This window comes from Pipistrellus hanaki, assembly GCF_964339955.1.
Source record: "Pipistrellus hanaki genome assembly, chromosome: 3".
Taxonomy (NCBI): Eukaryota; Metazoa; Chordata; class Mammalia; order Chiroptera; family Vespertilionidae; genus Pipistrellus; species Pipistrellus hanaki.
Genome location: NC_140505.1, coordinates 37372478 through 37444566, shown reverse-complemented (window position 1 = coordinate 37444566; position 72089 = coordinate 37372478). Strand labels below are relative to the sequence as shown.

Sequence of the window (72089 nt, the reverse complement as noted above, 5' to 3'; positions counted from 1 at the left end):
TCCTCTTAAGTAGTGACAGGCTCTCCTTTGGTGCTGAGCGAGCACCTGAACTCCACCAGTACTAAGTATTGGACAAATGAAAATGGAAGTGCGGTGTGCTGCAGAAATGTCAGACCCAAAAGGTAAATAATTTTAATTATGTATTCATGTGGACCATTTAATTCTTCCGAATACAGAGTATTAGACTTTGAACATAATCAATTCCTTTTAAGTATATAATAATTCTAATTTTTAAAATAAGTAAGGAGAAAACTACCTGGATTGTAAGATCATGTTTTCATTCTAATATATCAATATATATATATATATATATATATATATATATATATATATATATATATATCATAACTAAGATACTTAATGTATAATTCAAGTATGATTTTAAGTCAATTATATGATTCAAGTATGATTTTAAGTCAATTATAAAAAGGCAAGAACCACTATATTTTAGTGTCAGCCAGCCACTATATTTTATTTTAGGTTTAACTTTAAATAAACATAAAAGGAAAAAGGTTACAAATGTCCTCAATTTAAAGCTCCTCCTGGGGTCAATGGCCTGATCGCTGGTCCAGAGCACCAGACTTTTTAAAGATGATCTAAATGGTAGTGGGCTGACATTAAAACAAAAGTCTTCTTAATTAGCCAGAATAAACCTTTGTGCATGTCTAGCTGTATGCTCCCAGAGCAGCATCTCTTTTCACAAGAGTCCTTTGAAATACCTAGAGAGGTGGAAAATACAGACAAACCCACGCGGAGCCCTGTGAGGAGGACAGGGCACAGAACATCAGGCGGCCTTTACAGGAACTGCTTTCTGCCTATTAAGCCAGACTTTCTCAAACGAAGTGGCTGAGGGAAAGTCTTCATTAGCAGCAGTCCTATTGTGAGGAAAATCAAAGGCACAAAAATGATCAGGAATCAAGACATTTCTACGACCTTCGATGGTGCTTAAACATGTCCTATAATTAACATCATTTGGGAGCTTTTGCTTCTTGGTGAAGGGCAGGAAATCACTGTCTCTGAATGAGAGAAATCTCAAACAGGGTAGAGCTAGACTGTCCAGTACCCAAGAATGAGACATGAGCCAACCAGAAACACCCTACTTCTCTCATGATTGAGCAAGGCACCAATCTTGTGACACTAAGCAACAGGTCTAACCATTAAGGCTCAGTTGTGATTGGGAACAGGATGGGGCGTGACATGAGCTTTGTTTCTCCACAGGAGTTCCCAGCTTGGAACTTGTGTTCACGCACTATACGGGGCCAGGAAGCATGCCTGGTTTGTCTTCATGTGTTGGTGCACCCCCAGCCCTGTGCTCATTGATCTCCCTTTTCCTACTTCCTGCTTCCAACACTGCTCTCATATCTCCCCATTGCTCACACCCTCATTGCTTCTCATCTCAATACTTTTCCCTGTGCTCCTCCACTGACTGCAATACCAATTGACATCACACCCCAGCATCCTTTACTCATCAACTTGCTGTTCAGTTCTTAAAATTCAGCTCTGTCATCTCCTCCAGGAAGCCTTCCAGCCCTCCTCCCTGAAGCTGGGTGGAGGAAGGTCCTTCTGAGGGCTATGAGGGAGAACCTGTTCTCTGCCCCTCTTCTAGCTTCTGTTGTTTTCTGGCAATCTTTGGTGTTTGTTACCCAATCTCTGCCTTCATCTTCACGTGACATTTTCCCTATGTTCATGCCTGTGTCTAAAGTTCTACTTTTTACAAGGCTTAGAGCCCACCCTAATAACTTCATTTTAACTTAATTACCTCACTAAAGACCCTATCCCATTCTGAGGTATTGGGAATTAGAGATTCAACGTATGAATTTGGGTGGAGGGGGAACAGGACATAATTGAACCCGTCATAGACCCATCTATGTTTCCATAAAGCCCTTGATATATCTTACTCACTGCTTTACAATTGTCCAAAGTGATGCTGATGTAATAACCTGTTTATTCTTTAACAGGAAAGAATTAACAGGAAGACTAGATAATATCGGCATGCCATTTATACAGCTTTGCCAAACAGCTGCATTTGGCACTTTTCAAGCCTACCCCACTGTTAGACGCATGCCCAGTAAGGTCTGACTGATGCGTGAAGGTGCTTTTCTGTCAGTCACACCTGGGGACAAATTAGTGGCCAGGATGGCCATGGCCACTGTAAGCATGTGAAACCTGAATATTTGAACTTCTAAACAAAGGAGCACTCACTCTTGGTGTTTACTCTCTCTCTCTGGCATGCCGAGTTCCCGGCTCTCCTGTTGCAAGGGTGTGCTCCTCTGAGCCCACGTGGCTCACGGTCTTTTGAGACTCTACCAGTGTTTCCCAAATTTTTGACATATGTGTACCCCTTCTATAATTTTCGTGACATTGAGTACCCCTCGTACTCATGAGAACGTAGAATTAGGCGCAGCTAAGCACGGTGCAGTGCCGATCCCCAACAAACTCCGGTGCAACACGTACCCCCACCAAACTCTTCCCGTACCCCTGGGAGTACACTTACCACACTTTGGGAAATATTGCATGGACCTTAATTTGGATGCTTAACTACACCTGATTGCAACACGAAATGGAAGCTCTGGGCACTGGCCTTGTTTTTGGCCTACTGGATCCCCAGCTGTACCTCTTTCAGGACTGGTTTAAGGAGCCAAGGACTTTGAAAACCAAAGAGTGTAACTTCATGAAAATAAAGCCTTTTGACACATCTCATTCTCCCGTGAGGGCTTCTGAAATTTCTTATTTCAGCAGTGCCCCAAGAGCCTCACTGTTACAGGTGACAGAGGAGTTTGATTGTTCCGGTACCAAGAGGACAATTTCCTTCACTTGACTATGAGCATCTTTGCAAAAGGTACAGTGTCATGTGGTCTTTATACACCAAATGTCCAGCAGGGTGTCTGGCACAACATTGAAAGCAAATGAGTGAATGGCTGAACGAGTAAATAGGGCCTCTGAGAAGAGCCAAAGCATTATGAATACACTGTGTGCAGATTCACTCCAGAGTCAACTTTTTGTGTTTCTTCGTGAGTACAAGATTATACACACATGGCACATGACACATCCGATACGCAGGTATAGTAAGTATGGTTTAACCACCAATCCTTCCTCAGTTGTTTGTGCATAAAGTTTTTTGCCAGCTCTGAATCAGATCTTTCTTTCCCTTTTTTTCTTGCTTTCTGAAACCTCTGTATTTCCCACCCCAATAGAAAGGACCTTTCTCTTTCCATTCAATGCTTTCACCAAGTCAGAGCCCTTTGGTAAATGCAAAGTGCTTCCTGATGCTCCCAGTGCCTAATCCTACTTTTGTTCCTATTGTCTTTGCACAACTGGGTGCACTGGATTTCTCCTTCCCCTGGCACTGCTCTCTGGCACTTCCTGCTTTGCTAGTTCCTCCCCCTGGAGAGGTTTGTGCAGGAAGGGAGAATGCTGCCCAGATTATCCCACTCCCACATTACTTAGAAATTGTTGGTTCTATAATTATTTCGCAATGCTCACTGCAAATATTTGCACGAATATCAGACCCAGCCACTCTAGGGAAAAGGCAGCTTAGCTGACCTTCAGTTGCAGATAAACGCTCCAGCTCTCGTTCCCATGGCATTTGAATTACAAGTGCTTAGAATGTTTTCAAAATCTCTGGGCAATCTCCAAATTTGAGATTGCTCTGCTTCATTCTCATTTATTTACAAGGTCCTTACCTGTGTTATTTACATCTCCAGGAGCTTTTCTTACCTGTCGCTTGGATGGGCCTGATACCTCAATATAACACAATCAAATGGAGAAAAGAAGATATAACGTGTGTGTGTGTGTGTGTGTGTGCGTGCGTGTGTTTGATTTTTTAATACTATGTACTGACCTGATTCTGATAAGTAGTTTTCATAAAAGCAAATACATTAAAATTCAAGAGCAAGAACTGTATCATGAGCACCAGTGTGAGACATCAGTCCATTTGGAAACTTGCTCTTGGTTTATGGAAGGGCTAGATGAACTAACCAGTACAATGACTTAATTTTGGACTGTCTCCAGAGCTCATGCTTGAGAGATTTGAGTTCCAATCTTTCCTCTGCTACTTCCTAGCTGTAGGGGCTTGGGCAAGCTCCTACATTTCTATTACTCTTCTGCAAAATGGTGACATTAAGGCAAGCTAACACATTGGGTTCTGATAATTAAACAAGATAATAAATCATGTTTAAAGCTCATTCAGTAGCTCATGGTACATGATAAGCACTAAATAGGTGTTATTTAATATTATTAATGTGTAGAAATTTGTCTGGCTCCTCGGTGTTCATAGTCTTCAAGAACAGAGTCCAGGAAACTTAATTTTCTGGTAGGTTCTGATTTTTTTTGCTTTTTTTTTTTTCCATGGTTATGGATGATTCAAGTGGTGTATTTCATATAGTTGTATAAAAAAGGCAAAATACATAATAAAAAACACAAGTGAATCCTGTCCATTTTTTAACTATCTCCTGTATCCCATGATTTTATACTGCCCTCACCACTACAACTGTAATTTATGCAGCCACCATCCCTCAACTTGGACTATTAAAATAGCACCATCCTAGATGTCCTCTCTTGCCTTCAGTCTATGCCTTACAAGGCAACCAGGTGGATCTTACTCATTCTTAAGTCATAGCAATTCTCTCTTCTGTTCAAAACTCTCCCATTATGCTTAGTGTATAATCCAGAGTTTTTAGGAGGTCTACCAGCACTGCACCTTATGAGCCCAGCCTACCTTTCTGACTTCAGCTTACTAGGCCCCAGTCATACTGCCCTCCTCCATACTTCTTAAACCCACTTAGATCATTTCCATCTTATGTCCATTACATTTTCTATTTCTTCCACTTGGAACCACCCTCCCCTACATTTCCACATGACTCCCTACCCTGCCACATCCCAATTTTTGCTCTAATGTTCTCTCCCCAGAGAAACCCTCTCTGACTTGATCTAAAATAGTTTGGTCTCATCAATCTCTAGCTCTGTGTCCTGCTTTAGTTTTTCTTCATAGCTCACATAGCTAACAAGTAACGAATATTTGAAAGTCCAAACTTAGATTGCATAAAGATTTTGATGGAAAACCATTGACACATGGCTTCATTTAAGTAAGGGTGTCACATAAAAAGGGTCACCTTTTTTTTATTACTTCTATTGCAGTGGAAAGTAGTGATTGGATAATGGGAGACCTGTTAGGCAACTGTATCAGCAGATGAGTCAAAGTATTATGATAGCATAAGAAGTGCAGGTGGAGAGATATAGCTGCACTTGAGAGATGATTAGGAGAAAAATTAACTTGGCAATGGACTGGCAACATGGAAGAGCAAGGTGAGGCTGCATAACTATCTCATTGTAGTTCAACGAGAGCACTGATCATCCAGTAGGGGACTATCTAGGAAAGAGAAAAATGGAGACAGAATAAATTTCAGGAGAGAATTATGGGTTTGATTTTTGAATACTGAATTTGAATTGCTCGTAAGATATTAAATAAAAGATATCTGAAAGTAATTGGATATATGGGTCTGGATCTGGAGATGTAAATTTATATTTCATAGGTATGTTAAAAGTAATTGGTGCTTTGGTCGTCAACTAAAAAACCAATGGACAGCATAGGATATATAGTCAATAATATTGCAATAACTATGTATGGTTTTAATTGAGTGCTAGACTATTTGGAGGAATGACTTCATAAGTTATGTAAATGTCTGACCACTATGCTGTACACCTAAAACTAATATAATATTAAATGTCATCTGTAATTGAAAATTTTAAAAAATTTAAATAAAGTTTGTATCCTTAAACAAACAAAAGCCATTGCAGACTGAGAAGAGAATGGCCTTTAAATTATACTATTTACAATACAGTTAGAATAAACTAAGTGAGTAAAAGACCCTGAATGGGAGCAGCTTAAGAGGCAGGTGAAAAACCTGGAAGAGGTTGTGACACAGAAATTGAGGAAGGAAGTTTCTATAATGGATGAGGTAATCAACAGCAACAAATGTTGCTGAATGAAAAAATAGCTATTGCATTTAACAAATGGAAGGCCATGTTAGTAGAATAGAGGCAGCTCCAATACTTTCCTCCAAAGGATCTGCTTTGATGTTGCCCTTGCAGGGAAAGAGAAGACACAATGGGGAGAAAGGGAAGAAGAGAGAAGGTCTTGGACAAGGAGGCTGAAGGCACAAGTTGAAGATGAGGATGACGTGTGGCCAGCTATGATTTTGACATCAATCAATAGATTGTAGTTGGCCTGTTAGTGACAGCTGCTCTATTCACACTACACCCATCCCCCAACCCCACACAGGGCCCAGTGTAATGTTCTGAATGGTGGTTCATTAACTGAGCACCCTCCAGGCACTGTGTTCAATGACACACTGTTCCACCTCCCACAAAGTTCACCCTCTGAAGGGACAGAGAAGTGGACATTGATAGCAAACTTTAAAAAAAAATAAATAAATAACAGTTCTATTGACCATACAAATATAAATTCAAACCCAATCAAATACTCTCACTTTTCTATCCCAATTTCCACTTCTCATTACTGGGGAATTAGAAAAGGCTGTCATTCCCTTTGGGTAGACAAACTCCACAGGCCCAGGGAGTCCACACAACTGTTCATGGAGTCCCTGTTCATTGTATACACACCACACATCTAGAACCCAAGGGAGGAGGAGTTGAGGTTTATTCTGGATTTTTAAGAGATATGTATGGTAGCATCTCTGGATACATTATTTGTTAACTTATAGGGGAAAATAGAAGGTATGGGGGCTGGATATCCCTTTGTATTTTTTTTTTTTTTTCAAAACACCCATTCGAAGATTCCAAGTGTTAACAAAATTTTTGTTAATGTTATAAGTATCTGTCTAGGCACCTCTGCATGTTAATGGATATTTCTACTTAATCCAAATGACAGAGTTCTACATGTCAAATAAAAAAAAAAAAGAAGTTGTTCTATTGTGGTGTTCCATTTTACTAATTCAAAAACCTGACATTTCCGGAGGAGCAGCGACAAGTAATTTCACAATGATAAATTTTTCAAGACAAAATACTCAGCTCTACGGAACTCAGGAGTAATTTGAAAGGAAGATAAACAGCTCCTACACTTAGTGGGTAAACAAATGTGGCAGGATAATTTGTTGAGACCATATTTTCTGGCATACAAGACGACTTTTGAAACGAAAAAAAGTCAACCAAAAATCGTGGGTCGTCTTATACGCCGAGTATATCCCGAAAATAGGCGAATATAGGCCTAAACCTATGTTTAACTGTAAAATTAGGGGGGTCATCTTATATGCCGGAAAATACGGTATTAATTTGTGGCTGTTTGTTCTTGCTCCTATAGGAGCCTGGAAAGATTGAAAGAATTGTCCTCCTCCTGGGCAAGAAGGTGGCCATGGTCTCCATGCAGACGCCTTTGCCTCTGTGATTATCAGTGTCTCTTTTTGAAGCCTACAATCAAAGCTGCTGAGCACCCCTCCATTAAAAGAGCTGTAGCCACAGAGAGCAGGAAAACCAGAGTGGCCTGCACCGGGTGGGGGGAGGAGGGGAAATGGAAGAAGAAATTCTCCTAAGATGTCAAAAGGGAGGGGATTGTGGTGATTCTGTAAGTGGCAGAGAACAGTGTACTAAATGTTCACAGAAGCCCAAGAGTATGGGCAGATCAGAAGGATGCTGGAGAAGCGGTCCTAGGTTTCCCTAAACAGTTTCATATGAGCTGCTTTGGTCATCAATAATCAATGCTGCAATTCCAGCCTCATTCCCAGTGTTACCCTAAGTTGTGAGAGCTCTAAACCTGCACTGGTCCAGGTTTCACCCCCTAGCTAAACAACCTTAGGTTAAATTATTTGCATCTCTTCTCATAAAGAGGTGAGGTGTATACTTCTCCATCCCTTGAATCTGGCTATGTCTTGTGACTCGCTTTGACTAATGGAACACAAGTAGAACCTCACAAAGTGCTTGCTCATTAGGGCTTGTCTTCTCTTGCTGCTTCTGGGACACTTTCCCCAAGGGCAGAAGCCTGGGATTGCCTGCTAGATACTGAACCAACATGACCCAGTGGCCCGCATTACCAGAGCCAACCACCAGACATGTGAGTGAGGCCATCTGGAACCACAGCCCCCAGGTGCCTTGTCCTCAGGTGACCCAGCTGTGCAACCATATGAGTGAGGTCATATAAAGACCAGTAGATGAAACATCCAAGTTGAGCTTAGACCAAATTGGCAAGCCATGGAATCAAGAAATAAGTCTTGGGGTGATTTTTTATGCAGCAATAACTGATGCCAAGTTATAACAAGACAATGTTCTAGGTACTCTTTTACTCCCATAGCATTACTCAACTCGTGCTACTCGCCTCTACCTGCAACCACAGGAGCAATGCAAAAGCCCCAGTACCAAATTAGCCAGGGCTTGCTTATAAGTTGACAGCATTTTCAAGTCACAATATGCTTTGGGTACAAGTTTTCCTTCACAGAGCTTATGTTAATGTTTATGCCTCCATACTCCCCTTCTCAGAACCTTCCCCACCCTGGACTGTTTTCATCCTGTTAGACCTATCAATGTTCTTATCTATAGTAACTTTATTTCCATGGCCTGTCCTGAAAATGGGCTTGAACGAGCCACTCTGGCCTACCCCAATGTCTTTCTCTTGACCCTGGGTCTCAGGGTGTTTTGAGTTAAACAGTGTACACCCAAAATTTGTATGTTGAAGTCCTAACCCCCAGTGCCTCAGAAAGTGGCCTTAGTTTGAAATAGGTTCTTGCTTGCACCTGTAATTAGCTAAGATGAGGTCATACTACAGTGAGCCCCTAATCCAATATGACTGATGTCCTCATAAAGGGGAAAATTTGGACACAGCCACACACAGGAAGCATGCTATGTGAAGATGAAGTCAGAGATCAAGGGGATGTGCCCATATCTGAGGAACACCAAAGACCAGCCAACAATCAGAAGCTATTGGAGAGACAGGGCACGGATCCCTCCCAAGTAACCCACAATATTTGGATTTAATTTAAAAAAATAAATTTGCAATGAATACTATAAAAATAAATATATTACTCACAATTCAGGTGTTCTTGAATATTTTCAGCTTATGGTGTGCCTTCAGAGAGCATGGCCTGCTGACAAGTTGACAGCAAACTTCTGGCCTCCAGAAATGAGACAATAAATTTCTGTTTACCAGAAATTTGTGGTACTTTGTAAAAACAGCCCCAGCAAATTAAACCATAGGAAAAAGGTTCTAGGGGGCCCAGTTCCTTGCCACCTAGAAAATCTTGATTTCTCTATACAAATTGCTATAGTCCCTTCTCCAGATCCTTAATTTGCTAAGCAATGTAAAATAAAAGGCCTGGTCGAACAATTTTCTCAAGTCAATGGTTACTGACCTGCCACTCACATAAGTTCCTTTTCCTATTAAAAAAAATTCTGATGGCCCAGCCAGTGTGGTTCAGTGGTTGAGTGTCAACCTATTAACCAAGTCCTGGTTTGATTCCAGGGTACATGCCTAGGTTGTGGGCTAGATCCCCAGTGTGGGTTATGTGGAAGACAGCCAATCAATGATCCTCTATTATCATTGATGGTTCTCTCTTTCCCTCTTTGTTCCTCTCTAAAAAAAAAATATATATATATATACAATTTCTAATGAACCTGGAAGACATTTGCTAAGTGAAATAAGTCAGTCTCAAAAAGATAAATACTGCATGATGCCACTTATATGCAGTCTCTAAAATAATCAAACTCAGAGAAGCAGACAGTAGAATGGCCATTGCCAAGGACTAGGCAGAGAGAAAATGGGGAGATGTTCAATAGATATGAAGTCTCAGCTTTGCATGATGAATCTGCTGTACAACACAGTGACTGTGGTTAACAATACAGATCTGTACATTTAAAACTTGTTGAAAAAGTACATTTCATATTAAATGTTCTTACTACCTAAGGGAAGGACACAAGGAAAATTTTGGAGATGATGAATATGATTATTATTCTGATTGTGGTAACAATATCACAGTTGTATGCATATGTCCAAACTCGTCAAATTGAATACATTCAACATGCAGGATTGTTGTTTATTATAAATTATACCTCAATAAGCTGTTTTTTTTAAAAAGTAATTCTCCTCTAAGGTAACTAAAGGTTCCTTTATACAAAGAAATAATAGCATTACTTGTCCTAATGTTTACAACAACAAATGTCACTTTACATATATTATCAATTAAAATGTTATGCATTATAAGTTTGACTGTTTACAGATTCCTTAATTTTGGAAACCATGGAGAAACAAATCATATGTATGCATCTTAATTGAGACAAATTTGAATGCCCTCTTTGACAAAGCAGAATTTCCCTGAGAAATTATTCCTTGTTTCAGCACTTGCTGACATTTGACATATCTCCCTACTAAACAAAAACAAATATAAATGAATTAAGGATTTGACTCAAGAAGTTAGAAAAATTAACAAAACAAGCCAAGGCAAAGTAGAAGAAAGAAAATAATAAAAACAAAGGCATGAATTAATAAATTATTTTTAAGATCCATTGTAATTCACAAATACAAACAACTGTAAACCTACTTTTGCCCAACCTGTATGGTGTTGATCTCATTCAGTATATTTTCATTTCAAAGACTGTAGTTCTTATCTCTGCATGTTTGGATCTTTCTAATACTTTACATATTCAGTCTTTCCTTTAACTATTTCAACATGTGGAATGCAGTTTCAACTATTTCAAGTCCTTGTCTGCTAAAATTAACTATATATGTTAATTCTTACTTTGTTTCAATTAATTGATTTTTTTCTCCTCATTATGAGTGCTATTGTCTTGCTTGTTTGCCTTATAAATTTGTAATTTAACTCACATATGTAAAAAATGACATCACTGGATTATTATTTATAGCAGTAAAATGGAAATAACATATACCAAATAATGTGTTCAATAGTTATAAAAGTGAAATATTGATATAATGAACTCTTAGAAAATAAGGTTGAGGGGGCTCTCTGTTTGCAACTATGGAAATCTTACCTAAATATAGATTACAAGAAGGCAAGATTCCAACAGTGGGCAATTAAAATATAAAGAGTTTTGCACAGCCAGCATGGCTCGGTGAGTGAGCATCGACCTAGGAGCCAAGAGATCATGATTCAATTCCCAATAGGGGCACATACCTGTTGCAGGCTTGATTCCCAGTGTGGGGCATACAGGAGGCAGCTGATCAATATCTCTCTCTGTCATAATTGATATTTCTATCTCTCTCTCCCCCTCCCTTCCTCTCTAAAATCAATACAAAATAAATAAAATGTAAAAGAGTTTTAAGATATAACACATATTGTACTTGTGTGTGCATTTTTTCTATTTTAATGAAAAATATATAATATATAGTAGTTACGTTTAAGGATAGGACCTTTAGGGATTCAGAAAAGGGTTAAACATTTTTTTTAATTAAATTATTATCTGTGGGGTTAAACATTTTTACTCTGTGTTTTCATTGAGTGTTTGCATCATCTTACCATGTGCATGGTATTCCTTTCACTTTATTTTTTGTTTATTTTTCTTTTTAATGTTAATGGTGGTTTTCTGAAGAAGAAAAAAAAAGAGTAATGGGCCACTTCTGTTTTATTTTCTAAATTTCTTTTCTAAATTTAAATAAAGAATAAACAAATTGGCCTGGCTGGCATGATTTAGTGGCTGAATGTCGACCTATGAACCAGGAGGTCACAGTTCAATTTCCGGTCAGGGCACGTGCCCAGGATGCAGACATGATCCCCAGTGTGGGGCATGCAGGAGGCAGCTGATCCATGATTCTCTCTCATCATTGATGTTTCTATCTCTCTCTCCCTCTTCTTTCCTCTCAGAAATCAATAAAAATAGATTTTACAAAAAAAAAAGAATAAATTAATGAATTACCTAATAATAGGAATAGATCCAGATTCAATAGGGGTGACATTTAAATAATCTGGGTAGCTCTCTTTAAGAGAGAAAAACACACATAAGAACACCTTGCTTTTGCAAAATTTTCAAAAACAGGACCTGTGAACACATTGCTAGGGCTCCTGTTTTGGAAGGGCTGGGCAAGTGAGGACCTTAGAAGCTCTGTTCAATAGCTTCCGAATAGACCTATAGAATTTCTGCCTCTTGATAGAACCTCTGAGATAGCGGCTAAGATTTTGTAGAGAAAAGAAAGATAAGGGGGGAGGATTGGGGAGATAGATAGGGATAGAGGATCCCAGAAAGAGGATAGTATCTACAATACTTAGTGCTTTCTAACATAAGCACCGTCATATCTCTGGTCTAGTAATAATTAATGTCGTTTTTAAACATTCGTTTAAAATCTTGCTTGGCGTTGACTTGTATTGCATAACCTTCAAACATGTGGTATCTACAGAACGTGTGAAGTGCAATTAACAAGTTTTGCTTGAAAAAGTTTGTGTTTGGTTTGGTTTTTGTTGCAGAACTAGGGCTATGAAGATGGCGGATGAAGAGCATATTCAGCACTGCATGCTTTACGAGTTCCAATTAGGAAGAAAAGCAAGTGAGGCTGCAAAAAACATCTGTAGTGCTCTTGGTCAAGATGCAGTTAGCGCCAGAAAATGCCAGCGTTGGTTTGAGAAATTTCGCGAGGGAAATTTTTCGTTAGATGACAAGAGTGGTCGAGGCCGTGTGTCCAATTTTGATCAAGAAGCTCTTCAAGCTCTTTTGGTGCAAAATCCACAAATTACCCAACAAGAGCTTGCGACAACTTTAAATTGTTCACAAAAAAACAATTTCCAATCAATTGCGTGCACTTGGCAAAGTCCAAAAGTTTGGAAAATGGGTTCCTCATGAGTTGACCGACAACAACCGTAATCAAAGAGTCACAATTTGCAGTTCGCTCCTCTCTCGTCAAAACCGTTTGGGGTTTTTAGAGCAAATTGTTACCGGAGATGAAGAATGGGTGCTGTATGTTAATTTGAAAAGGCGGCCTCAATGGTTGGACAAAAATGAGGCTCCGCAGCCCACGCCAAAACCTGACTTGCATGCGAAAAAAGTGATGTTGTGTGTTTGGTGGAATTTTAAAGGAATTCTTCATTATGAACTTTTACCATCTAACCAAATCATTACAAGTGCAGTGTATAGTGCCCAATTGGAAAGGTTAGCCCAAGCTTTAAGAGAAAAAGAACCCGCGCTGATTAATCGGAAGGGCGTAATTCTTCACCATGATAACGCACGACCGCATACTGCAAGAATCACTGCTGAAAAACTGCACCAGTTGGAATGGGAAGTTCTTCCTCAACCTGCATATTCTCCTGATATTGCCCCTTCCGATTACCATTTGTTTCGTTCTTTGCAAAACTTTCTTCTTGGAAAAAAATTTAATAATGAAGAATGCCTCAAAAATGCATTGACCGAATTTTTATCATCAAAATCACAAGAATTTTACAACAGAGGGATTAAAATGCTTCCTGAGCATTGGGCACAAGTAGTAGAAAACAACGGCAACTATATTGTTGATTAAATTTTGTTGTATTGTTTAAATAAATTCGATTTAAAAAAGTATTAGAAAACGACATTAATTATTACTAGATCTAATACTTCTGTCATTTTCACAACACTCTCTAAATGATAAGAAATGCTTTACCATATATGGTATGTACCAATACATGAGGCTCATCCCACAAAGTAGTTAGTATTATCATTATTATTATGCTCATTTTATTACAGGGAAACTGAGTCCTGAGGGAGTTACAATGTTCAAGTTGGTTGGTGGCAAAATTGGAATCAACCTACATAGTGTGGTTGTATCGCTTGTGACCTTACCCAGGTTGCTCCACTGCCCCTATGCTACATTATTTAATTGCATTGAAACCAAGGGATGCCCATTACAAAAAAAAAAAAAAAAAAAAAAAAAAAAAAAAAAAAAAAAAAAAAAAAAAGCATATTTAATTTGATATATTAAAAAATAACTTCTAGTAGACCATGCCCCAAAATGCAAGAGGCTTCCTTATGAGATAGTGACAAAACAAACAATACATAATCCCTTGTCAAGGAGGACCACCCTATTGAAAATGACAACCCTCACCACATTCACCAGATTACCTCTAGCTCCCTACCCTATTTCATTTTTTTCCACAGCGCATATCACTTTTTACTGCATTACATGATTTAATTGTGCATATGTTTATTATCAGTCTTCCTATACTGTCAGGTAAGCCCCAAGAGGACAGGCTTTTACATCTGATCTGTTCACAATTGTACCCCAAAACCTAGCACATGATAAAGACTTAGTAAATATTAGTTGAATCAATCAATCAACCAGATAGGAGGTTGAACACTATGAGCCCTAAGGTCCCCAATTGTGCTAAAATAAAATATTGGCGAGCCTATATTTGGGGACTTCCTTCTTCTCCCTCCTCCCACACCTCACCCCAACCCAAGAAAATCACTTATTAATTTTCACATTCCATAACTCTTGGAAGGGAATGTGTGTCCTTTACAACATGTCTCAGGCAAGCACTACCCATCAAGCTAACCTTGGCCAGCCCAGCACCTGCTGGCAAGGAGCACTCTAGCAATGATTGACAATTCCATTTTAATCATAGTCTTCTCCTGCAATCAAGAGCCTTGATTAAGGTCATTCACAGTACTGCAAAGTCAAAAATGATGCAGCGGAAAGAGTAGAGAAATAAGAAGGTACAGATCATTTACAGTTCCATAACTTATCCTGAGCAACTATTTCTCCTTAGCCCTAAATCAATGGTTGGCAAACTCATTAGTCAACAGAGCCAAATATCAACAGTACAATGACTGGAATTTCTTTTGAGAGCCAAATTTTTTAAACTTAAACTTCTTCTAACACCACTTCTTCAAAATAGGCTCACCCAGGCCATGGTATTTTATGGAAGAGCCACACTCAAGGGGGCAAAGAGCCGCATGTGGCTCACGAGCCGTAATTTACCGACCACGGCCCTAAGTGATTGCACACCAGGATTGTCACCCTCCTGCCATGTGCCTTTCCTCTCGGAGACTTTTCTGCTGAGAGCCCCACTGCCAACCACTGTTCCCAGGAGAGAAGCTGTTGCCAAGAGAGGATCCAATAGAAAACAGCCAAGCCAGGAGTATACCTGGCCAGGCCAAGGGAGTCCTCAGTTAAAGACCTTAGTGATGAGAGAGAAGACATGAGGGCCCACCACTTACTAGGGCACACTTACCCCTCCCCCCCAATCAAAGCACTGCTTTCAGCTTCCTTAGCAGGATTTTGACTCTTCTTGGAAACAGCTGCCTGATGCCATCTTGAAGATGAGACTGAGACTGAAGCTCTCCATTCCTCTTTTGCCTGCCCTACGAGCCCACTACCATCTGGGAGGCTTTACTTTTGAACCTCATTAAAAAATAAATAAATAAATGAATAAATGAATAAATGAATAAATGAATAAATAAATAAATAAATAAATAAATAAATAAATAAATAAAAACAGTCTCCCTGTCCGGTTTGGCTCAGTTGGTTGGGCATCTTCCCATACACCAAAAGGCTGCCAGTTCAATTTCCCCATCAGGGTACATGTCCGGGTTTCAGGCTTGATCCCTGTTAGGGGGCATGCAGGAGGCAGCCAATCAATGTTTCCCACTCACATTAATGTTTCTCTCCCTCTTCCTCTCTCTCACACTAAAAATTAATTTAAAAAATATTTTTTAAAAAATACAAAATGAGCCAAAACCGGTTTGGCTCGGTGGATTGAGTGTCGACCTTTGGACTGAAAGGTCCCAGGTTTGATTTCGGTCAAGGGCATGTACCTTGGTTGCGGGCACATCCCCAGCAGGAGGCAGCTGATCGATGTTTCTCTTCTATGTTTCTAACCCAGTAGAGGGTGTGCAAGAGGCAGCTGATCGATGATTCTCTCTCATCGATGTTTCTAACTCTCTATCCCTCTCTCTTCATCTCTGTAAAACATCAATAAAATATATATATTTTTTAAATACAAAATGAAAGTCATCCTGGCTGGAACCATTATATTGTAAATGTTTCATTGTTATTTGGATTTTCTGTGACCTAACCAGTTCCGCTGAGTTCATATCCACAAAGCACTCTGGGGATAAACAAGTTGCCTTGAAAGAAATGTAGAACCCAGGAAAAAGTAGTACTTTAAGTGAGGTACTCCCATAAATGGTCGTGGGGCTTAAAGATAGTGAATCCACCTGATGGGAATCTAAAAAGTCTTCAGGAAAGACATCCTCCGAAAATAAGACCTAGCACATGGAAAGATAAGACATCCCCTGAAAATAAGACCTAGCGCAACTTTGGGAGAAAAAATTAATATAAAAAAGCAACATATAGGAGAGATCCAAGATGGCTGAGCCCAGGTAAACACCTAGCCGCAGCCACACACAACAATTTCAATAAAATACAACTAAAATATAAAATGGACATTACCCATAACTACAGGAAAGTCGACTGATTGGAAATTCTACAACGAGAAGCAAGGAGAAAACCAGAAGGAAGCAAGGAGGAGCTGGAAAAGCCCAAGGTATGGAGACACGCAGCACGCGGAGAGGACGGAGCCTGAGAGGAGGGAGGCCGAGTGCCTGGCTGGCGTTCCCTACCTGGAAGGAGATAAAACTCCGACTGTGTTGGGCCCCAGTTCTGACTGCTCTGAACCCCAGTTCTAGGCCAGACCCCTGGGACCCAGGCTCATCCACAGGGAGCTGGGCTATAAGGCGGAACCCCGGGGAAGCGGCGAAAGGAGGTCCCGGCTGCGTGCACATTGCACGCAGAGAAGGGACAGTCAGCTGTGCCGCGGGATTGCCCTGGCCGGAAGGAGACTGGGGCTCCAGTCTGCTCTGAACGCCACCTCCAACTCCACTTCCAACTGAACTGAACCCCAATACCAGGCTCATTGGGGGAGAGCATAGACTGTTTGGCAGCAGGCGAAAATCGAGGGCACCTATCTCTCAGAGGCGCTTTGCAGCGAGTACTGAAGGACCCTGAAACGCAGGAGCCGCATAGGGCGGGGCTGACGGAAGCCAAGGCTGTAGGCTCCACCCTGAAATCCCATCCCATCTATAACTGCGAAATGCGACAACAAAATAGATCACAAACGAAAGAAATGGAGGACAAAAAGCGTCTGGATATAGAGTTCAAAACTACACTTATAAGGTTTTTCAAGAATTTCCTAGAAAAGATGGATAAGACCTATGAGGATATGAAAAGAGATCAACTATTGATAGAATTAATAAGGAGTCAACAAGAAATGATAAGGGATCAACAAGAAATAAAGAATACATTATCTGAAATAAAAAAATATTAAACAGAGTCCTAAAAACAGAACAGAAGATCGCAAGAATCAAATCAAAGATTTGGAACATAAAGAACCAGAAGACACTCCTCCACAGAAGCTAGAAGGCAAGAGAATCCAGAAAATTGAAGATAATGTAAGAAACCTCTGGGACAACTTCAAGCGAACCAACATCAGAATTATGGGGGTCCCAGAAGATGAGAGAGAGCAAGATATCGAAAACATACTGAAAGAAATAGTGACAGAAAACTTCCCCCACCTGGTGAAAGAATTAGACTTACAAGTCCAGGAAGCGCACAGAACTCCAAACAAAAGGAATCCAAAGAGGACCACACCAAGACACATCATAATTAAAATTCCAAGAGCAAAAGACAAAGAGAGAATATTAAAAGCAGCAAGAGCAAAGAAGGTAGTTACCTATAAAGGAGCACCCATACAATTGTCAGCTGATTTCTCATCAGAAACCATGCAGGCCAGACGGGAATGGGAAGAAATATTCAAGGTGATGAATAGTAAGAATCTACAGCCAAGGTTAATCTGTCCAGAAAAGCTATCACTCAGAATCGAAGGTCAGATAAAGAGCTTCACTAATAAAAAAAAGCTAAAGGAGTTCATCACCACCAAACCAGAATTATATGAATTGCTGAAGGGGGTTCTTTCAGAAGAGAAAGTAAATAAAGATAAAAATTATGAACAACAAATATGTAACTATCAACAAGTGAATAAAAAACCAAGGAAATTTAAAAAATCTTATGAACAATATTAACTGTTGAATATAATAGAATCAGAGGTATGGAAGGGGAGTGAACTGACGATTCTTGGGGAAAAGGGGAGAGGGGGATGTGGGAAGAGACTGAACATAAACTGTGCACCTATGGATGAGGACAATGGGGAGTGGGGAAAGGGTAGAGGGTGGAGTGAGAACCTGGTGGAGGAGAGCAATGGTGGGGAGGGGGAAGGAACATTTGTAATAATATGAACAATAAAAACTTATTTAAAAAATAAATAAATAAATAAATAAAAAGTCTTCAGGAAAAAAGTAGCTTTGGAGATAAATTTAAAAGGGGAAAAAATATTTCAACAGGTGGAGATAGCATGTTAATATACAATATAATGTTCATCTAAACTTCTCAAATATTCACAGCTTTAAATTTTCCACTGAAATGTGTTGGGCTTAATTAATTCAGCCTAAACCCCTCATTTGCCTCTTCTCTCTCTGTTTAAGTTACAGGGAAATGGGAACAGTGTGTTCCGGCTTCCTCTCACTGGTGCAGAGAAGTGGAATGCCTGCGAACAGAAGGGCGACATGGAGAGGGTTAGGCACAAACTCCGCTCTTGACATGTGGCCCGATGTGGAATGCTGCTCATTAGTCTCATAAACTAGGGCTTCAGCAGTCGGAGGTTTTTAAATAAAAAAATATGTTTATGTGAAATAAATTTTGTGAGACTATTCAGGCATACACTCTTAGGTTAGTCCAAAAGACATCATTTTCTTATTAACTGCAGCTCCTGCGCCTAAAGCCCACGTCACGCACAGCATTTGGTTTTAGTCCTGCCTTACTCCCTAATCCCAGTGGTTCTCAACCTTTCTAATGTCGCGACCCTTTAATACAGTTCCTCATGTTGTGGCGACCCCAACCATAAAATTATTTTCGTTGCTACTTCATAACTGTAATTTTGCTACTGTTTTGAATCTTAATGTAAATATCTGTGCTTTCCGATGGTCTTAGGCGAACCTGCTAGTGGTAGGACCCCCAGGTTGAGAACCACTGCTGTAGAGCCTGAGACCACCAGAAAACACAGTTCTTTACATTACGATTCATTAACCGTAGCAAAATTAGTTATGAAGTAGCCTAATCAGTTTCCCAGCGAGCTCAAAACAAAGGAGCCTGACATTGCTCTTTCCAGGAGACCCAGCCTCTGCTCTAACTTCCATCCTTTCCTCACACACCTACCTTTCCTCTGGACCACATAAGGTAAGACAAACTAATGCCCATGTTCTCTGGACATTCTTTTACCAGCTCTGCAATTAAGACATTGTTGTTGACAATTGAACAAATGTTAGTGGCCCTTGTTTTGTTTTAAATCAAGGTAACTCTTGATAACAAGATCATGCCTAGAACATACTACCAGAACTAAAAACTAATGCATTATGTAATGTCTCTTTTAATTTTAGTGTGAGGTGTCAACCCAAAGATTTGGGGAATATTTTCAGGGAGCTGCAAGTTCTCTGTTTTTTTTAGTATATTTTCATTTCAACGTATATATATATATATATATATATATATATATATATATATATATATATATATACTCATATATATAACCAAACAACCAGAACAACCAGTCGCTAATATGCACACTGACTACGAGGGGGCAGATGCTAAACACAGGCTCTGCTCTCTGGTGGTCAATGCGCTCCTGCTCAGCTGACAGACTCGTCCCAGTGGCCCACTGACCAGCTGCAGCCACTCAGTCAGCAGTTCTGCAGGTTCAATCTCTGGAGAGCAGGCCAAGCACCAAGGGACCAGCGCAACCTGCATGATCCTGACAGCACCACCAGCCTCCTGGAAGTTGGCCTCTGGCAACATGGCTGCTTCCCCTCCCTAGATGTTCCATAAGGAAGAAAGGATATAAAAGTGGCTGCCAGGTGGCTCCCAACAACCAGTGTGGACAGATCCAGATCCCAGGCCAGCAAAGGCATCCCACTGCCCACCCAGAGGGCCGATTGTGTCCCAGCCCACCCCCTAATCCCCTTGGACCCCATCCATGCATGAATTTGTGCACCAGGCCTCTAGTATTAATATAAATCCAACCTCTGGGTAATCACCTTATAACTAATTATCTTCCCAGATTTCATTGCTCATGTTTGCATTTATGTTTACAGTATGTTGGAGACAAGTAGAATCATAGAGGCTAATGAATAAAGTAGTGAGATTAATTCATAAGTGAAGCATTATCACTAAGTGAGAAAAAAAAATTAATGCTAAAGTGAGCTATATATAAATAAAGATTCGCCACAGTTTAAATAGAAAAAGAAGTGGTGAGAAATTGATTAACCATACAGTCTATGGGGATATAGGCACAGAAAACTTATTACCATATTCAGATTTTGGGTAGCAGTTTAGTTTTAGTTAAATTCAAGGAATAACAGCATATTTCACATCCAACTAATGTTATCAACTTAGTTTTTAAAACTGAGTCGTTTTATGAGAGCTTTAAGCATAATAATTTTTATCCTGGTTATATGTTTATATGTGTTTAGATAAAACAATATAAAAATTATTTAAGTCAAAAATTTTAATCTCAAAAATTTTATTATACATTTGTTCAAATTTGAGAAGTAGTAAGGTATGCCTAATCTTTTCATTTGCCTGAAATGGAATGAGCCATTTTTCAAGTGTTTCTAATGAAAAGTGAAGTGCTTATATAATGAAAAGGAAAATGACCAAGGAGCTAAGGGTTCAAATTCCAATGAGGCTACTTGAAGGCTAAGAGTCCTTGAACAAGCTGCTTTCTCCTATTTGGGCTTCAGTTTTACCATCCATGAAATAAGATTGTTTTGTTCAGATTCCTTTCCACTCTGAAATATTATGGTTCTATTTGTCTTTTATTCTAAAGATGTTAGTCTCTGGCTCACAGAAGCTTGGTTCTGCTGGCCCTAGCCAATTGCTGCAACCCTGATAACCTCCAAGTATAAAGGTAAAGGCAGCTAGATTGGCTGGGCTTCTGAGAAAAAGGCAGGCAGACTTAGTTTGCTTCTCTTCTCCATCCCCTTTCTCTTATTGTCTCCCTTCTCAGATTTTTCTATGGAAGTCAGTGAATCCTGAAGCTGTCCTTCATGAATGGCTTCATCTGCAGCCTCTTAGAAAATAACCCTGCCATATACTCTCCATAATCAACAGTTAGCATAATCAATGCTCACTTTATTATAGCTGACTCATGATCTTTAAATTATTCAGTAGCTCATGGGATGACATGAAGAGTAAGGAAGAGCTGAATCATGTAGAGTCTTGAATCTGAATGGATCTAATCTTAAGCTAAAGTGATGGGTAATCCACTTCCAAGATGTGCCCAGTGATCCCCACTTCCCAACATTCACACCCTTGTGTCATCCCCTCCACAATGATAAGACTGACCTGAGTGACAAACAGGATCATGCAGAAATGACAATGTGTGATTTCTGAAGCTTAGTCACAGAGAGCTGCTTCCATCTTGCTTACTCTTGGATACGGGGAGAAGGAATCCAGCCCCCATGACGTGAGGACACTCAGGCAGCAGGTGGAGACAACCACATGATGAGGAACTGAGGCCTCCTACCAGGAGCCATATGAGTGAGTCACCTTTGACGGAGGTTCTGTAGCCATAGGCGAGTCTTAAGATGCCTGCAGCCTGCTAAATGTCTTGATTTTATCTTCATGAGTGACCCTGAGCTAGAAATACCCAGCTGGCCTGCCCTGAATTCCTGACTAACCGAAACTATATGAGATTAACATACAGATAACATACAGATAACGGTATGCTTAAAGCCACTAAGTTATGAGATAATTAGTTACTCAGCAATATATGCTATATGCAATACAAGAGACAAAGCTTTAATGGCATTGTTTTACAGCAATTGAGAAAGATTTGGTGCCTCAAGGACTCCTTGTATAATACCTCTCCTGAAGTCAGTTCACATGTATGTACTAAGAAGGGTCCAGAAGTTCATAAGAATAGTTCCAAATAGCTTTATATGGAGGCAAATATGACTAGGAATTGTATTTTGGTAATTCTGTGACCAGTTGATTAAATTAACATAATCTAGAATCGTGACATAAAAAATAGTCAAGAAAAACACAAAATTTAAATTCAGAGATATAATTACTTGGCTTGGCAGGCTTGGCCATAAGAATAATAAGACAAAAGTAACACAGCTAGAATGAATGTGTCTATGTTTGTGTATGCAATCGGGTGGGACGATGTACAGATATATAAGGGTATAAGGGAACGATGAATATAGAAACCAAGACTGAGAAATATGGGGCTGGGAAAAGTACCAACTCTGTAGAGCTAGTCCCTGCATAGTCCCACCAACCCCCATGTCCGAAGAAGCATGACAATCCTGCTGGCTTGGGGTGGACATCAATAGCTGGGGAAGTTTTATGTGAATGGTCAGATCTTGGGCAGTCAGTCCATCAATAGATCATTCAGTTAGTGGTTGGAACTATAGAGAACAGAACACAGCCAGGGAAAATATTAAGGCCCCCTTTTTCAATGGAAGTGGGGTTTAGGTCAAGACTTCTAGGTCAGGAGAAAAATTGAGGCACTGAATGGATTGGATCATCTCAACAAAACTTTAGCTCCTTTAGGGAATGCTGGTCCTCAATAGATAGACATGTGTCAATAGCTTAACCACACAGTGGGTACTGAGACACATCTAAATCCTGATCCCTGGAAGTGCAGGGCTGGTTCAGAACTGGGAGGTGCTGGAAAGACAAGTGCTGACAGACAATCTGGATATTGCTGATGACTATTGTTCCACCAGGTTGTTGTAAATAAACCAACTTAGTAAAGTATTTATGCAGTTCAAATGCTATATACAATGGGAGGGGTTTTATCTGATGTTTTCTAGAAAGCTATTTTTACTGAGGCCACTCTGTAAAATCAAATGGACCCTCACTCAAAATTTGGTTCAATGTCAAGACTGCTGATCACACACACACACACACACACACACCAAGAGCATGCAAGGGTTTATTATTCACATTATGAGGCTTTCTGGGAAGAGCAGATTCAGATTCCCAAGCTGGTCCAAACATGCCTGAGAGAACAGGACAAGGAGTTGGTTTGTTTGCTTGCTTGCTCTTAAATATATTTTTATTGATTTCAGAGAGGAAGAGAGAGGGAGAGAGAGAATCATTGGACAGAGAATCATTGATCATGCATGTCCTCTACTGGAGATAAAGCCTACAACCCAGGCATATACCCTGACCAGGAATTGAACTGTGACTTTCTGGTTCATAGGTCAACGCTCAACCACTGAATCAAGCCAACTCGCAGGCCAGAGACTGGGTTTCATTGTGGTAAGGAGGAGAGAGTAACCCGTACTTATTTGACCTTCCCATGCACACCAAAGAAGGGAGTATCCAGGTTTTCTTATCAGCCTGCCTGGATATGAGTCACAAGGGGAAGAAGGAGGGTTAGACTTACAAGCTACCAACAGTCAAATATCAAGAAATAGAGTCAGATTCTTTACTACAATTCTTCGCAATGTTTTGTATTTGGGTATTGCATTTCACTTTTTTTTTTTTCAAGGAATTATCATGTTTTTGAGTGAGTTTGTGTTTTTTTTTGTTTTTTTTGGGGGGGGGAGGTTGCAGTAGTTTTTATTTAAATGAAATCAATTTAAATAATTAGGGAGACTCGATCAATTGTTCCTATAAAAATACATTTTATTTGATATTATCTTACTACACATTTTTTTAAAAAACCCAGTTAGATGGTATAGAATTCATAGAATTACAGAGGTAGACAATATATCACAAATCTAATGTTTTATGATCAATTTCTAGTAATATCAGAAAAGCAAATTGTACAATAATATAATTATTTTTACCAAGTCAACTAAAGCAGATGTTGGTTTAGTCACAGTGTGATGAGGCATTGCTAAACCAAGAGGTGAACCAAGGGTATGTGGGGATTATTATTTTTGTGCTGTACCAGGAAACAGCAGCCACCAACAATAATCTTCTACATTAATAAAAGAAAAAATGCAAATTAACCATCACTTCGCTATACCCACAAGCCATGCCCACCAGCCAATCAGAAGCAAGTATACAAATTAACCCAACCAATATAGTGGCCAGACACTGAACTGAAGCAAGCAGGAGGCTTGGGCTTCCTGCCCTGGTCAGCCCTGGTCTCCGCTCAAGGCTGCAAAGTTTCAATTATAGAAGATAAATAAATCCCAATAAAAATGGTGGCAGCCACGAAGCTGGAGAGAGAAGGAGACTTGGGTTACCCCTGGTGATGGAGGAAGCCAAGCTTCCCGCCTGCCTGGGCCTACCCTGGGCTCTGTTTAAGACTACAAAATTTCAATTATAGAAGATAAATGAATCCCAGATACCAAGGCCTCTGCTTGGATTGCCAGGGGGTGTGACTGGCCTGCAAACCAACAGAAGCCCCTTGCCCAGGCTACCCCATGCCCCAAGAGAACCCCCACCCTGATCTGAGACACCTTTCAGAACAAACCAGCCAGCCCCCACCCGTGCACCAGGCCTCTATCCTATCTAATAAAAGAGTAATATGCAGATTGACCATCAATCCAACACACAAGATGACTGCCCCCATGTGGTCAAAGATCCTGCCCCCATGTGGACACAAGATGGCTACCACAAGATGGCCAGCAGGAGAGGTCAATTGAGAGGGACCAGGTCTGCAAGGGAGGGCAGTTGGGGACAATTAAGCCTGCAGGGGAAGGCAGTTAGGGGTGACCAGGTCCGCAGAGGAGGGAAGTTGGGGGTGATTGGGCCTTCAGGGAAGGGCAATTAGGGGGGAATCAGGCCTGCAGGGGAGGACAGTTTGGGGTGACCAGGCCTGCAGGAAAGGGCATTTAGGGGCAATCAGGCTGGCAGGGAGTCATTAGTGGGTGATCAGCCTGGCAGGCAGAAGCAGTTAGGGGCAATCAGGAAGGCAGGCAGGTGAGCAGTTGAGAGCCAGCTGTCCTGGATTGTGAGAGGGATGTTCGACTGCCTGTTTAGGCCCAATTTTATCTAAACGGGCAGTCGGACATCCCTCAAGAAGGACACACTCCTGTGCATAAATTTTGTGCACCGGACCTCTAATATATATATTGCCAGTGACTATAATGCTGTAAAGACCAGAATGACCAATTGCTATGATGCCCACTGCAGCCAGAAAACTGATCGGGGGAGGGGGGGGACCAGCAGGCCAACCTCCTGTGGCCCCTTCCCCCAGCCGGCCCCACCCCTGATCGGCCTCTCCCACCCCAATTAAGGAGTTAGGCTCCTGGCCAAACCCCTGTGGCCCTTCTCCCAAGCTGGCCTTGCCCCTGATCATCCCCCCAACCCAATAGGAGACAGGGCCAGCCAGCCAACCTCCTGCAGCCCGTCACTCCAACTGGACCTCAATGGGTACCCACCACCCCAATCAGCCTGCATCTCCTCCCCCTGGCCAGCCTTGCCCCCAATCACCTCCCCATTCCAATCAGGGGCAGGAATGGCTAGCCAACCACCCATGGCCCCTCCCTCAGGTCAGTGGCTTCTGATTGGTCCCCACCAACCCTTTCAGGGGCAGAGCCAGTCATTCTATCACCCACAGCCCCTTCCCAAGTCATCCCTACCTCCAATTAGCTCCCACCACCCCAATCAGCCTACGGCCCCTCTCCCAGCCAGCTCCACCCCTAATCAGCCTCATATCCATGAATTGGAGGTGGGGCCTTCCCACTGCCCACAGGCCCTCCCATGGCCCTCCATAATTGGGGGTGGGGCTCACCAGCCAATCGCCCAAGATCCTACCCCAAGCTGGCCCAGCTTGATCAAACCCCAATCGGGGTGGGCCCAGCCAGATCACACCCATGCATGAATTCATGCACTGGGCTTCTAGTTAAATAATAACAACAATAATAAATAAAATAGAATAATGACATGTTATTATTTATTTCCTCCTGTGAGCTCCAGTATTTTGTTCATCTTTATATACTCAGCCCAGTGCTGGAGCACAGCGGTGTCAATATTTGTTGACTGAATGGATAAATGAAAATATGCAGGCCAGTGTTTGAAACCTGGTGCTAGCCCTGACTCTCATGCAAGGTGTAAGAAGTTCTAGTTCAATGTTATGCAACTCAGTAGAAATCCAAGCTTGCCTATGGTCAAATCTGACCTTGTACTCAGTTTAAGTAACTGAGCTTTATATTATCCCAACACCTTTAAACTTAAAACTCAGTGTTCAAAAATCCTACTTGTAGGGCTCATCTTTTTCTTACCTTCCATCAGCTCTTCCCCCATTTACTCATCTATCTTACATTTACTTATCAGATATGTATTAACTGGTTATTAAGTCTCAGGCACCATTATAAGCACTCTGAATATAACCAATGGAGGGGGGAAACATATTAAGATTCTTGCCTTGGTGGAACTTTTAAAAAGAAAAAAAAAAGTATATTGAAAATTTTGAAATTGTGAGTCCTTATATCCCTCTATATATCTATTATCTATCTCTATTTCTTTCTTTCTATCTATCTATCTATCTATCTATCTATCTATCTATCTATCTTTCCTACTCAGAGCCCTAAACTTCCCCCAATACAACAGAAGACAGTAACCTGCACCAGAAGAACTGTCCTGGACCTCTGGCAAGCTGAAGATAATATATTGGCCTAAATTATCTTTCAGTCTCTGAGCTGTAAGATGAAACAACCCCTTGTACTGTCCCATGAGACTGGACAGAAGGACACTGAGGAACAGCTCAGAACTATCCTCAAGACATGAAAAATGATTCATTACTGTTATGATTCATTACTGTTAATGCACCTCAGACCAATCAGCTCCCAGCACAACCCAGTGTCTTTCTTGTGACTTTGTCCTATAAGATCTGTAACCTACACACAATTGGGGAGTCCAGGCTTTTAAGCATTAGCTTCCTGTTCTCCTGGGTGTTGCCATTCATAATAAAAATAGCCAATCTTTCTCCACTGCAAGTTTTAGTGTCTAGTGTTAGCACCAGGTGGGTGAGCTCTTTCTGTTTTAAACGATTCCTCTGGTGGTGGGGTGGTGGTGAGAAGAAGACTCAAGGAGAAAGTGAAATTTCAGCAAATACTTGGAGGGAGTGGGGGGTGGGGGTGGGGGGAGGTAAGTGGTAGCTGGGGTAATGGAATCCCCATTGGGGTGTAGCCAGCCTGGTAGTTCAAGAAGTTAATAAGCTGGGGGCTGGGGGGGAGTGGAGGAATAATACCAGAAAGGTAAGACATAGCCTGGCTCTTCTACCTTGTCTCATCCCTGGTTCATCTCCACTAAGTACTGCAACCAGAAGAGCCAGGGCTTCGGAATCAGAGACCTGCGGCAGAATTCTTTCTGCACCTCTCCACTGGCTCTGTGACTTTGGGGAAGTGGTTTCCTTCCACCTGCAAAATAAGCACCTTGTGTAAGTCATTAATCCTTTGAAATGCTCCATGAAGTAGGGACAATTGTTTCCATTTAAAGGCTCAGAAACTGAAGTTTGAGCTTTAGAGAGGATTCCATAGCCTGCTCAGAACTATCAACCCAAGCAATGACAGAATCACAGTGTGATCTCCGGGGAACAGATCCCAGAGCCTGTGTCCTTTCTCACTACCCACGTGCTGTCTCTATGTGTGTCAGGGTCTGGTACATAGTGAGTGTTCGCTAAGTGCAATTCCTTTCTCTCTCACCACCTTGACAGAGTTCCCTGGGGACGTCTGCCTTCTTGGCAGATCTCTGGATGCCGTCTTCCCCCAACTTCCTCATTTTCTATGAGGAATCTCTCATTTTCCAAAACAGGCTCTGTAGTGCTGAACACTTATCCATTGTCACTGCCACGTGACCTGGAGCAAGTCAAGTTCTCATTTGTAAACTGAGTTTGATGATGCTGTCTGCTTGCTCTAATGGTGGGCAGGGAAGAGAGAATCCCTGAAAGGCATTTCTCCCAGGGCCTCCCAGCCCCGAAAGGGCACTTGACACTAGTTCCTACCATTCCTTCTGGAACCCAATTTTTACCTTCCGGGCAGGTGTCTCACCAGCTGTTGGTTGAGCCAGCCCCACTCCAAAGGGGAAGAGGGTCAGGTTCTTACCCCTTTCTGTCTCCTCAGAAATCTTTCTCATTGTTGGCCATGGCACCAGGTATGACAAAGACATCTGGTTTTTAAAACAATTATTTTAATGTTTTATATACAAATGTGGAAAAAAGGGCCATTAGTTCCACAGGGGCCAATTTAGACTGTTTACTAGTAGGTACTTACAGTTTTCCTAGAATTCAGATACTAGAACTAAAGGTTGACGAATTGTTACCATTAGAACACGTTTCCTCTTCGGAAAGATTCGTTAGCATTAATAGGGCTGCAGTGTTGCACAGCTCCTGATCTCACTCCCGGAGCTGTGCAGCCAGCGACCCTAGGTACAGAGAAGGACAGGCTGGCCCCCGATCCCCAGCTGCTGTGTCAGCTGCTACCTTCTCCAGAGAATTGACTCACCAAAGGAGGCCTCCGTCAGGCCCAGGTGGTCAGTGAGAGGAAAAATAGGCAGCATGTTGAAGCGGTTGGTGAGTGTCAGCAATTTTCTTTGTTAGTGGTGGTGCTGGTGCTTCGTGACTGGCTGGCCTGGGACATTGAGCTACGGCTCCCGGTATTAACTCAGGACGGTCCCACTGGATGACGTTATCTCTAATCCGGCTCTCAGCCTCCAGTCGATGATTTTGATCTACCCAACCTCTAAATCAAAATGCAGATCTATCCTCCCAAGTTGGCCTTCTTTCCAGGTTGAGCTAAACTTGTGAGTCATGGAGAAAGAAGGCCAAGAAGAGGCTCGGGAACCTAAACCTCAGGAAAACAATAGCAGAATGTTTTCTCTGGAGAACCCACTTTCCTGCTCTGAGAAAAATGAAAAACAAAAACCTCAAATTTCAACATTAACAGCATAACCTATCAAAACACATAACTAGATAGGGCTGAGTATATTGCAGCTATGATAAATTTCACAGTGATATAACATAATTTTTAACAATTTTCATTTTTAGATATGTCAGTAACTCCAAAGACAGAACAGAACCAGCACTAATTTGTGTATTGATGTGTCTTTGTTTTCTTTAGAAGAAAAAAAAAAAGGCTCAGAAAAGGATTCAATTCAAAACTAGTTGAACTGATTTAATTCAATAACTTTTGGATGCCGCAATTTTTAGCAAATTGGCCACTTTCTATATAAATCACCTCGTAGTATTAAAGGGTGTTAAACAATGGTCATATTTATTTGCTTATTAAGGTATATTCCTATTTCAGGCAAATTCTCTTAGTTTTCAGCCACAAAACCAAAAGAATACTAGAGCCCCATCTGGTGGATTTGATGTTTATTCAGGAGACAAAAATGAAAACTTTCACCAAGCCATTTACTGGGCTATTGTTGCTTTTAGAATGTTAATCCCTGTCTCTTCAGTTGACATATAGTATATATTTTCTATCTTCTGAATAGCTAGACTTCTCCCTCCAGCATCTTGCCTGCCCCTCTCTCTTGCCCTAGAGAAGAGAGAGCTTTATACAGTTCACTATCTATTAAACATCATATAAAGAATAATGTTTCAATGGAGTTTCCTCAAAAACTTATATACGGAACTGCCATTAGACCCAGTGATCCTACTTCTAGGAATATATCCTAATAAACCCGAAACACCAATCAGAAAGAATGTATGCACCCCTATGTTCATAGCAGCACAATTTACAATAGCTAAGATCTGGAAACAGCTGAAGTGCCATCAGTAGATAAGTGGATAAAAAAGCTGTGGAACATTTATACCATAGAATACTATGCAGCAGTAAAAAAGAACAATTTCTTGCCCTTTAAGACTGCATGGAGGCACCTGGAGAGAATCATGCTAAATACAGAGCTTCATTTGACCCAGTAATGTCAGTCAGAGAAAGACAAGTATCACATGATCTCACTTATATGTGGAATATAATTAACAAAATAAACTGATGAAAGGAGTGGATCCAGAAACATGGAAGCATGGAGCAGAGTGCAGAATCCCAGAGGAAAGGCAAGGGCAGTGGGGGTGGGGGGAAGAGTGGGTGGGTGAGAAGTAATCAACCAGACATTGTATGCATATATGCATAGTCCATGGACACAGACAATAGGATGGTGAAGGCCTGGGATGGGGGGTGAGGTCAGGCTGGAGGAAAAACTGGGAATGGGACATATGTAATACTTTCAACAATAAAGATTTATATTAAAAAAGAATAACATTTCAAAAGAATATAGTATAACAAAGTAGACATTATATAACTAAATCATATGATTATATAAAAATAGTAATTACATATTGAAGTATATGGGATATATTTATATTATAACTTACTGAGTTTTATAATGTCAAAATATGTATACATTTAACTTCTTATATAGCTTGTGAAAATATATGTTATTCTATCAAAAAGATAGACAGGAATAAAGTCCTAACAGCCTTTATTTTCTCAACAAAAATGAGTTTATCTCTTAAGATTTTTTTTTTTAAATAAGGTGGCAGTTGGGCAAGGGGTTGGGAAATTGCTGAGAATGGGTCAGAAAGGAGCTACTCTGGGAAAAATACAGTGAATCTCAACTAAGACTGGAGCATAGTAATGATCCCTCTTTTGGGAAAACTGCTGTTTGAAACTACTCTTTTGAAGTTCTCTGCTATTTCTTGCTGGTTCCTTGTTCCATAGGTCAACTCTGTTATTTTTAGACCATCTCGTATTTTGTAAAAATAACTTGTGTGGTTTTTTTTTAGCTTGAATAATAGAAAAGATAAACTTAACTGTCTGACCTTGCAAGTTAGCCATCTAAAGGGGCTGATACTAATAATATTCTCATGCCAGGTGTTTGTTAGATATGATATATACTCAAGGTTATAAGTTGTCTGTATAGATAGGATATGTACTCAAGGTTACAAGCTGTCTGCAAAAATAACTTACACCAAGACCTAGAAGGATATAAAAAGGGAATGCGCCTTCCTTTGTTTGTTCAGAATTTGACAGAGATATTCTGCTCTGAACCTGCACATCATAAAGATGACTCCTAATTAATTGGCTTATTAAGGTGTCTCTTATCTAGCTCACTGATTTACAATACAATAAGACATACTCTCCCTCATCTAGGGAAAAGGTCAGAAAATGTAACTCTAGACCTTGAAATGTACGAGAATCAGCCTAGTATAGAGGAGATTAGCTATATATGGACATCTTTCCTGAAAGCTTACTTCAGAGGTCTATGTCAAATGTGTTCCTGATGAGGCCAGCACATGTTCTAAAGTCTGATCAGAAATAAAAAAAAAATAAAAAACTAAAATTGAATTAAATAAGATAAATAGAAATAATCAGTTGTGGCTTGCTCATCATGAAGTAATATAGAAGTTTAGGGTCATTAATAAGAAACTGTGAAAAAAAAAATGAAGTTGCTATTTGCCTTACCACTATTCATCTCCCCCCCCCCCCCCCATTCCTTCCTAGCTGAACTCTAGTGGTGTTCAGTGCAGCAATAGCCATCTGCCTGCTAAAATATTTTGATTCCAACTTCCTTGCTGCTAAAGGTGGCCAAAAAAAAAACACAGCTGAGCCAATAAGATGTAGGCTGAAATCCCTGAGGGCTTCCAAGATACAAAGATACAGCCTCACTAAAAGAAGGCTTTGCCTCTTGTGCTTCAACCCCATTCCCCTTCTTCCTTCCTGGAATGAAGATATAATGCCTGAAGGTAACTATGGTAGCCATCTTTCAATGAGAATGAAGACCATATAAGAATGTTGAAGAAGAAAGAGGGGCTCTGGTTCCTTAGAGCTTGACTCTGTCCTTTTGCTATAAGAGAAAAATAAATCCCTTATTTGTGTTAAATACTGTCTTTAGTACCCACCAAAAATAATCCTAACTGACAGCATATTTACCTACCACTGTAACAAGGGATAATTCAATAGGTCAGTTCTGTCTCACACACAGAAAGAAAGAAAGAAAGAAAGAAAGAAAGAAAGAAAGAAAGAAAGAAAGAAAGAAAGAAAGAAAGAAAGAAAGAAAGAAAGAAAGAAGAAAGAAAGATAGAAAGAAAGAAGAAAGAAAGAAAGAAAGAAAGAAAGAAAGAAAGAAAGATAGAAAGAAAGAAGAAAGAAAGAAAGAAAGAAAGAAAGAAAGAAAGAAAGAAAGAAGGAAGAAAGAAAGAAAGAAAGAAAGAAAGAAAGAAAGAAAGAAGAAAGAAAGAAAGAAAGAAAGAAAGAAAGAAAGAAAGAAAGAGAGAGAGAGAGAGAGAGAGAGAGAAAGAAAGAGAGAGAGAAATGGAGGGAAGGAGGGAGGGAGGAAGGGAAGAAGGGAGGGAGAGAGGGAGGGAGGAGGGAATGAAAAGAAAAGACTGAAACAGTTACTGGGAATATAAAAAGCACCATCTCTATTTTGAAATTGCTCATAATTTAATGGAAAAAATCCATAGAAAGATGATTTTAATATATATAAGCACTATGAAAAATGAAACCAATTTTACAAAGACCAAAAAAGAAATAGAAATATTGAAAGGGGAAAAAATAATATCCAAAGCCTGGATAATTTAAGGATTGAGTGGTAAAAAATACCCAATGAGAAAGGGCAATCTGATTTTAAAAACAAAATATGTCTACTTGATTTTGTAGCCAACTTGCTATTTGTCAGCCTTAGTGATTACAATTTCAGAGGCAAGTTGAAGAGTAGAAGTTGAATTGCAGTAAGTTTAGGAGCAGGTGGAAAATACATACACAAGTTTATTTCGCTTTAAAAAATAAATTTATTGGGGGGACATAGGTTAATAAAATTATATAGATTTCAATTGAACAATTCTATGATACATCATCTGTATATTGCATTGTGTGCTCACCACCCAAAGCCAAATATTCTTCTGTCACCATATATTTGACCCCCTTTACCCTTTATTACCCCCTAAACCCACTTTCTTCTGACTGTTGTCTATGTCTGTGAGTTCTTATTTATTCATTTTTAATTTCAGTTTTATATCCCACATATGAGTAAAATCATATGGTTTTGACCTTTTCTGCCTTACTTATTTTGCTTAACATGATATTCTCAAGATCCATTCATATCGCTGCAAATAGAAGTGCTTCATCTTTTCTTATGGCTGAGTAGTATTCCATTGTCATGTCTTTATCCAATCAGCTATCAAAGGGAACTTTGGTTGTTTCCAACAAAAAGGCAATCAATCAAATGGGAGAAGATATTTGCAAACAACAGCTTCAACAAGGGGTTAATATAAAAAATATATTAAAAGCTCATACAACTCAACACCAAACAAACAAGCAATCCAAAAAGGGGGGATGGGCAGAGAGCCTAAACAGATGCTTCTCTCAGGAAGACATACAAATGGCCATGAGACATATGAAAAGATGCTCAACTTCACTAGCTATTAGGGAAATGCAAATCAAAACTACAATGAGATACTACCATCCATCTGTTAGAATGGCTACTATTAACAAGACAAGTAATAACAAAACAAATAATAACGAGTGTTGGAGAGGTTGTGGAGAAAAGGAAACCTCATTCACTGCTGGTGGGAATGTGGACTGGTACAGCCTCACTGAAAAACAGAATAGCAGTAACTTAAAAAATTAATAATAGAGTTACCAGATGACCCAGCAATGCCCCTCCTGGGTATCTTCCAAAAAAAATTTATAAACCAGCTGATAGAGCAGGGGACTTTAGGGTTTCCTGTTAAAATGCTTACAGATGGAGGAGAAAATGCAATAGAGAGATCAAAGTTCAACATATAAAAAAGGCGATAGCATTCAGAGCAAGACAGAGGACATAGAAAGCATAGGACCAAAGCACAGATAGATGGCACTGGCTTTCAACAGAAAGAGAAGCAGCATCTCCAGCACTGAACAGAAGGAGGAAAATATAGTCCCAGACATGACAAGATTCAGGAATAGAGTACTGCTGGCATCCTCTTTCTCAACAATGGAGGTAAGGCTGTCTGTTGGAATGGGAAAAGGCATCAATTGGTCAAGGAACTGGAATAGTTGCTGAGAATGAATAAGCTACTTAAAGAAAGTAATAATAATATGTATTATTATTATGAATATTTTAAGTCAGAACATATTAAGTATACAGCTAGAACTGAAGGAGAAAGAGAGAGAGAAACAGACATCATGTTTATCTGGTTACCATAAGTATCAGCAATTTACCAAGATTTGACATTGGAGTTCTGCCAAGTGCACGCTGGTAGAGTGTTTACAGCAGATGTAACATACAACTCTATCATCAGGCACTCGGTTTTTGGGTATGCTCTGATTCTTGGGGCCTCTACTTGGTTCCAAACAGATCTCTACATATCTGTTGTTGTTTTTTTCCCTCTGGCCATTGGTTCTTTCTATTTACTCTGTATAGCTTTTCTCTTATCACTCAACTCCTATTGACTTGCAATTCTACTACTTCCTCTTAACTTCAGCTTAAATACAGCCTATCATAAGTTTCTCCCACCTTTTTTTTTTTTTTTTTCATAATAACCTTAGAGTTTTAGCAAATTTTCTCTATGCTTTAAATCCAAATTTTCAAAATAGAGAAACTAATTAGCCAAGCTGAGGTTGGGGGAGGGAAGACTGCCTATAAAACTGAGTCCTTGGGTCAAATTCCCATGCTAGGGATGAGATCATGCCATGCCCATTGGCCTCCACTCTTCTTCACAAATGTGAGCAGAGCAAGTCCCTCCAAAAGAGGCTGTGCACATGGTAGGCATTGAGACTTGCCTGTCTGATACTTCCCTTCCTGTGATTTACAGATTGGCACTCTGCATTATTCATAAATTTCTTGTGAAGCTTGTTAGTGGGAATCAAATCCTTCCTCCCTTTAGACATATGGAGTAAAACAGAAGTTTCAAATCTGAAAAATTAACAAATATTATCCAGTTTATTGTGACTTCCATCAAGTTACAAAAGTTATGAGGCTCAAGCCAAAACATCTTCTAACTTTCCTAGATTGAATTAGTCTTTGAAAAAATAAAATGAACATACATAATCCACTCACTTCAACAAGCATCTTCAGGATACAAAGATGGCCACATGGCTGAGTTGGATGCCTTTCCAAATTAAAGAATGAAAATTATCTAGGCTCGCCTTCTAAATTTACACTCATGATGGAGACTGACATCTCCATCTCCAATTCTGCGTTGTACCATTTGTTCTTCTTTACTGTACATATTATAGCAAAAATGAGCTAAACAGACCTGAATCCAACATGCTCAGAAAGTGGGCTATGTTTTCTAATAACGTCACAGCAATAGATCTTACTTGAGGAGTTTTGGGCATGCCTCACTCTGACCCCATATTAATGAGTTCAGTTCTAGAAATCACAGTGTGACACAGATATATGCAGAATAAAATCCATTCATGAAGGAGAATAGACTACAAAAAAGGAGTTTTTTGTTTAAACCTTTTACAGAGACAAGAGAATCTTAGAAATCACTGGTTCAAATGTTTCATTTTGCAACTATGGGAACCTGTGTTTCAAAGTGAACAGTTTTGACTAAGGCCACAGAGTCAGGGCCCATGTCTTCTGCATGTGCCATTAGTATTCACAAAGATTGGAATATTTGACGTAGAGAAGAGGAGACTTGGAGAGACAGAGGTCTTGAAAGAGTTGAAAGGTGTCAAGGGTGAGAGGAGCTCTTTCGCATGGCTAATTGAGCACTTGAAATATTGTTAGTCTGAACTGGGATTCCCAATAGTCCCTAACACATAGAACAAAAACCAGCATTTCAGCTTTCTTCTTCTTTAGAAACATATTAAATCAAATCATGTTCTTTTCTCCTCCTGCCACACAAACAACATACGTAATGTAGAAATTAATGAAAGATGCTTTATATATAATGATCTCTTTCCAGCTTTTCCAGTCAGTCACGAAGTGCTCTGCTTCTAGCCATCCTGCCTTCTTGAGGTTCCAGTTCTTCTGCAGTAGAGTTAGCATATGTTTATTATCTATTCTCTGTCCCTAAAAGTATTTTAAACTATAGATTTTAGCTTGGTGTAATAATGTCACTTCTTGTTAGTGAAAAGCAGGACATATGAGCTAAGAAATATCCTGTATTCTCTATGGTGTGCTATTTTTCTAGTAAAATCCTATCTAATAAAAGAGTAATATGCAAATTGACCATCACACCAAGACAGCTGCCCCATGTGGACACAAGATGGTCGCCACAAGGAAGGGCAGTCGTGAAAAGTTAGGGGTAACCTGGCCAGCAGAGGAGGGCAGTTGGGGGAGATCAGACCAGTAAGGAAGGGCAGTTGGGGGGGACCCAGGCCTGCAGGGGAGGGCAATTGAGGAGGACCAGGCCAGCAGGGGAGGGCAGTTGGGGGGAACCATGCCTGCAGGGGAGGACAGTTAGGGGTGGCCAGGCCAACAAGAGAAAGCAGTTGGGGGGGACTAGGCCTGCAGAGAAGAGCAGTTGGGGGTGGGGGACCAGGCCTGCAGGGGAGGGCAGTGAGAGGGGGGAAGACAAGGCCTGCAGAGGAAGGCAGTTGGGGGGAGACAAGGCCTGCAGGGGTGGGCAGTTGGAAGCCAGCAGTCCTAGGTTATGAGAGAGATGTCCCTCCACCTGTTTAGGCCTAGTGGGATCGGGCCTAAACATTCAGGGGGACATCCCTCAAAGGATCCCAGATTGGAGAGGGTGCAGGCTGGGCTGAGGGACACCCCCCTCCTGTGCAAGAATTTTGTGCACTGGGTCCCTAGTCCATATATATGCCCCCTCTTGTGCCTCAGGAGTTCAACCGGGAGACCAGGCGTTCGATTGCTTACTATGATATTCACTGATCACCAGGGATGACACAGAATAAAGAAAGGCCTTGGCCAGCAGCCGGAAGACCCCAATCGTCCTGATCCATGGCCAGGCCCAGGGATCCTACCCATGCACAAATTTCATGCACCAGGCCTCTAGTTTTATAAAATTGAAGGTGTGCCAGTGGCTAATTTATTGCCCTTCAGCTCCAAACCCACCGTCCTTTGCCCTACTTTGAGATACTGGAACTGTAAGCGACATTGCCTTATGAGACAACTTCTCTATTATTTGGCTTTGTTATTTAAGTCATGTAGTTCTTTCCTTTTCCTAACAAATTATCTTCTTTACTTAGGAATGTAAAGTTCACCTGAGCTGATATCTTATGTTAAACTTCTATATCCCCAGCACCTAGCAAAATAAATTGTAACTATCACAGACAGCCATGTCTATTATAGAATGAACATCAATGTCATAGCTAGAGAAAAGTGTACTAAGATAATAACTACTTATTATACACCTACATACTTAAAGAAGAAAAATAAGAACAGGTTTGTCCTAGAAGATATGTAAGCATAGTATGAAACTATAGTGACTAAATAAGATGGTATTGGCTTAATTAAATTAAGTCAATCATATGGATTTAAGAGCTCAGAAGTATAATTGGTATTTTGTTATATGAAAATGGTGGCATATTAGGTAGCCTGAGAAATTAGGTACTCTGCAAAGTAGAATGATGAAATTTACCATGTATTTAAGGGGAACGTAAGATCTCCACTTCTTTACTTTGTACCCCAAAATTGATTTCAGATGGGGTGGGATTAAAACACTTTTGAGGTTTTACTTTCTGATAATGGCAAATTCAGTTAGGCACACACTCCCATGGGAAACAACTAAAAATATTGAGTAAAATATTTTAAAATATCTTCTCAACTGCATCCAATAGCAGCAGCTAGAAAGTAATTACTAAGTTAAAGTCAAATGAGATTTGCAAACCCTGAGAACTAAACTAATGTGGAAGCCACTTTTGCTCTAAAAGTATTTTCCAGCCCAGTCAAATTAGAACTTTTGTATGAGTGGATTCATAAGGAAGATAGGATAGAAGAAATATTTGAAGAGACAAAGGCTGAGAAATTTTTATAACTGGCTAAAACACCAGTCACATATTTCAGAACTCTAAGGAATCCCAAGATAAATACATTTGGGGGGTAAAGGAAAAAAAAAAAAACGAAAAAAAAACACAGTAGACTTCTCTGTAGAAACAATGAAAGCAAAAGGATGCCTTTCTCTTGAGCTATTTAATAGAGTTCTCATTCCAGCCTTTATTTTCTGTCCTCGCTGGTCTCTAGCTTCCTTAAAAAGAAAGTGTAAGGCTAATCTGTTCTGTGTTGTCAATACCCCTTGCCATAAAGCCATCTTGACAAGCTAGCTTTCATTCGAGTTTAAAATAATTGAGAATCAACATGAGTAATGATTTATCAGATCTGCAGCATCCACATGTGACTATTGAGCCCTTGAAATATTGTTAGTCTGAATTGCCGCACCCCCTTCCTTTCTCCTACTTTATGCCTTATTCAGACTTACCATTTTTAAAACTTACCAAATAATTTACTTATTATAGTATTGCTTGTTTTTTATTGTCTATCTGTCAATAAATTTCCTGAGCCACAGAAAAGTATGGGATTCATTATCTTAGAGGAATATACTGATTACCTCTCTTCTTCTATGAGTCTAAAATATATTTAGAAAAAAAAAAAAAAACACAGATATTTGAAATAGGTTCCACCACCTCCCTCTTGTGCCAAAACTGCTGGAGCTGTCAACCCAGACAGACATTTCTGTGCTTCTTCTTCGCTTCCTTTCCCTGATGACTAAAATCAGGCAACAGAAGGGAACAGATAGAGACCCAAAAGACTGACTCATCCATCTACTGCATAATCAGAACCTTGAAAACTAGGTTTCTCTCATGCCAGCCTGGCCAACATGGCTCAGTGGTTGATCGTCCCACCTTTCAAGTTCAAGGTTTGATTGCCAGTCAGGGCACATGTCATCCCAGAGTGACATTCGGTGGTCAGTCAGAACCTAACACACCAGGGCTGAAATCCCAAATCAATTCTTCTCATTCCTGGGAGCAGTGTCAAGAGCCAAAGCACTGAAGGTCCACAATCTGAATGATCTACTTCTCATAGCATTGCAGCCTGTAGGTTTAGTGTGGCTTCAACGACCGTAAGCTTGAACAAGATCTGCCCATCCCTGTGGAGCTTAAAGAAGAGGCTTGAGCTGAGACCATTTTCCAGGAAGATCATCCCAGAAGATGACACTTAACTGGAAGACAAGGCCTTGTTTGCTTTAGAAGAACCTCCTGTGAGTCACTTCACCAGCAATTTATTATTTCCAATCCAAAAATGAAGACAACTCCATTAGTAGTCACTAAGCCAAAGCATATTATAAAAATTGACATCAAGGAAAATGTTGGCTTGTCTAAGATTTTTTTTAAAGTGTTTACTCACATCCATTTTCAAATTAGGTTCATTATTTCTCTCTGGCTTTGCTTAATGATTGAGCTTGTGAACTTGAATTCTTTCCTGGTATCCTTGAAAACAAAAGAGAGGTTGTTATTACTCACATAACCATTTTAAAGGCAAGGAAATGCAGATAGAGAAGTGATCTTCTCAGTGAACTCACAGACTACCTTGTGGGGAACAGGAGGAATGGGAATCTCTTTGCAATCAGACCATACTGTCTCTTAGAATAAAGCCTCTAAAGAAATAAATATGTGATCCTGGCATAGACACGATTGTTTGGCTTCTAATATTCTCTATCATGTAAATGTTCATGTAAGTCCTGTATTTGGTCAAGTGATAGAATGGATAGCACAGGCTTTCAAATGTGCTCCCCAGGAGGGGGCATGTAGGAGGCAGCCAATCGATCAATGATTCTTTATATAATAAGTTTCCATCTTATATAAAAACTGCTGTTTGAAATTTTAACCCTGCTATTTTGGCTTCTGTAAATGCTTGCTTACTTAAATAATGAGGAAAATAAGACTAATCCCATTCCTAGAGGCCATAAATCTTCCCCACACAAAGTTATCAGTGCTGGCACCAAGCCTGGCCTTTGGTTGAGATCTCAAAGCCCCAGGACATAGGGCTTTTTAAGAGCTTGCAAAAGAGACTAGAAAACCCCGTATTTGGCAGACAAAGAAGGTAAAAAGATATAAATAGGGACACTTCCTCCATGTTGAGGCCCAGAATTTAAAATACAATTTTCTCTAGGCCAGGACATAATCTGCACTAATAAAACATGCAAATTTACCACCACTTTGTAGTGCCCGCCAGCCAATCAGGAGTGAGTATGCAAATTAACCCAACAAAGATTGGGGTGGCCCCGCCCCCCAGATGCTCCAGCCTCTGGGCAGCATGCATGCAGGCATGGAGCAGCTGGGTGGGACTAGACACCTACTATGAGGGGAAAGGTGGGGAAAAGCGGGAGCTACAGGAGCAGCATTCTCTCTGGACTGAAGGCTCCAAATGCAGCGAAGACCAAAGGTTCTGACTGCAGTGAAGACTCCAACCAGAGTAAAGACTCTGGCCATAGTGAAGATGGAAGGTGGCAGCCAGAGCAAAGGCCTCTGGAAAAAGGTCTGAGAAAAAACAGTGCCAGCAGCCAGGGGAAGGAAGGCCTATTGCACAAATATAATAATAATAATAATAATAATAATAATAATAAAGTGTAACTCCATCTTCCTAAACATTGCTTGGTTTTTTTTTCCAGTTTTCTGCAACAATTCCTCTCATCATTGATATTCTATCTCTCTCCCTCTCCCTTCCTCTCTGAAATCAATAAAAACATATTTTTTAAAATTTTAAAACAATTATTCTTTTATTAAATAATACATGCCCATTTTTTAGCATCAATTTCTGAATCCTTCAAAGCAACCAAGTCATTGGGCTTTACATGGTGTGTACAAGCCTTTATGGAGAGAGAGACAGCCAAGAGTCTAATCTCTAAAAGTGTTTCATTCAGCCTGCACTGCATTTTTCTTTTCATCATCAGCCGGAACCCATATGGATGCACCCGTTGCCTGGAAAATGATTGTCATCTTTCTCAATAATTGTGATGAGGAGCCCTATTTTTAACTCCAATCTAAAATACATTAGGAGAACCATCTAGTGTTTTGAAGTTGGCATTTAGGAATTATATAGAACATCCCTCCTCCCTAAATTTGATTTACCATCTGTGTTCATTCTCAGTGTTCCAAAGCATCAACACAGGGTATATATTTCATTTTGGAAAGAAATCAGATTAAAAATAAAAGCTTTTGAAGCTGCCTCACACCTGACTCCCTGGTATTTGGAACAAGGAACCTGGCTCCATGGTTACTGCCAGTTCTTTCTTGGGGATTGGCTACAGGAAAGTAACTCAAAAACAGTTGGTCCATTCAAAATAAATACATTGTCTGTTCAGAAGCCTCTCAAACAGGAAATCTGAATTGAAATTAGCTATTTTTCTGCACCAAAATACAGCCAAGTTTGGATGTAGGCAGTGCAGGTAATAGTCCCCTTGATGTAATTTCAGGATCATCAGAAAAGGCCCCAAAACATCTTCCTCTGCCTTCTGCTTTATGCTGGCTAATTTTATAACAGCTTTATTGAGATATAATTGATGTAGCATAAACTGCATATATTTAATAAACTGTACAATTTCAAGAGTTTCAGCCTATACACACACACAAAACTATCACCACAGTCAAGATAATGAACATTTAATTACTCCCAAAAGTTTGTCATGCCCCTTTGAAATCTCCCATCTTCTCCTCCCCCTCCTATCTCCAGGTAACCACTACTATAAATAGTAATATTTATTTGTTCATCAAAAAAATACTAAAATAAATTCTTTTGGTTATAAAGCATAAAAATTTGCAAAGACGCCTGGCCTATGTGGCTCAATGATTGAGTGTGGACCTATGAACCACGAGGTCACGGTTCAATTACTGCCTGGGTTGCAGGCTTGATCCCCAGGGTGGGGTGGAAAGGGGGTATGCAGGAGGCAGCTGAGATGTTTCTCTCTCATCCATGTTTCTATCTCTCTATCCCTCTCCCTTCCTCTAACTAAAATCAATAAAAATATATTTTTTTAAAAATTTGCAGAGGCTCAATAATTACAAAACATCACTTCCTCTTACCAGCCTTTATATCTACTCCCACTCTTCCATCTGCCTGGGCTTGACCACAAAGAACGGGAAGAGATTGGAAACCCACCAATTCTAAGATCTTGGCAAGATTTCCAGTAGCCTTAGGTCCCAGACTTAAGGATTAGTGTTCCTAACTCTTGATGTTGTAACACATTACTAAGAATTTGGGCATAAAGGAGCCGTTGTAAGTAGAAGGTCTTGGGAATGTTTTTCTCCAAAAATGTGTTTGCCAAAAAGCAATTAAATAAGTTTTCTTTAGATAAGCTCATTTGTGTAAACAGACATGTATTTTCTAGGGAACATATCTCTAATAAGCTTCAATCTCCTTTTCCCTCCTTCCTTCTCACTCCCTATTATCTTTCCTTCCACTTTTCTTTCTCCTTATCATCACTCTCCCTCTTTGCTTCTCTCTTTTTCATCCTCTTTTTTTTTTCTCTTTTTAAAATATATTTTTATTGATTTCAGAGAGGAACAGAGAGGGAGAGAGAGAGAGAGAAACATCAATGAGGAGAGAGAATAATTGATCAGCTGCCTCCTTCATGCCCCCTACTGGGATCTAGCCCGCAACCTGGGCATGTGCCCTTGCCTAGAATTGAACCCAGGACCTCTCAGTCTACAGGCTGACGCTCTATTCACTGAGCCAACCCAGTTAGGACTCCTCTTTTATTTTTAAATAGAATAGTGATTAGGAGCATGGACTCTTAACCAACTTGAAGTTCAAATCCTTATTTTGTTACTTTTTAGTAGAGTGACTGTGGCATCAAATTGTCTACTTCTCAGTGCCTCGGTTTCCTCAGATGCAAAGATAATAATTATTCGTATCTCATAGGCATGTTAAGAAGATGAAGTAAGTTAATGTATAAAATATTTGAAATAAGCCTGGCACTTACTAAGTTTTGCCTAAGGATTAGCCATCATAATCATCATCATCATCATCATCATCATCATCATCGTGATTATTTAAGTGAAAAACATGTACTCCCCTGGAATGGTGTAAAAGAGAGAAATCTTTAACCTTTTCTGCATTGCTCTTCCACTCTGACTACTCCCAGATGTTAGGTACAAATTTGGAGTCCCCAGGAAGAGACACTCTTTGAGTAGCTTTAAGAAGCCAGCTTGGAGGTCTCCAAGAACAGAACACAGCACCATCAGCCTGTCAAGACTGTACATGGAGAACCAACCCAGATTGCTGCAAACTTCTATGTCACCTGTGCAGTCATGTTTCCTCTCCAACTCTCAAACTTCCTCATCAGTGACTTGTAGAGTTTGGATTAAAATGATCCCTTAATTCCCCATGCTCTCTCAAAACTAAAACCCATTCCATATGGTCTTTGTATTTATATATTGCAAAATACACAGGACATTTAAAAATGATCAATTCTGCTTTTATTGGAGGAGTTAGCCGAAAATGGGAGACTGTCACCTTCTTGTGAGGATGGTCACATTGGTCATGACCAATCATGCTCTTGACAGTGCAGCTTCACCTACCAAAAGGGAAATGCAATTAATAGTGTACTGGGCATTTGCTGGGACAGTATGATCATTCTATATAAGTATCCTTCTGGTTGTATTAAAAGACATATCAGGAATTCATCACCAGAGTTGGGAAGCAAGAGTACCACTTGTCCCCACTACTATCCTATGCACCCCTTCTTTTTCTTCTCCTCTTCCTTTTCCATTCTTGTTTTCTTTTCCCTTTCTTTTCCCTTTTTCTGGCAACACTTCCCACTGCTGCTGACATTCAGGACTCAAAAGACAGTAGCCCCATGGTAGATGAAGCTTTTTACCCAAATTCCCTTTCTCATTTGATGGGCATGTTTCTCATTTATATGAAGTTAATTGTACAATTTTGCACAAAGAAGTTGTATAATTTTGAAGAAGAAAAAAAAGAAAGAGGGAAGAACAAAGGAGAAAAGGGGGTGGGAGGAACCACCCAAAGTCCTACCATCAACATTTGGGTATATTTTCTAACATTTTTCCATACATAGATTTGATTTTCCAAAGAAATATGATATATTTCCATTATGTGATAATACCACAGTTTAAATCTGCCTTTTTCAATTAACACTATTCCTTGAGCATTTTCCATAGTAACATATATAACAAATAAATTTATTGTGTTCATTTTATATTTTGTCAAACGCATATACCAAAGCTTATTTCATCAGTTCTATATCATTGAGCATTAAGGTTATTCCAAGTTTTTCACTATTATCATTAACATTGCAATGAACAGCATGGTGCATTAAGCTTTTTATATATTCAGAGGTGTTTATTTAGGATCCCATAAAGTAAATCACAGGGACAAAGAGTATCAACATTTCTTTTCTTGTTTTTTTAATATATTTTATTGATTTTTTACAGAGAGGAAGAGAGAGGGATAGAGTTAGAAACATCGACGAGAGAGAATCATCGATCAGCTGCCTCTTGCACACCCCCTACTGGGGATGTGCCTGCAACCAAGGTACATGCCCTTGACCGGAATTGAACCTGGGACCTTGCAATCCGCAGGCTGAAGCTCTATCCACTGAGCCAAACCGGTTTCAGCAAGAGTATCAACATTTCTAAGCTTTGTGTTTCCAAAACATTCTCCAAAACACTGCACTGATTTCAGCCACTTATTTGTTACCCAATCATCAGTTCATTTAACAAATTTCAGTGGACCATCTACCATATGCGGGCACTATCTAGTTGCTGTGACTAATGATGAAAAAGTAGACTTAGAGCTTCCTTTCCTTCCAGCAATCTACAAGAGCATTCTCCCACGTGTCCCGGACTGACAAACCTCTTACAGAGCTGAGTAGATGGTAGTAGCTATTTAATATGCACTGAGGGCTCCAAATATAAGTGGTTTATGAAGTTGGTTATATGCACCCCAGCCAGCATGGCTCTGTGGTCGATCACCTTGCTGCAGTCTCGGTTCCCAGTGTGTGGTGTGCAAGAGGCACCAATCAATTATTCTCTCTCACCCTTGATGTTTCTGTCTCTCTCCCTCTTCCTTCCTTTCTAAAATCAATAAAAATTTATAACAAATAAAATAAAATAAAGTTGGTTATATGTCATCAAAAATGTTTACTTTATAACACCCTTATGAGCAGACACTATCTGATAAGAAAATGAAGTTTAGAGAAGTTGAGTGGCACACCCAAAGTTGAATTTATGATAAAAAACAGTGCTCAAACCAGGTCTGTTGGCTTTCAGATCCCATTACTTTAACCAAAGCCCTAGACTGCTTCCCATTTTGAAGCTTATATCTTCAGAACCTGCTCTTCATTTTCCATTTTTTCTATGAATCCTTTGTTACTGGTCAGTTCTTGAGCTCCTCAGCTCCTGGGTCTTCTTTTACTTTCCAATTCAACTTCCATGTCATGGTTCTTCACTTCAAATAATTGCTTGCCAACCTCCTAAATTTTTTGCTGATTGTTCTACATCAACCAACCAGCAAATCTTAATCCCGGAAACGTCAATGTTAAACCCATTCTCCCATCATTCTGGATTTTCTTCAGTTCACTGAGTTCACCCTACATTACCTCTGCCTGAATCATTCTTTTCTCTACTGTATTTGTCTAACTAATTCTTACTTATTCTTCATCCTTGTGCTTACAAGTCACTTCCTCCAACAAATCCCACACCAGATGAAGAATCTCTCCTATGTGTTCTTATAGCCACCAGAACACTTATTGCACTGACTGGCCATTTCTGGTCTAATAGTCTCCTTGATATAGCATAAGCTCAAAGGTGGTAGGGACTCTAATTGCCTTGTTGACTGCTATACCCCATATTTAGACCAGTGCCTGGCAAGTACTAGGCCTCAGTCTCTAATTACAAAATGAAGGGGTATTCTAAAAAATATCCATAGGTGGAGGTGTTCCACCAGCGATAATAAATAAATTGTTACACTCTACACTTTGAGAGTCTCCGGTGGATTTTTTTTTTTCTTTATAGGCTTAATGTTACCCACAAGGGTGTGTGCCTGTTCCCATTTTGTTAGTCTGTGGAATAACATAAAATTTACCATCTGAATTATTTTTAAAGGTACAGTTCAGTAATGTTAAGTACCTTCACATTGTTGTGGGACTAATCTCCAGAACTCTTGCATTTTCTCATTTTTGTAGTAAACCTGGAAAACTATAAATGCTTTTATAAATGCCTCTTCCCCAGAACAGGCGTTTCACACTTCTCAAGTTCAAAACTTATTTTTAATATTAAGAAGTTCATAGAACTCTACAGTATAATAACTATGTTGATGATAGCTGTGGAAATAAATTGTTAACTCAATATAACATTTAGATTGATTGGTTGGTATTGTATTTATCACAACAAAACCTCCATATAAGTAGAGCAGACGAGGTCTGGATTTGTTATTTCACAATGACTCTCTTTAATCCCCAAGTTCACTTGGGTAGGCTTCTGGTAGCCATGGTGTACACAGAAATAGCCATAGCTCGCTGGACCAGGAATATCCACCTGATTCAAACTGAACTAATCAAATTTCTTCACCAAGAATTCGAAATTAGCAGAAAGAGTAGTAGGTAGCAATTGATTGATTGAGTCAGTGTTCCCATGTAACTAAACTGTAAGATAAATTCAGAAACACTGGACAGCCCTAGCTGGTTTGGCTCAGTGGACAGACCGTCAGCTGATGCAGGAGGCAACGAATCAATGAGTCTTTCTCACATCAATGTTTCTCTCTGTGTGTATCTCTCCCCCACCCTTCCACTCTCTCTAAATATAAATGGGAAAATATCTTTGGGTGGGGTTTAAAACACACACACACACACACACACACACACACACACACACACACACACGAAAGAGCCCTAGCCGGTTTTGCTCAGTGGATAAAGCAATGGCCTATGGACTGAAGGGTCCCAGGTTTGATTCTAGTCAAGAGCACATTCCCCAGTTGTGGGCTTGATCCCCAGTAGGGGGTCTGCAGGAGGCAGCTAATCAATGATTCCTATCATTGATGTTTCAATCTCTCTCTCTCCCTTCCTCTATAAAATCAATAAAAATAATTTTTAAAAAAGAAGAAAGAAACAGTGGCCAATCATATTCTACAGTTCACTGTTACACAATTTTATGAAGGGTTATTATTCCCATGTTACATATGGGAAAACTAAGTTTTGGGGAGGTTTTTGAGCCTTGAATCTAGACATTAGCTATTTTTCAATATACCTGATAGCTTCCCTGTGCAATGGAGCATTCTTGACACTGGGCTATCATTGGAAGTTCATTTATTTGTCTTTTGGTGAAATTATGATCTCCTTGAGATCCCAGATAGAATTCTGCTTCATGAGTGCCCAATAAAGGCTTATCAAGTAAGTGAATGAAATTATACCTCACTGTGTGAGGTTACAGAGGAGAAAAAACAATGATCTCCTCAACTTATCCAAGAGTTGGAGAAATGTAGTTGATGTCTGAAATACACGGAAACCGTGAAGAAGTTCAGCATCCATCCTACAAGAATTTGAAGGAAAATGATCATTGTGTTTATGTCAGCCTAACCTAAGTATGATTAATGGGATAAAACTACAACAAAAGTTTTATTTTAAGGCACTCCGCAACAAAGTCAGACCACATGGTGTTTTATTGTCTGAGTGCTTCTTTTCAAACACTGCCATTAACATGACTTAAAATGTGACTTATAGCTCACAGACTTTACATATACCTGTCATCAAAGTCCTTGAGGAGCTACTAGTTTAATTATGTTCCACTCCATAATAACTGCATGATATTAAAGAAAGTAATGAGTTACTTTGCAGTTCTTGGAAATTATTTTTTAAAAGCTGCTGATGTGTCTCGCCAGTATGGCTCAGTGGTTGAGCATCAACCTATGAACCAAGAGGTCATGATTCAATTCCAGTCAGGGCACATGCCCTGGTTGCAGGCTCAGTCTCCAGTATGGGGCATGCAGGAGGTAGCTGATCGATAATTCTTTCTCATCATTGATGTTTCCATCTCTCTCTCTCCCTCTCCATTCCTCTCTCAAATCAGTAAAAATAACCTATATAATAAAAGCCTAATATGTAAATTGTCCCCTCTTGCGGGGGCCTGATGCAGCAGGGACCAGACATGGGGGGATCTCCCTTTTCCGTGTCCCGCACGGAAAGAGAGATGAAAGAACCGGTACTAAATGGAGGCAGCCTGGGGTTGAGAAATAATAGAAATAAAGAGAGAAGACACAGAGATAGATTTCAAGCTGAGAGCTAGGTGGGTCACCATACTGTCTGCTGGAGAGGCAGGAAGACAACCACGACCATGACGACAACTACGGCACCTCCCAGTGCATTTATTTTATACCCCCAATACCAGGAAGTAACACCAACTTATTTGCATTCTTAAATAGGCCCTACCATGCCTGGATTTACATATCTAGTCCCCCCTCTGCCAACACCTGGGCTGATATGAAGGCCAAGCTGACAACATGTCCACCATCTTGGGAAAACATGTTTCCAAGCTGTGGCTCTGCCTATGCCTTGAGTTCAGCTGACGATAATTAAGGAAAATTGCTCATGAGTCTTCCCAGGCTGCCCTCTACACCAGTGATTCCCAAACTTCTCTCGTGATGAGAATCACCTGATGGAGTTGTTAAACTACGGATTCCTGAATATCAACTAAGAAGTGCTAAACTAGAATCTAAGACAGAGCACTAGTTAAGTATACAATTTTACCTATATGTTCCCAAAAATTCTAGTTTAGCACTTCTTAGTTGGGATTCGGGAATCTGTAGTTTAACAACTCCACCAGGTGATTCTCATCATGAGAGAAGTTTGGGAAACACTGCTCTACACCCTCCCTTGGGAGTTCAGCCAGGAGTTTGACCAGGGAGTGGGGCCTGGTTGGCCACCCATGGGAAGGGATCATACCCACGCACGAATTTTGTACACCAGGACTCTAGTATTTTAACATGTTAAGCACCCAGCCTGCTTTGTCTTCCAGATAGAAAGTATAGTGTCAGTCACCAGTGACTGGGTGCTTAATGTGTTAATAAGATAAATTAGGGGTGTCGAACTCAATCAGAGAAGGGGCCAAAATCTAAAATCCAGCCTAAATCGCGGGCTGAATGGTTGACTGAACAGTCATAAACTGACAATGTCATAAACTGACAGTGGAGTGCAGTGATGACAGCGCGGTGCGGGCCACATTGCAAGGCCTGGCGGGCTGGATTTGGCTGTTGATGTGACAGCTGGGTGATTTATACACCATGATTCAAAGATTCTTGGGTCTTTGAAAATGCTGTATTTTTATATTTTGAGGAGTTTAAACATGACAGCAAGATTTTACTCTGAATTAAAGGGAATTACCATATTTTTTTCATGTTTAAGATGCATTTTTTTCCTAAAATTTTTAGACTAAAAATCAAAGGGCGTCTTATACACACACAGAAGTCAGCTGAGGAGGGAGCCGTGCAGGTGCGTAGCTTCCCATATCTTGCCAAACAGGCTTCCTCCACTCACAAGCCTTATTGTTACTAACATCAGCTGATGCCATAATTGGAGGTGGAGATGAAGAGTGTGCAGATGCAACTGGGACCAGAGTGTTCTGAGCCCATAAAGATGTCAAAAAATAAAAAGATAAATACTGGTAAGCAATTGTCTTACTCTGCAAAATTCAAACTGAATGTAATCAGTTATGTGCAAAAGAGCACAGAAATAGAGCTGCAGAGAGACAATTTGGAGCTTCTCTCATTGAGTGTAGGATCAGACAGTGTAGAAAACAGGAAGAACAACTCCTGAAGATGCCAAAAAGGAAGAAGGCCTTAAGAGGAAAACCAGCAAAATGGGCAAACTTGGAGCAGAGGCTTAAGACTTGGATTATGGAGCAGCACCAGAGTGGCTTATGTGTGTCAACCATGCTTATTCAATGTCAGGCAAGAATGTTTGCAAGCAAAATGAACATTGTTGATTTTACAGGAAATACAAATGGTGCTTCAATTTCATGAGGAGAGAAGTGTTGGCCATGAGAACACGAACAAAGTTAGCTCAGAAAATGCCACCAGTTTATGAGGATGATCTCAAATATATAGACAGTGACTCAGAAGACAACAGTGCTACAATAGAAGTTGCAGAAATTGATATGTCTGGAACTAACAGTGATGAAAAAGAGAGCAGTAATGCAACAGAGGTTGAATAAAGTGATGTGCTGCATAATATCATAGTACTGGTATGTAAACATTACCTGCGGTAATCCTATAGAATAAAAAGATTCTATAAAAATCCTATAGAATAAAAAATAATATGCAAATTGACCTAACAGCATAATGACTAGTCACTATTACATGCACTGACCACCAGGGGGCAGACAGTCAACACAGGAGCTGCCCCTGGCAGTCAGTGTGCTCCCACAGGGGAAGTGCTGCTCAGCCACAAGCTGGGCTGACGGCTGCAATCACAGTGGCAGTGGCGGGAGTCTCTCCTGCCTCCTCGGCAGTGCCAAGGATGTCTGACTGGTGGCTTAAGCCCACTCCTAAGCCACCAGTCAGACATCCCCTGAGGGGTCCCGGGCTGCCAGAGGATGTCTGACGCCAGCTTTGGTCCAATCCCTCAGGAAGCGGGACCCCAGGAAGCAGGCCTAAGCCAGCAAGTGGACATTCTCCAAGGGATCCCAGACTGCAAGAGGGCACAGGCTAGTCTGAGGGACGCTCCTCCCCCCCGCCCCCCTCCCCGAGTGCACAAATTTTCGTGCAACAGGCCTCTAGTTACTAAATAAAAATGTGTCCTGTTTAAGTTTAAATATTGATTTCTTGATTTGGGGTTGGAAAAGTGGGGGATGTCTTATACACAGAAAAATACAGTACTACACCCTCAGGAACATAGCTGGTGGGCAGACTCTAAAGCACTGCTGAGAATGTCTTATATGCTAATGCAATCACCCTTAAACACATGTTTGAGTTATATTACAATACATTCTTCCTATTATTGTTGCTAGTCCTCGATCCAGGATATTTTTTCCTTTTATATTTAGAGAGACTGGAAGGGGGAAGGGAGGAATAGAGAGAGAAAGAGATGGATGAGAGAGAAATATACTTTTTGGTTGCCTCCTGCACTCACCCTGACCAGGGCCTGGGATTGAACCCACAATCCAGGTATGTACCCTTGATGGGGAATTGAACCCAAGACCCTTCAGTGTGGAGGACTACATTCTAACCACTGAACAACACCGCCAGGGCTGCATCCTATTTCTAATGTTATCATAATCCTAATGGCTCTCAAAAGTTTGGAAATATAATCTATTCAGTACCTCAATTCAAACTCTATATGAAATAATGACTTTTAAAAATCTGTCAGAATTGGCAGCCTCCACATCCTAAAGATATAAATTGAATTTTTTTATTTGATTATAAGACCAGGGAGACATTTTTCTCTAGGGTTATTGATAGATGTCTCAATCTGTCTTCAGATCAAGCAGACAAGTTTCCAATTTATTCATAGAACACATTTCACACCTCCTCTGTGTCATAAGTTTAATTTTCTTCCTACAACATATTGTATCAAAATGCATAACTGAAATTGGTTCTGTTATAAATTGCTTAAAAATACCAAAATTCTGATATCAGATTAGTACTGAGGCGCTGTTGATACTGAAAGATGTTGATGAAAGATTTTCATTTATTGTTACAGATATTTGTAGGAAAATAAATTCCTTCAATACTACTTTTCATTGTTAAAGTTACTTTCTTTTGAATGATTTTAATTCCACTCCTCTTTAAAAATTTACATGATTTAACAAAATGCATTTGGTCCATAATCCATTTGATTTCTATATTTGGATCATCCTTTCAGTATTCACATATGTTTTATTATGCCAATTATTTCAATGCAATTCAGGATTCATGTTGTCTAAAGTGTTGAAATCATTTTCTTTAGAAATACAAATAAATATACCAGCTACATTCTTTCTAGAACATTCTATTCTCTGTAAATAGAGATAGCAATGTTAATCCATCATCAGTAGGAATTGTTCTGCTTGTTGTGAAGAAGGATGTATAGTTAAAAAAATTTTTTGAGTATATTTTCATTGATTTCAGAGAAGAAGGGAGAGGGAGAGATAAAAACATCAATGATGAGAGAGAATCATTAATCGGCTGCCTCCTGTGGGTCCCTCACTGGGAATCAAGCCAAAACCCAGACATGTGCTCTGACCAGGAATCAAACTTTCACCCTCTGGTTCATGGATCAACACTCAAACACTGAGCCACACAGTTAGGCTAGTTCAGCATTTTTGTTTTCCCAAAATCTTTTTTTATTTATTTATTGTTTTTAGATGCTCAGAGAGTGTAGCTTTCTCTCAGCAATGCTAACTGGACCATGTAGGAACTAAATTAGCAATCAAGGTCACATCAGTACAATATTAATAACCTGAGTTATCAAACTGAGACACTTTCTATTTTGGGCAGTGCTCCCTCAGGTGTCATGACAATCACCCAATTAACCTGGCTTCATCAAAACAGAGAATTCACTGGCTCTTGGAATAACTATCAAGACCAGAAGCGTGGCTGGCTTCAAATACAACTGAATTCCGATAGCTCAAAACAGAACCTCAGGGCCCGGAGCCTCACACTCTATGTCTGAGCTCGTTTTCTCTGGTCTGGCTTCTTGTCAGGCAGCCTTTGCCCAAGTGTGAACGAACCTACAGTCTCAGCCTTACATCAGCCAGTGAGCAATCCCAATAGAAAGAGTCTCTTTCCAAATTCCGGGGCAGGACACGCTTATGCCCATTTTCTCAATCAAGTACTTTTTGATTTTAATTCCACTCCTCTTTAAAGGAGGGGCTCTCTCACTGACCAGGATCAGGTGACGTGCCACCTCTGGTTTCAGCAGTCGGGGTGGGTCACTCTTGAACCCCGAACTAAGAATGGAAGGGTTATTTCCCCACAGGAAAATCTGAGTGCTGGCCCAGAAGAAGAAAGTGGTGCTGGGCAGACCAGAACAACAGCTATCATTCTGCTTTCTGTGGATGGCTGTCTAAAAAGACTAATAGGGAGCTGGCCCTGTGTCCCTTGAAACCTTCAGTGAGCCCCAGACAGACAACAAAGCTTTCCCGAAAGCAAAAGGAGCAAGTGGCTTTCTGTGTGTGGATGAGGGTTCTCATCCCAGGTCTGCCACTACTTAAAGAAAAAATTTTGAGAAAGTGGTTGACTGCCCTAAGCCCATTTACTAAAATTCACTGGAACAGACCCCGGCCACAAGAGTCTTTAACAGTGATCCTCTCCCTGAAACATTCTCAGCCTAAGGTTTAACACACAGAGTGTTTAAACACACTAATTTATCCTCCTACAAACCATCTGAATGATTCTCAGATCCCTCAAGAAGCATACTACACACCACACACACACACACACACACACACACACACACAAAATTTTTTTCACACCTTTTCCTCCTTTAATGTTCTATACTCCACATACCAGACAAAGCTATAAGCCAGAAATTCTCTAAAATAACCTACATAGGTCCCTTTCTCACCTTAGAGTCCATAAATGGGTTGGTTCCAAAGGATCCATGGATCTCCTGGAAGTATACCCATAATTATGCATGTGCGCACACAAGTGTTTGTATTTTGATACTTTTCTAAAGAATTTAAAAGAGTGCTCATCCTTAACTCCCCCCGCCCCAAAAAAAAATAGGTTAAAAACATTGTTTTAGCCCAGCACAGAGATGGCCCAACTCTCCCATTATATCCCTGACTTTCAAACAGTCATATGCCCTTTATGGTGGTTTTTCAACAGGGCCTCAAAGCCTTTATAATGATGAGTTCTTGGTCACTTCATGCAGAGAGGATGGTGCAGTGGACTGCTGCAAGTGTACTTGGATCAGTTCAGTACCCTTTCCTAGCCTTCTTCTCATCCTGTGGGGAACTCCTCCCCCATATACCTCATCCTGGTGGGAATTTCCATCACAGAAACTCACTCCTCACCACCACAGGAGAGGGCATCTGAATACCCTACACCCAGTAATTGGTTCCAAATGGGCATGTGAATTGCCTTAGCTCAAGGTCCCTACAAAACAGAGCTTGAGGCAAAACTGAAATGTCAACACATTGTTGAGAGTGTAACCCTAAGGACTCAAGAGGAGAAAAGAGGGGGAGGGGAATAATAAAACTGGAAAGGAAGGAAAGAAAAAATTTGGTTGTGCATTACTGAGATGGCTACAGTGCCACCAAAACTTGGATTGTCATGAAAGACGTCTCCAGAGAAACAGTGTAAACTATGTCTCGGCAGCCCATCAGGGAGGAGACAGTGAAAAATGTGTCAACCAGCTCCTGCCAATCTCCTGAGACATTAAACCCCATACCTTGGTTGTATCACTGTACCAATAACTCCATAAAGGACGTATGCACAGATGACCTAGGGTGCCTCAGCCAGAAATCTGACACGTACGACCCAAGGTACTTAATTAATAATCCACCTAGCATAAATTACACAGGAGACAAACATGCAATGCACGAATAACACACAGTTTATTTACCAGAGTCCTGGTGGGTTCCAGAATCCTAGGCAGGCCACCCGGGGATCCGCACTAATAACACACACACACACACACACACACACACACACACACACGGTTCACGGAGGACTTTGCAGCTGCAGCTTGGCTTGAGTTGAGGCCTCTCACAATGGCTCATGGTCCGTGGCTCAGGCAGAGCTTTGGCTGTGCAGGCAGGGGAAGTGGAGAGAGACCCCCTGTGGAGGAGCAGAAGGAACATCTCTGATCTTCTGTGGAGCTTGCTCTTTTTATGTGTCTTCAGTGCTCAGATGTGTCTTCAGTGTGTCTTATCAGCAGGTCCCAGGAACCTTGCTATCTGGTCTTACATATGGGGTACAGATCACTTTATCTATTTCCTACATACAGGCCACTCAAGGGTGCTTATCAGTTTGTTTACATTCCATTCCATACTTTCAGATATCACACTTCGATTCCACACTTTAATACTTATTCAAATTGTATTTATCCTTATTACTATAACAGTCACCTCCAGGGAGCCACTAAGAAGCCAGCTCCCACAGCAGCAGTGGCAGCATGAGCTGGTGGCACTTCCTGTCAGTTTGGTTTGCCTGTTGTGGATGACACCTCTGGCTGAGCTGGGAAAGTCAGTGCACACAGCAAAGTGCCAAAGAATCCCTGAAGCTTTTTGTGCTTCAACCATAATAGAGAAATCCCAGGGGTGGTAAGCAATAGACACAGTGATAAATAAGGAGAGGTGCCATCTGCTCTTTCCATGAGTGACATGGGCCACCAACTGGCTGAGCAGGCAACACTTTACAAGAATAGGACATCTCCTCAATGAAGAGGGAAACAGCTTTTCTGGAGTCTAGAAGAATGTGGTTGGTGCTGGATGAATTCCCTGGAGCACTGAGCACCAAAGAATATTCAGTACTTAGCATACTGTCTGACTCAAACCTGAGCATGTGAAAAATGGATGGATGGGTGGATCAGAAGGAGGGATGGTGGGCATTTAGAGCCTGCTAAAGTTTTAGAACATTGGTACAAAGGTACATAATATAGTCATGTGTCCCATAACAATGTTTCAGTTAACTATGGACCACATATTCAATGGTGGTCCCATATATACTAATAAAAGCCTAGGTGGCCCCTGTGCCCTCACGCGACACCCTCATGACATCACAAGATGGCCGCCACAAGATGGCCAGCAGGGGAGGGCAGTTATGGGTGATCAGGCCAGCATGAGAGGGTCAGTTGGGGGCAAACAGGCCAGCAAAGGAGTGGAGTTGGGGTCAATTGGGCCAGCAGGGCAGGGCAGGGCAGTTAGGGGTGACCGGATTGGCAGGGGAATGGTTAGGTGGTGATCATGCAGGCAGGCAGAAGCAGTTAGGGGCAATAGGCAGGCAGGCAGGCAGGCAAGTGGTTAGGAGCCAGCAGTCCCAGATTATGAGAGGGATATCCAAGAGGTCCCAAATTGGAGAGGGTGCAGGCTGGGCTGAGGGACAAATCCTTCGCCCCCTCCTCTTTCCCCAGTGCACAAATTTCATGCACCGGGCCTCTAGTAAGATCATAAAAGAGCTGAAAAAATCCTATTGCCCAGTGACCTAACATCATAGACATCCTAACAGGGTAGCACAATGATGTTATTTACATGTTTGTGGTGATGCCTGTGTAAACCTACAGCACACCAGTCCTATAAAAGTACAGTATATCATATTTTTACTGCAACTTTTCTATGTTTAGGTAAACAAATACCATTTTGCTACAGTCGCCTACAACAGTGGTCGGCAAACTCATTGGTCAACAGAGCCAAATATCAACAGTACAACAATGGAAATTTCTTTTGAGAGCCACATTTTTTTAACTTAAACTTCTTCTAACGCCACTTCTTCAAAATAGACTCACCCAGGTCATGGCATTTCGTGGAAGAGCCACACTCAAGGGGCCAAAGAGCTGCATGTGGCTTGCGAGCTGCAGTTTGCCGACCACAGAGCTATACCATATGGTAGGCAATACCAGGTGAGTTTGTGTGATGTTTGCATAATGACCCACTTCTCAAAAGTATCCCATCATTGACTGAGGCATCGCTGTCAGCACAATTTATGTTCTAACAGCATAGTTTTATGAAGAAAACAATACCAGCTTATTTGACTTACATGAAGAGAACATCCTTTACAAAAGGTGCTCCCGCCCTTCGGGGCTGCTGACACCAAGCGGTGCCTGCCCCAGGGGAAGGGAGGAAGCAGACACTGGCCAGGATCCAGTATAAAAGCTCTTGCCTCATTACTTTTCTGCTTCCATCAGAGGCTCCGGGAGGGGTTTTGTGCCCTCAGCTCACCTTCCTTTCCATCTCATCCCACTCCCTCCTCCTGCCGCACTGTCACAATGCTGCTGTTTTCTCTTCCATCAGAGCACAGTTGGGAAGGTGCCTGCTCACAGGGAAGACCTAGCAGATGTTTGTCCCTGGCATCCCACCATTCTTCGAGCAAGTTTCTCCCCTCTCACTTTCCACTCACCCAGCTGCCCAAAATATTAAAATAACATGATGAGTTGTCCTAATTTTGTATGTAAAATAAATAAAACATAGCCTTCTTTGATTTAAGGTCTAGCTCATTCCTGTGACCCACTGCAAATCAAGCGGCAAAAAGCATTGAAAACCAGATAGGAAAATATTCTAACAACCTAGACTTCATCTCCCCCAAAGTCCCTACCTGTTCCCTGTTTCCGAAAACAAAACAGCAGCAGAGCTTTCTGAGCTGGCCCCTGCTCCTCCTGTCTCTCCCCTCCTCTGGTTCACTTCCTGCCGTTTTGCAATTGAATTCCAACTTCACAAATAATTTACACGTTTTCCAGTTTTTCTCTCCACTTCTTTCCCCCGCCAGCACTGTTAAGGCGTCGGTGTCAGAGGCAGGGGGGGTCCTGTAATAGGTCTGCTTCGGCATCTGTCACATTTTCTTGGTTGCACTTTGGTTACATCCAAGGGCATTATTTTCTCTGGAGGATGTCACCATAATCTTAGAGGCCATCTGTGCATGGCAGCCGATGTACATGCACTGACCACTAGGTGGCGACAGAGCACCGCTTTGGACCCTTCGCTGGCAGAGCCCAGGAAATTTGTGCTCAGGGAAGGTCATGACCAACTTTCCTTCTGCGTCAGAAGGCTCCAAACCTTCTGTCACCTGGCAAAGCAAGCCAGGCAACGGGCCTCCAAGGTCCCTTCAAGTTAATGATTTATTAGTTTCGTTGGCTGGTGTTTCCACGAAACCCTTGGTTTGATTTAACTGAGCTTGGGCAGTTTTGTTGCTGTTTTTAATTGGGTAGTCTTGCTAGAATTCTAAACAAAGGAAAATGAGCCTCCTGTTTATCATTAACTGTGGTTCTGTGGATTCTAACAGAGCTAGCTGGAAAGGGGGAGGGAAGGGGAGGAGTGGCTGAAGGGTTGGGAAGACGGAAAAAGCAGCAATGCTAATGAGGAAAAGCCCTGTGGACAGGCAGCTAACCCCCAGGTAAAGCAACTCTAGGCAGTGACCCCAGGCTGGGCCCCTAAGCCTCAGCATCTGTTTACCCAGATCACATGTCAGAGGAGACTGGGAGGGTGAGCCTGCACCACAATTTCACGTGTAAATGACAGCCACAGCCAATGTACACCCCCTCCCAAATCTCACCCCGCCCCCCAAAAAAGGCTTGTTGAAAGGTCCAGATCCTTGGAGGCTCCAGCTGAAGATTATGACACCCAGCTTATGTTTTCCCACAATCAATCTTATTTACAGCATAAACTTCAAATTGAAGGCCACAATACAAAACAATACTCACATGTTTGAAGCTATCTTGAGGGAAATTTACCTTGCATTGGTTTTATGTTTTGCTCAACCATGGCATGCTCCAGAAGTCATCTGTGTCCTCTTTAGGTGGATAACTCTCTGGTGGGTCCCTAAAATATAAAAAGGGGAGGGGGATGGAGCTGGAGTCCATGAAAGGGGCTGACTCAGACCCTCCGTGTTCTGAGGGCACAGTGTGTGGCTATCCCTGGAGGAGAAGGAGGCCATGCGAGTGTTCCCCAGGTGCCGCCCGCCTCCTAGAATGGCAGGTGAATGAGCTGGAATCGCGGAACTGTAAGAGCTGTGTCCTTGTGAGCCCAATGGGGCCCGGGACCAGCCCGCCCTCAGAGGCCCACAGAGACCAGCACAGACCTCACTCCGCATCCCGCCAGCATCCTTCTGTCAGGCAATCGGCGTCCTCTCTGACCCAGCCACCTTATGGAGGTGGGTGAGGGACATACAGCTCAAAGCAGCAAATGGGGGCTGAAATCTAGCCCAGGTTTCAGGCCACTGAGCTGTGTCTGCTCAGAGGGGCAGCCTTTTCTTAACTGTAGAAAGCCTCTGGAGGGCTCAGACGTGGCTCTGACAGGGACAGTGTGCAACAAGGAAGAGCAGTGGCAACAGCAAACTGATCAACTCTGGCTTGGCCACCAACCACCTACCCCTCCCCGTAGGGCGCTCTAACAGCTGGAGAAGGGGCAGCCGCAGAAAGGAGAGACCCGTTTTTCTGCCAGTCAGAAACTTATCATCTTGGCTTAGTCTTAGTTCTTTAAAGAGATGAAACCATATTTATACTTCCTTAAGCCAAACTGAGGCTTAAAGAGGTTAAGCAATCGTTGCACAGATGACAAATGAGGGAACCCAGGTCTTTTCCCCCAATCCTCTAACCTGATAGATTTTTGAGCAATTGTCCTGCTTTAATAATTAAATTATTAAATAATTAAATAATTATAATATCTCATCGCCTCTCAGATGAGCGATGAGATATTATAAGTCGATTCCACCATAAATCTATCATGAAAAATAAATGTTGCAAATGAATTACCGATTTGGCTAGCCAAGGCCTTGGACAATTTCCTTGAACCAAAATCTTCCTTGTCTACAAAATGAGCACAGGGAGAGGCTTGACTTAGACAATTTCTAAGAGCTTTTCCATCTTTGCAGATTTGCCATCATCTGAACAAAAATAAGCTTTTTGCACACATCAGAAATTAAAGCAGCCGCACAGCAAAGCTGCCAGGAATTGTTATCCTGATTGTACATTTCCAATAACCTTATCTAGAGGGATAGGCCTCTTGGACAGGCTTACTCCTCTCAGAAGTGGAAAGCCGGGAGGCATTATCATCTGGCTCCCAAGCTCATGCTCACAGACGCTCCAGGCTGCCTGCATTAGTCATGCGCACAAGACGCTGCTCCAAGAGCTCCAGGGCCGGAAGTGCCCACTGTAATTCAGTCCAGCGGACTGCATCCTGGGAGTGTGGGGGCTCAGGCACCCCAAGATGTGTCTTTGTGACATGTGGATTTTGAGCTAAAGACCATCAAGTCTCTGTGGACTCAACAGAAACTTCCTTTCACCCTTAACTACCTAGAAGAATTTTAATCAGGGCCTTGCTCATAATAAGATTACCGGAGAGAAGGGATAGCCCCAGAAAGGAGCTATCTTTATTGAAGACCTAACTTCTGTTGAAATGAACATCTTCCCTTCCGATCGCCCTGCAATGACTCTCTGAAGTCCCAAGGTGTCTTACCTCTCCTCCTTGGCTCAGAGTGTCATATATTCCTCATTCTCTTTCAGTCTCTGAACCTCTCATGTATTCAGGGTTTCTGACTCTCTCCTGCAGGGGTTCTTGTGTGCACAGAATCCACTATGATTTTCTCTTATCAATCTTTCTCATATCCACTTGATTATTCAACAAATAAGTAGAACCAGAGGAGGGAAGGGGGAGTTTTCCCCTTTCTCCACATTAGTGAAGATTTGTTCAATTGTGGCTACTCAAGAAAGGTGGTATTTGGTGGAGGATTGAGAATGCAAGTAATCTGAAAAGCAAGACATATTACTTGACAGGTAGCCAGAGGGAGAATAGTTGCTGCCATGGCATGAGAAAACTTAGTCTCCCAGAAGCTTGTGAAAGGCATCTTAGAGTAATAGTTGCAAACCAGTGGCCTGCAGGCCATATGCGGCCCACGGATGAATTTTGGTTAGCACAGCACATTTTTATAACTGAATGAGTTGCCAACATTTTTAGATATTTTCTTTCTTTAAAGAAAAAAATCCAAATTCCCATTCCAGACTGTGCATTTCCATTTAATAACAATAAGCTGTAACTGAGAGTCATATGCCCTTGGATCGCCATGCCTCTGAGTCACCATTCCATCTCATTTAATTAATTTAACTTAGCTGCCTCATTACCACTCCACATAGGTATTTGAGGTTGAGAGTCTTGTCCTAGAGGCATTGGATTGAGAGGGGGAAGGACAGTGGCTCTAGCAAGTAGGATGGGGAAAGTCAGAAAGGACAAAGGACACTACTACATAATTCAAAATTTTGAAAACGTCATTGGCCAGGTTCTGTGTCATTAAGAACCTGCCTCAGTCCAGCGAAGAGCTCAAGCTAAGCATAAAGATAGTTTAAATGTGATACTGAGACAAATGCTCAGAGTGCAGACAATTAGCCTTAGGACTACCCCACTCATTTCACCTGCTCATATGTTGTTCTGCCTCTCTTATATCCTGTTACCAATCCTTGCTAATTTCCACATTCTCTCCTAGCCCGTTCCTCCAAAAGAATTCATTGAAGTCCCAGTCCTAGATTCATCCTAAAATTCCAGTGACCATTTGTTATGTCATGGAGTCAGATGCCCCACTGTGGAAGTCACATTGTTGACTGTGTTATTTTTAACATTCTCTGAATCACAAATAGTTTATTAGGCAAAGGTTGTTGTCTGACTTAATTTTGGATTCTGAGCAGAAGGAAAAAAATCTCCCGTGAGAATTCAGAACCACAGCTTGGACCTTATTCAAGCCAAACACACACACACACACACACACACACACACACACACACACACATACTAGTGGCCCAGTGTATGAAATCCGTGCAGGGAGGGCGGGGTGGTCCCCAGCCTGGCCTGCACCCTCTCCAATCTGGGACCCCTTGAAGGATGTCCTATTGCCAGTTTACAGGGATCGAGCCTAAGCTGCCATAGCAGGCAGACATCTCTCTCACAATCTGGGACTGCTGGCTCCAGCCGCTCACCTGCCTGCCTGATTGCCCCTAACCACTCTGCCTGCCAGCCTGCTCGCCCCCAACTGCCCCCTGCCACTGGCCTGCTCACCCCCAAATGCCTCCCCCACCACCCTGATCACTCCCAAATGCTCCCCTGCTGACCTGCTTGCCCCCACCTTTTCTCTCCACTAGCCTGCTCCTCCCCAACTGCCCCCGTCCTGGCCTGCTCACTCCAAACTGCCCCCCCCCTGCTGTCCTGATCACCTCCAATTGACCCCCACTGATAGCCTGCTCACACCCAACTGGCCCCCTTCTTGTCTGCTTACCCCCAACGGCCCCGCCCTCATCAGCCTAGTCACCCACAACTGCCATCCCATCCTGGCCTGATCAATTAATTACCAGTGACCCAAGCTCCCAGCCCCCCCTTTTTTTTTCTTTTTTCAGTGCCTCCTTGAGCAGAGGCCAGGGCCAGCTGGAAACAAGTATCTGGGATTTGTTTATCTTCTATAATTGAAACTTTGTAGCCTTGTGAGGAGGCCAGGGCCAGCAAGGGCGGACAGGAAGCTTGGCTTCCTCCATCACCAGGGCAACCCAAGACTCCTGCTTGCTCCAGCTCTGTGGCTGCGCCATCTTGGTTGGATTAATTTGCATACTCTCTCCTGATTGGCTGGTGGGTGTGGCATGTGGGTGTAGCAGAGGTATGGTCAATTTGCATGTTTCTCTTTTATTAGTGTAGATATATATAGATATATATAGATATATTCAAATATATATTACCTTTATAATACAGAAAACTCCAACCCAAGAAACTAATCTGAAAGCTAGCCCCAACCTTATGATACATGTGAGTCTGAGACTCTAGGCAGAAGCACACATGATAAATCCTCCAACAAAACTTTACTACTGTCCCAAATGTAAAAACTCCCTGAACAATCACACACACACTTCAAAATTACAAAATTGATGAGAAAAAAAAATTGCACCACACCAAGGAAAAAAGTCAATATACACAACAAATATCAAGGTTAGACCCTCCAAAATTTCATTTAAAAGAGTCATCTGAGTTTAAGGACATATGTTTAAGATGAATAGAAACATAGCAGAAAAGACTATTTTTAACAGGGCCAAACAGAGCTTTTTAAATTATGAAAAACACTGTCATTGAAATTCAAAATTAACTTGTTCACTTAAGCAGCAAATTCAATGTAGCTTAGTAGAGGTTTAGTGAACCTAAAGGTATGAGGAATTTACATAGCATGAAACGAAGAGTTAGAAAGATGGAAAATATAAAAGAGAGGTGAGATATAAAGAATGGGGGAAAAAAGTGATCCAACCTGTTTCTAATAAAAGTTCTAGGTGGAACTCATACAATAAAATACCACACTGCAACAAGAATGAATCAATTATAGCTGCAAACAACAGTATGGGTCATTTCATAACGTCGAGTGAAAGAGAAACAAGTGTCCATACCGCATGGTTTCTTTTTTTATTTTTTTAAGCTCAAAAAACAGGTAAAACTAATCCATAGTGACTGAAGTAAAGACGTGCTTACCTTTAATGGGAGAGGTCCATGGTGATCTGAAGGAGCTGGAATTGTTCTGTTTCTTGGTCAGGGTGCTGGTTAAACAGGGGTGTTCAAACATTCATCAAATTGAACACTTACACTTTGTGCATGTTTCTATGTATATTATTCTTCGATAAAAGTTTACATTTTTAGCCCTCGCTGGTTTGGTTCAGTGGAAAGAGCTTTGGCCTGCAGACTGAAGGATCTTTGGTTCAATTCCAGTGAAGAGCACATGCCCAGGTTCCAGTTTCCAGCCCCATTGTGGTGTTTGTGGAGGGCAGCTGATCAATGATTCTCTCTCATCATTGATGTTTCTAGCTCTCCCTCCCTCTCCCTTCCTCTCTGAAATCAATAATATATATATATATATATATATATATATATATATATATATATTTAAAGATATCTGATAAAAAATTATAATTTTAGAAAAAAATTATTAAGATAGAGAGAATAGAGAAAATTGGGCAAAAGCAACATTCTAAGCTATAAAGTCTATATTTTTCTGGAAATGACAAAAGGCATGAATCAATAGATTCAAAACAACAGTAAATTCTGAGCAGAATAAGTAAAAATAAATCCACTCCTAGTCACAGTGTAGTAAAACTGTAGTAAGCAACTATGATGAGGTAGATTGCAGACTACAACAGTAACCAAATAAATTTTAATCACTGAAATAATATCTTCAAAGTGCCAAAAGAAAATAACTGTCAGCCTGGAATTTTAGACCCAACTAAAATGCCACTAAAGAGTGAGGACATAATAGAGACATTTTCAAATCAAGAAGGGGTGTACTTGAGGAAAAAGAAATCAAACCCAGAAGTAAAGAATAATCTACAAGAAGCAAAGGAGTATATAATATTAGATAAATAATAAGTAAATGTAAACATAATGAATAATTAAAGTATGTAAAAACAAGGTAAGTAGTCATTATGGGTTTACTTGTATCCCCAAATTTTCATATGTTGCAATACTCAGCCTCAGTATCTAAAAATGTGGCCTTATTGGAAAACAGGGTCATTTCAGATGTAATTTGTTAAGTTAAATGAGGTCATTCAGGTGGATCCTAATCCAAAGTGACTGGTATCCTTATAAAAAGGAAAAATTTGGACACAGTCAGAGGATACTGAAATAAAGGCAGAGATCGAGGTGATGTTCTCGATATGAGGAATTTACATAGCATGAAACAGAATTGGAAAGATCCACAAGCCAAGGAATGCCAACGATTGCCAGAAACTGGCAAGAACATGGAAAAGATTTTCCTTCACAGTTCTCAGAATCCTACCTTGATTTTGGACTTTTAGCCTCCACAACTGTGAGACAATAAACTTGGCTATTTTCTCCACCCAGATGGTTGTACTTTGTTGTGACAGCCCTAGGAAATTAATACAGAGACTGCAATTGATGCTGGAGACCTATTGCACTTCAAATGGGAGGACAGGGGAGAGATTAGAGACAAAATGTTCTTGAATATGTAGGACGAAGATAAAGAGAATGATTAACTTTGGTCTTTTAAATATCAAATATGTATGTTAAATCTTAAGAGTAATCACCAAAAGAATAGAAATAAAATGTGTAGCTTCTAAGCCAGCAGAGAGAAAAGCCAAGGAAAGCAAATAAAAACTACACACACACACACACACACACACACACACACACACACACACAAAAAAAAAAAAAAAAAAAAAAAGATGATAGAAATATAGCTGAATTAATCTGAAATTAGAATACATATCAAATGACTAAACTTTGCATTTCAAAAAAATGTTTCCTGTCCATGGATGAAAGAGAGAGAACTAGAGAGAGGAGTGGAAGGAAAGGTATGGAGAGGGAAGAGGAAAGGAGAGAGGAGGAAGGAATCAAGTTATATATATGCTGTTTTCTAGAAGCACACCTATGACACAAGGACTCAAAGTGTTTGAAAGTAGCCAGGCCAGCGTGGCTCAGTGGTTGAGCATCGACTTCTGAACCTGGAGGTCACTATTCAATTTCTGGCCAGGACACATGCCAAAGTTGTGGGCTCAATTCCCAGCATAGGGTGTACAAGAGGCAGGTGATCAATGATTCTCTCTCAGCATTGGTGTTTCTATCTCTCCTTCTCTCTTCCTCTCTGAAATAACTAAAAATACATTTTTAGAAAGTGATTAAAAGTAAAGAGATATACTATATGAACACTAGCAAAGAGAAACACATAATGATTGTGGTAGGCTGACAGTGGTCCCCTAAAGATATCTATGTCCTATTTTCCAAGACCTGTGAATGTACTAGTAAGTTACATGACAAAGGAGAATTAAGGTTATAAACGGAGTTGATGCTGTAAATCTCCCATCCCTTAAATAAGGAGATCATCCTGGATTATTCAAGTAGATCCAATGTAATCACAAGGGATGTGTGAAGTGGAAGAGAGCCCTGGCCGTGTGACTCAGTAAATTGGAGCATCTTCCCACACACCAAAATGTTGTGGGTTCGATTCCCTGTCAGGGCACATACCTTGGTTGTGGGTTCTATTTCTGATCTGGCCACATATGGAAGGCAACAGATTAATGTTTCTCTCTCACATCAATGTTTCTTCTCTTATCTCTCTCCCTCTCTCTCCCTCTTTCTCCGTCTCTCCCTCCCTCCCTCTCTTCCTCTTTCTCTCAAAAATTAATAAAAAAGCATATCCTAGGGTAGGGTGAGGATTAAAAGAAAAAGTGGAAGAGAATAGCAGAAGACTCAGAGGAATAAGTGACTATGTAAGAAAGACATGGAGAAATGCTATTTGTTGGTTTTGAAGATGGATGATGAAGGCCTCAAGTCAAAAAAACATATATTGCCTATAAAAGCCAGGAATGGCAAGGAAATTTCTTTCACCTTTAGAGCCTTTAAAAAGGGACACAGCCCTGTCAACGCTTCAATTTTAGCCCCAGGAGACCCACGTCAGACTTCTGATATACACAACTGTAAGATAATAAGTTGTATTCTTTTATGCCGCTAAATTTGTAGTCATTTGTTGCAACAGCCATAGTGGTGTTATAGCTATTTGGGGAAGATAATTAAGACAGGAGCAAGAGTCTGAAAGTTGATGAAATAAAAGAAAATATATGATTGGGTAGTGGTACAACAGAGGGGAGGAGATCAAAAGACAAGTTGTAACCCTGGCCCATGTGGCTCAGTTGGTTGAAGCTTGATCCGGTACACTGAAGGGTCCAAGGTTTGATTCCCAGTCAGAGCACCTACCTAGTATGTGGGTTCAATCCCAGGTGGAGCTTGTGCAGGAGGCAACCTATTGTTGTTTCTCTTCTCTCTCTCTCTCTCTCTCTCTCTCTCTCTCTCTCTCTCTCTCTCTCTCTCTCTCTCTCTCTCTTTAAAAATCAATAAATATGTCCTGTGGTAAGGATTAACAAATTTTTTTGCAAACAGTTAAATATTTCTAAATCTGCAAATTATTTATTATTTTAATAACTTATTTTCTGACTACTAAAATCAAAATTCCCCTTTAGAATTTTTTAAAAATATAGAAAGGTAAAAAAATACAAAAATTACAGAACTTAAGTTAGATTATTACTGTTATTTCCAGTAGATTTTATAGTAAAATGACTAATAACTGCTGTGCCATCTTTCCTAATGTGGTCTTGGAATCTGGAAGACCAAAAATCAAATTGCAACCCAAAGTAGGTAAGTCCTCTCTGGTAGGCTGTGTTCCTGCACAGGGGCCTCACAAACTCACTGCTCCAACGCGACAAGCTTGGGTTTGAAAACACATTTGTTTCTATTACAGGGTTTTATACAAATAGTGAAAAAATGATGCTCTGTGCCTCGAGCATGCTGGCGTTTTTAATTGGACAGATTTCATCTGTAGCTCTGGCCTTTATGTTCTGACATTTTACATATTCCTTCATATTCCTATGCCTACTCCATAACCCTACTTACAGATTTTAAAATACATTTACTGTAAAAATCCCACTTTTCAACACAATCAAGACTGGTGGTTGGTGAATTTTTTTTTTTCAAAGGTGAAAATTTTATTTTAAAAAGAATACTACATAATTTTCACTTTGATTTCAAATATAATTTTTGAGCAGGCAGTTGATTAGTAGATAATCTTTCCACATGAATATTGCACAAAATTTAGATGCCATCTCATTTCTCCAACATCTAAGCCACGTATTACTTACTGTAAAACTCGTGGCACTTCATGCAAATTATGCAATTCAAATCAAAGCCTTTTTTTTTTTTTTTTTTTTTTTTTTTTTTTTTTTTTTTTTTTTTTTTAGTTTTGGGCCTGTGACTTGTTTTCCCATCATCTCTCTTGTTTTTAAACCAAATCTCTGATCATCACCTATGTTTGCTATTCTGAATAGCTATAAGAACCATGAGAAGGCCCTAACCAGTTTGGCCAGTGGATAGAGCATCAGCCTGCAGACTCAAGGGTCTCAGGTTCGATTACGATCTAGGGCATGTTCCTTGGTTGCGGGCACATCCCCAGTAGAGGGTGTGCAAGAGGCAGCTGAATCGATGTTTCTCTATCCTTGATGTTTCTAACTTTCTATCCCTCTCCTTTCCTCTCTGTAAAAAAATCAATAAAAAAAATATATATATACACTTTTAAAGAACCATGAGAAGAATCTGAGAGCTGATGTGTATAATTTGTCCCCCAGTCATTAGTAGTTGCCTCACCTACACCTAATTCAACAGCCCTTTTTTAGTCACTTGCCTTTAAGTCTTTCTCAACTCATTCTATTAAGTTTTCATTAAAAAAAAAAAAAAAAAAGAACTCTCAATCTGGCCAGCATCAACCTATCAACCAGGACTACACAGTTCAATTTCCCGTCAGGGCACACACCTGGGTTGTGGGCTTGATCCCCAGCTTGGGGCCTGCAGGAGGCAGCCGATCAATGATTCTCTGTCATCACTGATGTTTCTATTTCTCTCTCCCTCTCCCTTCCTCTCTGAAATCAATAAATATACATATATTTTTTATAAAAGACAACTCTCTTTTATTTCACCTTCATATCTTATCAGTTTATATATTTCAATAAAAATAATTACAATAACAAATATATCTCACATAAAAATGTACAGAAATGTACAGAAAAAAAGCAAAACTGATTTTTGGTAAGCATTAATCCTAAGGGTGGAGGCCTAAGTGAACAGATTTATACATTTATATAAGTCTAAAATGGAAGGTTTGCCTAGCCAGTTTGGCTCAGTGGATAGAGCACTGGCCTGAGGTCCAAAGGGTCCTGGGTTCAACTCCAGTCAAGGGCACATACTAAGGTTGCAGCTCCTGCCCAGCCTGGGCCCGGGTCAGGACTCATGCAAGAGGCAATCAATGGATATGTTTCTCTTCTATCAAAGTTTCTCTCTGTCTTTCTCTTTCTCTTCCACTCTGCTAAAAATCAATGGAAAAATATCCTCAGGTGAGGATTAACAAAAAACAAAACAAACAAAAAAAAACAACAACACGGAACTATTAATATACACCAAACAAAAATCTATTCCTAAATTCTAATCCTGTTAATAAAATTATAATTTGGCTTAATAGACAGGTCAAACCTACTATTAACCATGTACTATGTAACATTTGCCTATTCGGAAAAGATGAGAAAGAAAATGTGTGCCTTTAAGGGTAAATGAGACATTTATAGGATAAAATAAGTAAAATGTATTTATAATAGATGTAATTATAGAGTAGCTCATTCATTAGGATCACACAAGATTTTAGATATTAGAGATAGCGATGAAGAGGGATTAATGAATCATCGAAAAGAACCCGAGCTAACTGTACGATTAAAGGTTGTGTGGTGTTTTTTCATTTAAATCAAGTCAGAAAATGCATGTGTGTTTACAGCAGGGACCCAGGCTTTGTTACCCTTTTCCTCCCCTGGCACATGTAAAGGTCAAATAGCCTACTTGGGCCTACAGAAGACCTGATTCTCCTGGTATTCCTGCTGTGACCCTGAAACACTGGCCGGCCTTTTACCACTGCACTGTGTGACCTCGTTATACACCAGATCAAGGATGGGACTGCAGCACCGGGGTGATATTGTTCATGCAGGTTCACCCTTTGGGAACAATTTCTGGTCACTCTTTCTTATAAGAAGATCTTTAGAACTCTCTCAGATTATAGCCACTTCTTTTCTAGTGCCAAACTGTTTTCTACATAGAAGAGTCTAGTGGTCAGGTCCATTTAAATTTAAGTGGTTTACGGCAGTAACATTTTAATCCTAAACAATGAGGGAAGTCACAAAGTGTTCTAGGTTAAAACAAGGTCCCTGGATAGTACAGCTGCAGATGAATCGTGTTAACGGCGCAGACAAGAACCAGCCTTGCCCAAGGCACAACAAATTGGTGCTGTTTAATCTGAACAACTAAAAAGGAAGCTGAACTACCCTTAAAAAAGAGAGAGAGAGAAATGAAGGAGAGAAGGTCACAAAGATCCTTCAATTGCTTGGGATACCAAGGTTACCCAAGTGCCCCAAACACTCCATGAAAGAAAAATGCTCAGTGTTTATGTCTGCATACTCCAGTCAACCATGACTGAGTAAATAGCTTACTAAAAGCCAGACAGGACATTAGTAAACTGAAAGAGGCAACCATGGAGATAGGATCCCATTGGTCCACAAGATGAGAACGCATCCTGGGGGAGTTAAGTGAGGTTAGCTAGGAGCAGCCACGTGACGGTTACCTATGGTGAGGGGATATCCAGGATGCTTAGGGTTTTCAAAGACTCTGGCTTGAGTGGTTTCTTTGTGAGTCGACTGCTATGCCCTAAACCAGGTGCGGGAAACTTCTGGCCCACAGGCCATATAAGGCCCCGAGAAATCATTTGGTCGGGCCCTGCCAAAACATTAGGGGTGAGTTAATTAAATGTTTGACCAAATATAGCAGACTAATTTTTAAGTTGATGATTTTGTATGGCCTGAGAATGTTATAAAATATCCAAATGGCCCTTGGCAGAGAAAAGGTCCCCCACCATCAATAAATAAATAGCCTTCATCTAACCACAAAGCTTGCTCATGCTTAGTGTCCAACTGAGTCAAAGAAATTATAAGACACCAGCCACACATAACATATTTCAGACCACAGATGTCTTTGAGTTCATGGTCAAGGGATCCTCATGACTAATTGTCCAAAATCATAGCCACAAGTGCTAGGCTATAGTCATTATCCACCATGTTGACAAGAATGTTGGGTTTTTTTTTTAGAAGAGCTCTTTCTAAAGGCAAATGTCCTATCAGAAGCAGGCCAAGAGTAGAACCTTTGGGAGGCATGCTGAATATAGTACAAATGTCACCAGGGATCAAGAGCTCTCTGAAGCTGTTAGGCTTTTACAGACACTTTTGGATAATTCTGGGGCAGAATTAGCACCCATGTTCCATGTACTCCCTTACATTGTTTGGCTGACATTCTTCCTGACCCTTATGAGAAAGTGGCTGATCTGAGAGTGTGGGATAGAAGTTCCAAAGAGCTCCTTGACATATTACTTTCCTAAATAGCTGTGGTTTGTCTTTAGACTTGCAAAGAACTACATAACAGCATTGGATTCAGTTGACCCCCTATATAGGAAATTAGTAGACTATGCTAAGCTGTCCCTTTAATTCCAGATCTAAACATGCAATGGATGACATTAGCATTTCTGTACTTAGAATTGTCTTCAGACTTAGAGGGATGGAAAAGAATGGTGGAAAGAGGATTGAACTGGGGATTGGAAAACTTAGATTCTTATCATTGTCCCTCATCTTGGGCAAGTCATCTCAATTCTCTGAGCCTTCATTCTTGCTATCTTTAAAAAGGGGGAATAATAATATCCACGGGTCCCTCTATCCTCACTCTCCACTCTCTCTAACCCGCTCTTGGTCTTGGGAGGCTGACATGCAGGAATTGCATCAAAGTATCTTTTGCCCTCTGGTTTCTGGTTAGAGTTTGCCAATGAATAGCCCCAGGAAGAGGTTAGAAGGAGGAAGTAGAGTGCGACTGGATACTTACCCCAAGCTCTTTTCCTGCAAGGTCTACTGGGAGCAGCAAAATCCTTCTCCTGCTCTCCCAAAGCAGCCCTGTAGCCCTGGCCGGTTTGGCTCAATGGTTACAGTGTCAGCTCTCAGATCCAAGAGTCAGGGCTTCAAATCCTGGTCAAGAGCACGTACCTCGGTTGGCAGATTCTATCCCCAGCCCCAGTTGGAGTTTGTGCAGAAGGCAACCAATCGATACATCTTTCTCACATCAATCTTTCTCTTTTTCTCTTCTCCTCTTCCCTCCCTTCCACTCTGTCTGATACTCAATGGAGAAAATATCCTTAGGTAAGGATTAAAACAAAACACACAAAAAAGCAGCCCTCTACGCAGTCATATCCTCCCATCCTCTGGTAACTGCTCCCTCTCCTCCACCCTCAGGTCTACTGGTGGTAACAACTTCACTGTTACCTGCCCTGGGGTATTATACCAGCTTTTTAAAATGCTTTAATAAGCTTAGACTGTCCTGAAAGCACCCTGATTTGAGAGTGCAAATTGTTTCCTGCTGGGTCCATGACTAATGCGATGAGCTAGATTAGAGGTATGCTGAATATCATGGGGTACTTCTGAGATTCAATTTGCATTTTGATTTGAATTTTATGGATGCTTACTAAATCTGATAGAAGATTGAAACCAGATACCACAACCCCAATTATGGGTTTTTGGATTTTTTCAAAATAGCTTTACTGTTCTCACTAACTAATACTTATGGAAGTCACAGAATACATTCCAACTTAAAAAGATGTATTGTAAGAAAATTTTGCTTTATTTGTTTTACATATTAAGATGTCATAAAAAAAATTGTTCAAGAAGGAAAAAAGTCTTTACTGCTTGAAAATGTTTAATAACCACTGTAGATGGCTTCTAGGTTACTTCCAAGATTCTAAGACTAATTTTATTATACTTTGAGGAACTGGGCGATACCTAACCTCTCTTGACCAAGTTTCTGGGTAATAAAACAGAGTGGAACTGAATTCTCTGGCATCAGGGTAAGAGCTGGGGGGCAGTGTTCAGCCGGACAAAAGTGCTGGTAGAGGCTATTGTTCCTTTTTGGAGCCCTTCCCCACCAAACTTGGCAGGTGGGTGCTATATCTGAGTCATTGGCCTATACTGCTTGCCCTGCCC

At 40.8% G+C, this 72089-nt stretch overlaps 1 long non-coding RNA gene across 5 annotated transcripts; it reads right to left on the bottom strand.

Moving 5' to 3' along the window:
- Positions 1 to 37840: 37840 nt before the first annotated feature.
- LOC311620718 lies at positions 37841 to 71459 on the bottom strand. Of its 5 annotated transcripts, XR_014794734.1 has the most exons (7): positions 70942 to 71459; positions 62959 to 63023; positions 58176 to 58293; positions 54387 to 54601; positions 53385 to 53429; positions 43340 to 43400; positions 37841 to 39315 (listed from the first exon to the last, which is right to left on the bottom strand). It is a non-coding gene; the product is annotated as an uncharacterized lncRNA (long non-coding RNA). The 5 variants fall into 5 exon arrangements; XR_014794733.1 differs by lacking the exons at positions 43340 to 43400; positions 53385 to 53429 and adding an exon at positions 67796 to 67901; XR_014794735.1 differs by lacking the exons at positions 43340 to 43400; positions 53385 to 53429.
- Between the last annotated feature and the right edge of the window lie 630 nt (positions 71460 to 72089).